A 72,089-nucleotide genomic window follows, 5' to 3' on the forward strand; every position below is an offset into this window, starting at 1 on the left:
AAACGCACGCACATTCACACACGCGCGCAAATAATGGGTTACAGCCTAAACGCATTGGCCTTCTGCCAGTTGCATCAAATTGTTTTAGTACTTCTTCACTGTCGATTTCCAAATCTGTGTGAATATTCATGAGAGCAAGTCCAGTCAGTCTTTTCGTAGATAGATACAAGACCTTCAGGACGCAATGAATGTTTGGGTAGAAATTTGCCGAACTTTCCAGGGCTTGATAAAGTTCACTGCGTAACTCATTTAGCTGTTTCCAGCTCTGTATCTGCATCGTCAACGCTGGGCATTAGTTGTCTGTACTCCGATTTTATAGTTTCCCCATTTTAATAAATATGCGTTCATGATATATTTTTTTTTCTTCTCGCGTAGCAGAAGGTACGCACAGTGCATACGGCTGCATGCGCCACTGGAACTCTGTGCAATGAATACAATAGGCTAATTGATACAATATCTCCTCGTTAGAGTGTGGTTGTTTGAGTGCAATGGGAGTGTATGATCGATGTTGTCTATAAAGGTATTTAGGTAAAGGTATTTACGGGAAAATATCTCGATCCACCTGTCACGTCTCTGTCTTTAGAGGGCAGCGCCAAATAACCAAACAAAACTCAACTCACGCTTGCCTCACGGGCACAATACCAAATTTCATCATATTTGATAGAATGAAGGACATATTAGTTGTGAATAGTATCACCGAGTTTGATAGGTATTGGTCAGGTAATAGCCGAGTGACAGCTGATTTGCTTTCTGATTTGACAGTACTTATTCGTGGTTTTTTTTCAGCGCCAGATAACTGAACACAACTAAACTCACGCGTGCCTCGCGGGCAACATATCCAAATTTCATCATATTTGATAGAATGAAGGACATATTAGTTGTGAATAGTATCACTGAGTTTGATAGGTATTGGTCAGGTAATAGCCGAGTGACAGCTGATTTGCTTTCTGATTTGACAGTACTTATTCGTGGTTTTTTTTCAGCGCCAGATAACTGAACACAACTAAACTCACGCGTGCCTCGCGGGCAACATATCCAAATTTCATCATATTTGATAGAATGAAGGACATATTAGTTGTGAATAGTATCACCGAGTTTGATAGGTATTGGTCAGGTAATAGCCGAGTGACAGCTGATTTGCTTTCTGATTTGACAGTACTTATTCGTGGTTTTTTTCAGCGCCAGATAACTGAACACAACTAAACTCACGCGTGCCTTGCGGGCACAATACCAAATTTCATCATATTTGATAAAATGAAGGACAAATTAGTTGTGAATAGTATCACCGAGTTTGACAGGTATTGGTCAGGGGAGACGGCCCAGTGTTCCGAAAGCCCGATATTCCGAAATCTCAATATTCCGAAAAATAGTCCCCCTGGCAAAATTTAGAAATATTTTAAGTGGCAAAAAACACTCAAAGCATTTCGTTTGCATAGCAGAGCGGAGACGCTCACCGGGCTATCAGGCATATAACTTTTCCTAGGCAATATTTGTTAACTTAGCCTACTCTGGTTTTGAATATGGGGTAGGCTACCACTCATGCGAAGGAAATCACCGGCAGATTGTCGCAGGACATTACGCAGATCTTGTCAAGCACTGACAAAGCATGCATGTGTTGGCAATCATACAAATATTTTTGTATCATCGCGATGCAAATGCATGTGTGTATAATACTATTCTGAATTCAAGTTAATGCTTGTGAAATAAAGGTATTTATATGTTTATGATTGTGTGATTCATTGGGATGTGCATGTGGGCAATAGTGGTTCACGTTGCTGTACTCACAATTTCGGAACAGCGGGCTGTCGGAAAAATGGGCTTTCGGAACATTGCCATGGAACCTTGGTCAGGTAATAGCCGAGTGACAGCTGATTTGACAGTACTGCTGTTGTTTTAAGCAAATAAAATGTGGAACGTCCTGATACGTGTTTAAGGAGGGGTTGTAAAGGTGCTCATATCTTCGGACCTCTTCTGTTATGTTTGTTCATAATCAACAAGAATAAGCTTGTGAGACAGTCTGCAGGATATTCATAAAAAAATGTGTCATTAGTATGAACAGTTGAGACAACTTATCCCTCTTTCGTCTTCCAGGTCACGACCTGGCAGGGAGAGAGGGAGCATGCGCAAAGACGCAAAGTCCAGTTCCTTATCCAATTCACCGTTACATGCCGCAATAGTCGAACTATCAACTGGATCGGACCGAGTTATCCAGGGGTGTTAGTCCGACTATGTGCGGTCCGACTACGATCCGACTAAGGTGCTTACATGAAACGGATAATGCGATTTCAGTCCGACTAAGGCAGTTATTCGAATCCATGTAACCACGGTCATGGAGGCTCCTTGGTGCTACTGAAGTGATTTTAAACATTTCAAACAAACCTTACTTGGTGATTGTTCAAATAAAGATCTCTCGCCTTCACACACGACTGATTCTGGGCAAGAGTATCCAACTAGCTATCGATATTATTTGTAATGAAGCATCCTGCCTGACAGGATAGTATTAGCCTACCATTTATAAGAAGACGGGCCTTATGCATTGCACTTTCCTTTCGAGAGAGGGCGCAAAATGTCACCGTCTACCGGGCTGGAGATTTAAACAAAGATTTTCTCTAAAATGAGTTGATGAGTAGATTTTGTTCATTCAGGTGTGGTAGTAGCCTGGATACCACACCGAACTTAGCCCCGCCCACAACATTTGAAGTCAGGAAGTTCGGTCTGGCATTACTCCATTGGGGAGAAATTATCTCCAGACAGAAATGTCCGGACCAATGAAATTGTCAAGGCGGGCTTTATACGATGATGGACAGATGATCAACAGTAACGTAATCAACCACGTCATCAACACACAGGTTGAATTCGTTTTCAACAAACATGGCTGCCGCTGGAGAGCTGAAATGTATAGATTCGAGTCCATTTAGACATTGACAGTGCATTCATTTTGAAAGAGGAACAGACAAACGCGATCAAGGCGCGATCAATCGAAAAGATGTTTTTGCCTTCCTTCCTATGGGATCCGGTAAAAGTTTAATTTATCAGCTGGCCCTGGTCACATACTACGTTGTTCTGATTGGTTGTAGGTAACCAATTGAGCGAAGAGGCATTTTTTCTCCTGGTTCGGTTGAAACACGCCCCATAATCACAGCCCAATGGACCGGTATCAGACTCATATTCTGACTAGAATTATGAGTATGACATCGTCGGCTAGTGTGGTAGTGTATTATAACAGGTATGGTTATGGTTTATCCAGATTGGAATTCGGCGTGTTGCGTTGTACATCTTAGGGTAGGATAACCGGTTTACTTTTATCTATACATTTACGGAGGAATAAGTGACACAACTCGCCATCGGAATTACTTTACCGGAAAGAGAACAATAATTTATTGTGCACCTGATTATATACAATACAGCAACACGTGACGTCCAATCAGATCACTGTATGAGAGCATAAGACCCCCATTCAAATCAACACGGCGTAAATGGCCTTTAGACTGGGACGGGCTTTTCAACTAAGATTTCTCAAAATTTCATTGATAGATTTAGTTCATTCTGTGTGTGTATGGATCTTTCAGATGTGACAGTGAGTGTATTATGTATATAATGTATATAATAGCCTATACCAACGTCGAAAAAAGGACATTCGCGCTAATTACTTCAAATGTAGTGAATTGATGTCAGGACACCGTAAACTTAAGAATAGCGTGTCCAGAGGGAAAAAGGTGATGGATATAGCTTGACCCTTCAGTAGCTACTACCACAGCGCGGCACCTAGGCTACACGCAACAAACATCGCTACTCCTAGCAATGCTCTATCTACTTTATTGCTGCTATTATCGTCACCATGTTGATCGGCTTTGGGCTGCTTAGGGTCAGACCAACTGGTTTGAAGAAATTCAACAATTTGATTGTCTTCTCTCTTTATGAAATTTAAAATGCAAAATAGGCAGTGCATTCTGTGGGAAATAAAATTGCAGGCTAAAGTCCTAAGTGCCTTGTCGTGGCGCGGGAAGGGGGGTGCTGAGGGCGCTGCAGCACCTCCTAGCTCCAGGCAGGGAAATATAAATAAAGGTGTTACTCATTTTTATAGATTACATATATATTAAAACGATATAATACATCATTTTGCTTTGGGGAAGAAAATGAATGTTGAACAAATCTGTTTGCTAGTTTTTAGTGATCACAGGCATGCATGGAGATCTTGCTATATGAGGTTCACGGGTGTGCGCTGAAGTTGTTACTGTAACGGATGAAGAAGAACATTAACGAACTTGTTTTTTGGCAAAAATGCGACGAGTTAGAAGATGGAGATGCTGCAGCACCTTCTTCTACTTTCCACTCACGCATTACTGTCGCAATGACTAGCAATAAGCAGAAACACATTTTGGAGTTGTTTTCGAGAAGCATAGTTAAGATAAGTAAAATTAGCGATGAACAGTCTGTTTAAACGGAGAAAGACAAGGACGTCAACAACAACGACGATGACAGAGTAAAATCGTTGGCCACAGGCTATTGTGTTCAAAGGCTATATTTTAGGTCAATAGTTTATGTACTTAAACTGAGGGTATCTAGATGAAGGAGCAAATTAACATAGGCCAAACTTTGGAATTCTTTATTGTGGATTCACAGGAGTTGTGAATGTTAATGATGTTTATAATTTATGCCGATATCTGGAACATGCCACATAATCGATCGTGTTGTATGTTTTGTTGTTGTTGTTAATTAATTTTTTGGATCTTTACATGTTAAGATTCTCGTTGGCGATAGGCTATAATTGCAAGGCTATACCCAGCCAATGTCAACTTCGGCCTCTAGGCTTAATTTAGGCTATTTCTGTGGATATCATCGTAGATGATGGAGGACATTTGCATACATTGAACTCCGGCAGTGAATGTGTACTGGCCACGGAAAAATGAAATAAAGTTTGCATGTATTAGAAATGTTTCATGCTTGGTTCTGCTGTATTTTAAAAGTATTTTGAATGTCAGTTAGGGGTCACAATCAGTGCTATAGCCTCTAAATACTTGTCTAATATCATATTGTTGTGACGTCACATATTTTAGTAGAGCCTACAGCACCCCCCGCATGAAAGAGGTTCCAGCGCGCCTGGCATGTTCTCTGAGTTTCGTTCCTGTAAATGAGTTTCGTTTTCTCTACTTTGTCTGAAGCGGGAGCAGACGTCATTTTTGTCCAGCCAAGTGACGGACAAAGGCTAAGATATCACTTCAGTTATGGATCCATGTAAGTGCTGTGCTTTATACTCTATTTTTAGTATATTTTTCATATATTCATATATATTTAAACATATTTCCCACATTTTATTGCTGCACTTTACTAAGCTTTCTCTCCGCAGGTACACTGGTTGCAGCGGCAGGAGGAGCAGGTAGCTCAATTGACTACTAGAGGCCCGCGCCGAATCACCGAACGCGCTAATTTACCGAACAAATACTTTCGTTATAAATAAAATCGTCGAACTAGCTGTTCGGTGAAATGGCGCATCAGAAAAGTTGCAAAATTGCCAACTTCACTTTGGAAAATCAACTGTCACTTAACTATTAACAGACCAATACATTTCAAACACGGTCATAGTATTCACAAGTAATTTGTCCTTCATTCCACCAAATATGATGAAACGGCATATGGTATTGTACCAATTGCACGCAAGCGTGAGTGGAGTTTTGTTCGGTTATCTGGCGCAGACCTCTACCACCTTTTGATAAGCCGTAGGATGCAGTCAGGAGGATACTCAAGACTACGTCCTATGGAATAATACATAATAGATTTAAGATTGTCTGTTACATAAATGTGGTGCTTATTTTCTTCAAGTTTTGGCAGTAGTTGCAGCGCCGGCCATCCTGACTGCTGCGGGCTTTACTGCAGGAGGGATAGCCGCAGGGTCTGTCGCCGCCAACATGATGGCATCGGCTGCCGTGGCCAACGGAGGAGGAGTGGTAGCTGGGGGTGTGGTGGCAGCCTTGCAGTCTGCTGGTGAGTAAACCTTTGACAGTACATGGGGGTAACATTACACCGGTTGGGGTCCGTTTCCCGAAAGTGTCGTTGAAGAACTATCGGAGTTATAGTCACCACAGTGGTTGTTCAAAGATGCACCTCACGAAAAGTGACCAAAGTAACACAGCAACCACGCTGTATTAGTGATCAGCCATGCATCTTGATAACACTGACAAAATGTATACAAATTCGATATGAGCTGGTTTCTAATTTGTAAACAATAGAAATACTGCAAACGTATACATTAGCTGATCTACTTATAGGGTGGGACTCATCGTTGCTTGCCATTATCAACTACTGATATGATCCATTCTGATGCTGGGTGCTTGTCTGCCCCATGTGGTCTTAAACAATTAATATCAGTGTTTGTACCAGTTCAGATATCTCCAGTTATTTCCGTTGTGTCTGAATTTACAGCGCATTTCTGTAATGTGTTGTGTTGTCTAAAATTGGCAGGGTGTTTCTTTAATGTGTTGTGTTGTCTGAATTTGCAGGATGTTTTTGTAATGCTGTGCAATTGATGAAGTTTTCTTAATTGGCTTGTGTTTTGGTTATTTGCACTTGCATTCTTATGTTGTCACACGTCTGCCCTTTTTGGCCACCGTCATCTCTGACTAAGATTCCAACTGTTAAAAGGTCCATGCCTAATGTTTTATCACCTGCTGAGATTTTGCTTTGAAAGTTTATTTAAAGCAACATAATTAAGCAATTTGCCACTTTTTGAGGTATGTTTTTTATGAGCAACTACTTTTGGTATCATCATCAAATACATTTTGATGGGAAATGGTCACATGAATGACAGATAAACATCAACCACACAAACCGCAAATATCTAAGATAAGCTATCACAGCACTCCTTACCAACAATGTCAGTTAGCATGTTAGCAAGCTTTTGTGAGTGCCAAATGGGCTGTTGGTGGTTTGCAAGGTTTTTGCATGCATTTAAGGTTTATTAATACCTCGCTAGATTTAGATCAAAATTCCAGGGTAGACCTAAACATTTTTGAACTGTTAGATGGTAACCGATCTGCCTAGTAGTTGTTCAGGTTAGATAATACAACCTTCCTTTCTTGCTTTTGAAGGCGCTGCTGGGATGGCCGGTGCAGCAACAGCAGCTGTGGGAGCTATAGGGGCCGTAGTTGGTGGAGTCTTGGGTGGGTCCACGGTCTGCAGCACTGTGGCCTCAGCAACTACAGGTGGGTTAGGGTTAGGTGTGGCCATACCTGAGTTTTTTTGTAAACATGATCAGCCTAACCATATTACAATCACCTCGATGTACAAGAGAATGGGAATTTTCTGAACCAATGCATGCGACATTTCTGCCAGAATTGTATTTACTAAAATTACAGGCCCAATATAGGGTACTAAGAGCATACTATCCATCAAACATTAGTGTCAGCCTGTGTATAAACAAGTTACAGTTAATTCTGTTCTGTCTTTTTCTAGGTGCTTCTGCAGTTCGGGCATTGCTGGTTGCAGCGACTAACTGTACTGTTTGAGATATTAAGGACTGTTACAAACGTATATGGTGATACTAAAAGTGACTAAAAAAACTTTAAGAATAATCAGAGATACTATATAAATGTTCTCTGGGGGAATACACTGACTGTCATGGGATAATTACATGTGCTTGTAAATTCTGTATAATCAACCATTGCAAAACAAAATAAAAATATAGATAGGAAAAAAATGAAATAGTGACCTGTTCTTGCCATCTGTTGGTTTATTTAAAGACCACCACGTAGCTTTTATATTGTTTATATTGTTTTGATTCACATTCTACCACCAGTTCAAACTGTGAGTGTCTTTGAGGCCTACTTAAAATCATTAGCCTGGGTACCAGACGAACTTAGCCCCGCCCACAACATTTGAGGTCGGGAAGTTCGGTCTGCCATTGCTCCGTTGAGGAGGAATTATGCCCGACCATAAGCTGTTCAGACAAATAAAATTGTCAGGGCGGGCTTTAAAAGATGATGGACAGATGATCAACAGTAACGTAATCAACCACGTCACCAAAGAGCGCTTGGGTTGAATTCTTTTTCAACAAACATGGCTGCCGCTGGAGAGCTGAGATGCGAAAATTCAAGTCTGTTTTAGAAGACAGGTCATTCATTTTGAAAGAGGAACAGAGAAACGCGATCAAGGCATTTGTCGATCGAAAAGATGTTTTTGCCGTCCTTCCTACGGGATCCGGTAAAAGTTTCATTCATCAGCTGGCCCCGATGGTCTACGTTATGGTCATACTACGTTGCTCTGATTGGTTGTATGTATATCCAATTGAGGGAAGAGGCATTTTTTTCTCCTGGTTCGGTTGAAACACGCCCCATAATCACAGCCTAATGGAGCAGTATCAGCAGAGGTGTAAAAAAGTACTGAAATGTTGTACTCAAGTAAAAGTACAATTACTTTGATGAAATTTTACTTAAGTACAAGTAAAATTACCCATCTAAAAATCTACTCAAGTAAAAGTAAAAAGTAGTTCATTTAAAATGTACTTTAAGTAAAAGTTACTTAGTTACTTTCAACAACTTGATGGGGGCCGCTCCTATATAGTGCAAAAAAGGACAAGGGGTCATAAATCCAATACAAAAACTAGTTATTTTTTATTAAAGGAGAATCTTTAGAAATATAAGTGCAATGACATTAAACATGTCAAACATTAAACATGTCAACACAACATTTAAGAACTTTTGGGAGGACATGTCAAGACATGACAGCTAAAATAAAAAGTTAAAATACCGCTGCCCCACTTAAACTTTGGTTACTTTACTTGTGTCCACCTTTAGTATGGGGCGCCGTTTGTAAAGTGTTGCACGTTCGAAAATCCTGCTCAGTTTTGCTACATTTAGCATTTTCATATGGAACAAAAAGCACGACAATATTCGAATGTCACTTTTTCAAGCATTTAGAGAGAAATTCATGTAAATTCATGCGATAACTTTTCCAAGGATATTTTTTGGCAGTAACACAAAGTTGTTGAATAATATAAATGTTTCATCTAAATGTAAATGTTAAATATAAATGTAAATGTTAAATGTTAAATATAAACGTAAATGTTCAATGTTATATATAAATGTTGAATGTAAATGTTAAATGTAAATGTAAATGTTAAATGTAAATGTAAATGTTAAATGTTCAGTCTACATGTCAGATTTGAAGACTGAACCTTACAATATTTACGGTAATTGGCTTTCATAGTTTTCACGTCACGTCAGAATTACCAGCTTGCGGGCAAGAAAATACACTCCACAGCTGTCTACCACTGGAATTTATACTGGAACTGACCATCTTTCATTCAAGATTATTTAATATATCCGCTTTAAAATTGTCTGACATAGGTAGTAAAATGCCAGACAGTTGTTGCTCGGTTGGCTGTTCAAATCGGCGAGGAGACAAGCCCGGCTGTTTCCAGCTGATTGTAGACGTCTTCTGGGTCAACTTTTCTCAGGCGGGCAGTAAACTAGCCTTCTTTTTGGAGCTTGCAATAAAAGCATTAACCCTGTTTTGGTCGCCTCATTCATCAGAATAACTACCTAAAACGGGAATAGATCAAGAAATAAAGTCAAGAAACAAAGCATCAACACGATTAAAATTGGATTACCCGGTTTCTGCTCTGAGATTGCGACAAGTACCTAAGCAACTAGGCTAGGCTACTGTATTTTGTCATCCAACTGGTAATACTACAATGGCAGTAGAAAATACTTGGGAAGATAATTTCAGTTGTCATTCGCCAGACCAGGTGGTTGTACTTGTGTTAACCAGGAAATTGTGTAAAATGATAAAGAACAGTGTTGGGTAGGCTAAAGGTTGCTAGCTAACAGCATGTAGCTCGCTAGCTGGTAGCTAGCTATTAAATGGCAATCATCTTTGCTCTGATAATGAAGATGTTTTCACCTTCCAGACGACATCGTTATTAACCCATCCCCTTCTGAAAATTAAATTACTATCTGTGCTTTTGGTAGGCTTTCAGTTTTTGAGGTGTGTAGGGGGACGGATTTTCTATTAGATATATGTAAATATCTCCAAACTGGAGCTCAGGCAGGGACTTCTACGACGTTACAGAAATACAAATATCAGCGGGTGCAGTAAAGGGATCACAGGTTCCCAAAATGTAATTTTTTTCTAGATATCTCTGTCTGGCTATTGTGGTATGATCTGTGTTTGATGGCGATCGTAATTGAGTAGGTTGCACTGCTTGACGATGTCCACTGTTGGCCGACACATTTTGCCCGCAAGGTATCCCTGGTAGTGTTACTGAAAGCTATGAATTACCGTAAGTATTCTAATGTTCTGTCGTCAAGTCTGACATGTAGACTGAACATTTACATTTACATTTAACATTTACATTTACATTTAACATTTACATTTAGCATTTGATATTTGTATTTACATTTAACATTTACATTTAACACTTATATTTAACATTTATATATAACATCGAACATTTACGTTTATATTTAACATTTACATTTACATTTAACATTTACATTTATATTTAACATTTACATTTAACATTTAACATTAACATTTAGATGAAATATTTATATTATTTAACAACTTTGTGTTACTGCCAAAAAATATCCTTGGAAAAGTTATCGCATGAATTTACATGAATTTCTCTCTAAATGCTTGAAAAAGTGACATTCGAATATTGTCGTGCTTTTTGTTCCATATGAAAATGCTAAATGTAGCAAAACTGAGCAGGATTTTCGAACGTGCAACATTTTACAAACGGCGCCCCATACTTTAGAGCATTAGTCTACAAACTTCTTGTTGAGTTTGAGCAGCAGCTGATTTTCAAGATGAGTAGAGTTCATCCGGGCTAGCTTTGCATTGAACAGCAATCCAGCACAGCTGAAGAGTCGCTCGCAGGCGGTTGAGGCAGGTAGGCCAGTATTGAGTTTCAGGGACAGTTTTTTGATATTCTGAAAGGCGTTCAGCAGATCCATATTGACTGAGACACAGGCTAGGTACCCTTCTAACTCCCCTGTACCTTCTGACCTTCTGGACTTCATTGAGGAAAATAAATCATCTTCATCTGATGAATGTTGTCCAACTTGCTCCAGCCTCCAACATCCGGTCAAGGTGTTGTCTGACATAGACTAGACCTGTAGAATGACAAACAACATTTCTGACAATTAAGTATTGAGCTGCCATCAAGATTCAAGAGTGCATCATAACACAGAAATAGCTATAAATAGCTACTTGTGATGACAGACCTACAGTATACAGAATTATAGCATTATTTTCTATCACAATTCATAATCCTCAATTCTTGCTAACAGGGACCCCTTAGCATGAACATGAAAGACGTGCACGTTGCAAAGCCACCACTTATCGTTATCAATATCTGACAACATCGTGATAAATTGCAGATAACGACATACACATTGACTTGTCCAACTGTCTGAAAACGATGGTGTGCGCATTCACATTGTTCTGTTTCAAGGCATGGGAGGCAGCCAAATGATTAGCCTAATATCAGTTTATGTGGTGTATTTCATTGCTGATGACTGATCTGCAGTTTTTAACACAATATGAGAGACTGAACATAATAATTCTATGACCTGAAACGAATGGAAGACAGGAATGGTATTATTAGTCTATTGGATGACCGCTGTCGACGTTAGCATACTCAGGTCGGTTGCAAGTGCTAGCCAAAATTAGGCTACTACCTACTAGTGCCATGAAACGCATATTTTGCTTAATGGAGCAAAGCTAACTAAATGACAAAAACGCTGTCTGAACTACTAATGGAAAGGGACAAATACTGTACTTACCAACACATGCTTGCGCAGATTTGAAGATGAATTTGTATAAGCAGAAAGTTTTGACTGACGGATTAGGCACAGTTTACACAGCATATAGCTGTTGCCTCTTTTACGTTGGAAGGCAAACTGCTTGCTGAGATGTGGCCACGGGTTTTCTTCATCTTCTTTAATTTCAACTGGCGGAAAGTTCGGTGCTTCAGCTTGTTGGTGGTCCGCAGCTTGTTGGTAGTCCGCACTATCATCTTCCTCCATATCTATCTCTCGTGACTCGGCACCGTACTGGCGCCTTGCATCGACTCCATCATCCACTCTATGCAGCATCCACCACTGCAGTGAGCATTGTGGTGCGCGATTCCTGCCTTGAACTATGGTTTTTTTTTTTTACTCAGTAACGGATGTAATTTCCAATGTAGCGAAGTACAATACTTCAGTCAAAATCTACTTAAGTGAAAGTAAAATTACCGATTTAAAAAACTACTTAAAAATTACAAAGTACACAAAAAAACTACTCAATTACAGTAACGTGAGTAAAAGTAATTCGTTACTTTACACCTCTGAGTATCAGACTCATATTCTGACTAGAATTATGAGTATGACAACGTCAGGCTATAAAATCATGTCATACCTGATCAAATGTTTGTCAAGCAATGTGTCAAGTGACAACTTTGTGAAAGTAACATTGTGACATTTTCTGATAAAGTGGTGTTTATCATGATTCCAACTGTCTGAACAGAACTATGCATCCCTCTTCCTGTGTATGAGGAGAAAGGAGGGGCTGAGGTTACCTGGAGTGCAGTCTATTGGTCTGTAGAGAGGCCATGATCAAGCTGAGGAAATATAGCCTGACAATGCCTCCCTGGGAATTACATCCAGGGTATGTTTAAGTAAATGTTAATCAAATATTTCTAAAGAAATATCAAATAAAAGACTTAATCTCAAATGGGAATTGTCCTTTGTCATGTAAACCTGCACTGTTCATGCATGTATCCAGGGGTTACATTGGGCCGGAGCCTACCGGAGCTGAGCTCCGCCTCCTGACATCCTGTTTTCTCTGGAGAATCAGTCGAGTATCTGGCATTTCAAGTGGATTAAAACAGGGTGTGTTCAGTTTTACTGTTACTGTAAAAGCAATAATATTTGCAGCAGTACGATTATTCATGCATGAAACTTATCTAATCACTTATGTAGATGAAAAATACGGCAACAGTCAGCCTAGTAATAAAAACACATTACTATACTTACAACTTACTGTAGAGGCTTTAGTCGGGTCAGTGCAACAATTTGTCTATTTTTATGTATGCCAGGATTGTATTTCCTGAACCATGAATTAAATGTAAATAATAGTAGTATTATCCTATAATATCTGTCGAACTTACCCCATCCCAGAGCACTTATCCTTGGCTGGGTACTCTGATAGTCTACCTTTGCGGGAGTCAGGTATTCTCATTGAGAGTGCGTGAGAATGGCCACACTGGGTGTCTCCCGGGACACCGGGACACTGGCGGGAATCCGCAATGGACCCCCACTGCCAGCATCAACACCACCGCTGCTACATCCCACTGCGTCTGGTCCAGATCCTGCTGCTGCTGCTGCTGCCGCCTCTCTGCCTCCATCAAGTCACACCACATTTAGGAACTAGTCTCAGTCCATTTTTAACAGTTCACCTGTCTCTCTCTCTCTCTCTTTTTTAATGTCCTGACTCTTAAAATACATACTGGTTTACACTCAACCCCCTCCCTCCCTCCCAGTCCAGAATCTGGGCTCCCTGATCTAGGTCTAGAGAGACACATAGGCCTATATCTTGTAACCTCCCATGTGTGTTAATTCTTTCGTACCACCTACCTGTGCTGTTGCGGAGGTCCAAAAATAAACAAACCTTCTGCAGCCAGTGCTCCTCTGCCTCCATCTGGTGGGGGAAATAGTTTTTCCAATACCTTTTTTTCTCTCTCTCCCACATCCCCACTGTACACCAACACTGACACTGACTGCTTACACCTAACATCCATACATTTTCACAGGGATCATGTCCTCCTAGTGGAGAGCTTTCTCTACAAAAAATGGGCCGGGTGGGTGCGAGAAGTACTTATCTGATGTGAGGTGAAGTACATGCTATTTGCAATTCTGTGGAATACTTTTGGAATACTGTTGCTTTGTTGTTAAAACTAGTAAGCTAGTTTTGAGTACTGTTGAAGTACTTATATCTGTTTGTTTTTGTATACAAGTTTGGTATTGGAGCCAAATAAACACAAATATCTATTTTTGTACAAAAACCATTCTCTTGTGCACCGCGGTTTGTTCCTTTTCACCACTAACTCTTCAGTTGCCACATCCCAATAACGTGGGGTGACCCGAGCGGTCCCTCACATTTGGTGGGGTAAGTGAAAAAGTGCTTCAAATAAACAAACAACCACGCCACACAACAAAGAATTCATAAAGAGGTGCCCAACTAAAAAGGGCGTCATCCAAATAATGCTGCCTTCAATCAAAAAAACAAGCATTATCTAAATACGGGAGGGAGAAGAAAATCAAATTGATTGATGTATGACCTCTTCCTTCATTGATTTATGGCCCCCGCCTCACTACCTGTCAAACATGTCAATCATTTTGAGGTGTCACAGTCCCCAGTCACTCTAGTCTGTGTTGGGTGTCTTGTCAGGGTATTAGATTAGAATTAGATTAGAAAAGCGAAATTTTGAGTGCTTCTCCTGTTGGTGTGACGAGGGACAACATATAACACAACAACAACATAACAATACTACAACTATCCAAAAACAGTAGGAACAGCCCCCCAAAAAATATATATATACATTAAGAGTAGAACAAAGTGCGGTGGCATAGATTAAAGTACTTCAATAAATACATCAATTAATACAGCTTTGTTTATGCACATGTGTAAGGTGAATGCCTATGGGTGTACACTAAGTGCCACTTACCTCCAGTATACATGTATAATCTGGTGGTTAGGGTGTGCAATGTGTGCAACTATACAAGGGCCCTGATGTAGGAAGTGCTTTTTTGGAGAAGATTTGTGCTACTGGCCATTTTCCAGGCGAGCATCAATCTACGACGAAAGCCATTGACGTAATCAACCACCTTTACAGGAGGTTTAGATTCCTCCAAACCATCCTTTAACAAAGACAACGGACCAAGGACGTGATGGACAAAAACTAGTTCATTAGGGCTGAACCCCGTGCCTTCTTGTATCACTTCTCTTGCGGCCAACAACAAACACGGTACACCCACTTCCCAGTCCCTGCACAACTCAAGGCAGTATGCCCGCAGAAGTGATTTTAGAGTACACTCTAGAGAACCCTGGCTCTGGGGGTGGTAGGCACTACTTAGCCGTTGCTTCACATGCAGCTTTTTAAAGATATTTCGAAACATGTTTGACGTGAAGTTGGTACCCCGGTCACTCTGAATCACTTTTGGTAGTCCAAATATAGAAATTAACTGCGAAAGCGCCTTCACCGCCGATCTGGTAGTAATGCTTCGCAGCGGATAGGCCGCAGGATAACGAGTAGCTTGGCACATAAGTCAAAAGATATGCACACCCTGACTTAGACGATGGCAGAAGGCCCACACAATCAATGATGAGATGTTCAAAGGGTTTCTCTGCTGCAGGAATAGGACAAAGGGGCGCAGGTCTGATTGACTGGTTAGCTTTTCCTGTCAGCTGACATATATGACATGTCTTTACAAACGTAGCCACATCTCTCTTAACCCCTGGCCAACAAAAATGTTTCAACAGCTGCTGATGAGTCTTGCGGACACCAAAATGACCTGCCACACCACCATGTGCGGTCTGCAAGACTATCCCACGAAACTGTTTAGGCACCATTATTTGAATGACAGGGTCCCCAACCTCCCCCATTAGACTGAGACCATTTGCGTACCAACAAATCATTCACAACAAAATAGCCATTTGCTGCACTTCTCATTTCTCCTGTTGACATAGCACCCGCTAAAAGTCCTGCCAACTCTTCATCTTCCTTCACTGCTGCTACAACCTCCTCACGGGAAAGAGTAGGCGGTAACACAGGCACCTTCAAACATGCAAGGTTCAACCCTTCTGATTCTCCATCACCTCCTCATGGCACGAGTCACTGCACAGGAGGTTAATACTTCAGGAAAATCAGCAAAACAGGGGTCAGACTCAACATGCAGAAAAGACTTTGTGTTTACTACCGGGGCCGGCGGCATCTCTGGCCACACTCTCCCACCAGCGTAATTATTTCCCAGAATCAATTTAACGCCCTTTACAGGCAGGGACAGACGAACAGCCAATACAACCTCTCCCCTCACAAGCTCTGACTCTAAGACAATCCGATGCAGCGGAACTGAAATCGTGTGCATCCCGATACCCCGGATAAGGACACAAGTCCCAGTGTCAGACTGTTGAGAGAAAGGCAAGATCGACTGTAGGACAAACGACTCTGTTGCACCAGTGTCAGGCAGAATACGCAGGGGCACTTTCTGGTCACTGCCAACCAATGACACGTATCCCTGTGTTACAAATGGGCTATAGCTATCACTAGCACCTGCTTGTGGTTCCTCTAGAGCAGTGGTTCCCAAACTTTTTACAGTCCCCTTCAGACATTCAATCTCCGGCTACGTAAAAAGCCGTGGCAGAAGAGATGAAAGATTTTATCGAAAGAAGATCAGAAGAAGAAGAAGAAGAAGAAGAAGAAGAAATATTGTAAGAAATGGAAAAGATTGAAGAGCTTTTGGCAGAGGAGGTCCGCAAGTACGAACACTTGTATAACCCTTCATTGAATGACTACAAAAATACTCAGATGGCGATCAATTCATGGAGGGAGATCTCTGTGAACGTCGGTCTGAGAGTGGACGAATGGATAAAGATGTGGAGGAAGCTCCGGGACAGATATGTCCGAGCTAAAAAGTCTTTGAGGAGCAGCAGTGGCGATGGAGGCGGAAAGAAAGTCCCGGCCGTTTATCTTTTCTTGTATCCTCCCATATGTGTACATATATACATTCAATCCCCTCCCCCTCTCCCAGTCCAGAAGCCGCACTCCCTGATCTAGGTCTTGAGACACATCAAAGAAAACTATGCATGGTCTTGGTCATGCTTATATCAAATTGTGTATATGTACAAAAATGTGTATATTTGAATGTGTGTATTTCACTGCTATAAAAATATAGAAAGCAGGTGTTTGATGGTTGTTTACATTTGCCTCCTCTGTCAGTAGTTTGAGTATGCTATGCTAGGCTATTTGCAGATTATGTTCCGTTTTTCTCAATGATGGTCAAATTCAATATTAGTAGTTAAAGAAGCACTATTTCGATCATTTAGATTTCGTTTCCGTATTTCAAAGTGAATGAGCTGTGGGAGCACAAGAACAGTGAGCGTCTAGCAGCGATTATCATAGACATATATGATGTATGTACATATGCCTGTGGCGATTTATAGCCTTACTATCAAGATTCTAAGTAACATGGAGACAAAACTTTTTTTTTTTTATTCCTCGTAGATCATAAACCATTCAATATATAAACGAATCAATGAAATCGGTTGAGAAATGTAAACGCTATAGTGCTTTTTATCCAGAAAAGCAGGAGCTCCCCCATTCACTTGCATGTGTTTACTGGCCAGTCATTACCTCCCCAAGATGGCGGCGAGTTGACACGCGAGCCAAGGGCCAACAGGGCGTCTATGTATATATGTCTATGATGGTAGTCCTTTGGGGGATCGTAGTCCCTCACATTGCGCATGCTCAGACACAAACGGTTTACGGCATAAGGCTCAACATCAACATCAACATATGGGGCTTGTCTTAACGCATAATGTGGGTATATTTAATGTTATATTTAATTATGTTGTAAACGGCTAACAGCATAAGGCTCTACGTCAACATATGAAACGAAACTGGGGAGAGACTTTTTGATCCTCCACCTCATCTGTTTTGTCCACTGTGACATCTTCTTTGTTTTTAAATAAATGGTCATGTTTTCAAAAAACTGGCTTTCGTCGCTTTTCTCCATGATTGAAAACGGATCTGTCGTTGTGACGCATGCGCGCACGGCTTCGCTGTCGACAGCAGTCGACAGTGTCGCAAAATGACGCATGCGCAATGTGAGGGACTACGATCCCCCAAAGGACTACCATCGTTGTAGCGACACCGTCCATGGCAAAACCCCAGCCTCTTATAGGCCGGCCCATTATCTGTTAGGCAATAAGTACTCTCTGCTCTCATACAGACAACTATGGATTGAATAAATGTAAAACACCAGAAAGAAAACCTATAAATACTAAAAAGGAGGATGAATACATTGGGTTCTAGATTTGTTTCTGATTAAACTGAGTTGTCACTGAACGCCAAAATGAAGTCTATTGAAGATAAATCCAAAGATTAGGTCCAGGAATTTACTTGTCTACATCCACGGTTTAACTTCATTATTAAGTTATTTCCAGCCAATAGATCTATGAAGATAACAACCTACAGTATGTGCCCTCTAGTGAGTATTTGCTGCAAAAAAAAAATCCTCATATTTCTCATAAAGTAGCCTATGTTACCCATGTAAAACAATTTGGATGGCTGTGAATCACTCACATAGTTGACCGAGAAAACGTGTGCACACACACACAAACACACTCATGCATATCCACACATGCCCTCACAAACATTTGAATTACAGCTATGGTATTTATTTACATAAATATTGTGGCCTTTACACAACCATTAAGTCTAAATTTAGGCCAGAGAAAATGTGTCAATTAATGTAATGATGAAATTAATGTTTATCAATTCGTAATAAAATAAGTACTGTATTCTTGCATTTTTGTTGATTAGGTTGATTTGCGCAGTTTTGTGTACATTCTGAGAAATTCATTAGGACATGATAATTGATCATCTATGTCCATATTTGGATAAAGAGAAAGCCACAAATTCATGCAGGTGTTGGGTGATGTCTTGAGTTCTGACAGTGAATGTTTGGTCAAAAGTTGAAAATGTGTGATGTATCAATAACAATAACCTGAATATTTTTTTTCCCGGGCAATTCTTCTTTTTAGCCAAACAGAAATGGTACAAAACACACCACATTTGTTTGACATGGACGTCGTTCAACAAGCACTGTCATAATATGTTAAAATAAGTTGACACTTTCAAGCAGGGACGTGCGGTCATATGAGGCAGGTGAGGCAGTAAAAAAAAGTTAAAAAAAAAATAAAATTATAAAATCAAATAAATATTCATATTTCTCTACTAATCTGTGGTATAGGTGTAATTTCTGCATGATTCCAATCATTTCGAGCATTTTTATAATCAAAATCGCTGAATTCGCTGAATTTGCGCATGCCCTTTTTAAATAGACGGGAGAAAAGAAGGGACGTGCGGTCAGGTGAGGCACCATGTATTGTCTATGGGAGATAGTGAGGCAGTGCCTCATCTAGGATTGCGCAATCGCTCCAAACTGGGTTTTGCGCATGCGTGCGCACGCGTAGAACCTTTGAGCTGAACTCAAAACGCATTGAAAAATCATGTAGGTGAGGCACACAGTACCTCTGCCTCAATGAAGGGAGCGTGCGAGAACGCACCTGTCGGGGTTATGCTGGGGAACGTTCCTCTTCTTCTACACTTCTACTTGACGGCTAAAATGGAAGATTTTATTGCTAAGCTGAAGCAGTTCTCAAAACTGGACTTTCAGTCCAAACGTGAAATGATCAATGATGGTAGACCAATGCCGGAGCTCAAAGGTTTGCTTCAAATGACCGGACAGAAAATAATTCGCTCTTTCCCTGTCATCTCTTCTCAACGTGTGACAATGTCTGGACTGTAAATGAGACCAAAGAAGTTTGCCTGTCAGCGGTAGGTCCACTATGCAAAATGACCATCACAATTTGTAAACTTTTAGATAGGTAGATGCAGTGAATGTCGACAACTTCGACATGTAACGTGTATTTTCTATGATTGGTATGTATTGTGTTGGTTGTAAAGCAGTTTCGTCAATGGGCAGAAAGTTGATGGTATTTTTCACTTGACTACGAGGTTCATTATATATACACACTGTGATTAGCTATAGTTCGCTGGGAACTTCCCATTCCTCACGTTCCCGTTAGCTAGCGTTGGCTAGCGTTAGCCAGCTAACCGTGCTGCCATACTGAACCTGATGTATTTTATCATTTTATTTTAATTGTGCAGATGCTGCGTATGCCAACTGTTGTTTGTGTATGATACAGGTATGTTGCTCCAATAGCGAAATATGTGTGTTATATGTGTGTAATATAATATGTGCATGGTTGTTCGAATTGTTTGTGCACTGGTTTACTTTTATTTGATTAATGTGTTGTATAAAATGAGACAGAAGAAGTTTGCCTGTCAGCAATGCTGCCTATGCCAACTGTTTGTGTATGATACATGAATTAAAGAACAAAGCAATCGCAGGGTCTGTTCGAATAGGCCTAAAATGCTCCCATCCTTCCTTCTTTCCTTCCTATTAAGAGAGCAAGGACTGTTCGAAATGTCTTAAACCTTCTCTTCCGCTTTAGTAAGATACCTTGAAATACGTCACATAACGGTCATTTTTCAAGAGAGCATCTGAGCTGTCTTATGGCGGCAGGTATTACCCATAACTCTCTACACCATTCCCTAACCGGAGACAAATTTAAAAAAAGATGGCGGATGAAATCGTCGAAGTTCCACAAAAGTATTCACCGATGTACGTTTCTTTGCTTTTTTTGGTAATTTTTTTAAAAAGTGAGATAGTAAACCTCTTAATAGAAAGAGCCCTATGGCTTCGTTCCCCTAGCAAAACAAAGCCATACGGCTTTACTTTAAGGAGGTTTACCACTTACACTTTTTATTTACCAAGGTTTGACACTAAAACACTTACTTGGAATACCCCTCTGGTAGTAGGCCTACTCTGCATAATTTGCAAGTTTCCAAGGAATCAAACAGTAATACATTCATATTTAAACTTAATGTCTGAGGATCTAGTTAAGTTTTAGGCCGCAAGACTGTTAAATATAGGCTATTGTAGTAAAGCTATTAAAACGGTGTCACCTACTGCATTATCAGTTATTGCAATGTATCCCATTTTCCAGTGTTCAGAGCCATCTAGCGCAGATGGTTCGCTTCTTACGTTATATAGAGAAGAGCGACACCTGGCGGTGAATGGAACGTAGCACATTAACAGATTACATATTTCACGGTAATGTGCGTTATTCCATGCGACTTTTCTCTGTGAAGTAGCTGACCAATATATTATAATCACATGTGTGCTGCAGAAGTGAACTAATTAGGCTAGAGCGTCATAAACGAATCCCATTAGATTTTGACTGGACAGTAGCAAAACTTTAGATCTAGATCTAGATCTTCTGATAACTGCAGTCCGATGCTAATGTTCTCCCCTTCTTATCACTGAATCGCCACCGTTGCTGTTCCGGGGGTCAGGGTAGAAAGCAGGGGTGAATTTAGGTACCGACTTTTTTGGGGGCTAAGCCCCTAGATAAAACCTAATATTTTTCCTGTGACCCAGCAAAACTAGGGGGGTTTGGGGGGCATGGTCCCCATAAGACATTTTTGAAAATATCCTTTTAAATAGTGTTCTCTAGTGGGTTTTAGGAAGAACAATTTACAAATTAAGATTTAGAAATATGGCAAAACAATAAACATATTGAAGACATCTGCTGAGGTAGGTCAGTGTTTCTCCTACCATTATATTAGGGGGGCACCCCGCCCTCCCAACGGCACCCTCCCACCTTGAAGATCACGTTAACTTTGTTTACTTTTATTTTGAAACCGGAAACTGGGTGTGTTGTCATTGACTTTTCTACTACACTTCGCTACTAACAGATAGCCTGAGGATTACAGTGTCTTTTGCAGTTATAAGGTAACTTAGTTAATTAACTGAGGTAACGTTAGTCTGATTCATGTTCATCTGATCATGACTTGTAGGGCCTTCTAGACTTGAGCTGAACATTCAACCAGAAAACTATTGTTGTGCCTCAATGACTCTCTATGTACCACAATATAGCCTAATGAATGTGTTTAAGATTTGAACAAGGTAGGTTGGTTGACATTTTGATTACAATGGTATTCAACTAATTCTTAACTGAAACCTAACCTATATTGTTAATAATTGTATTCTTAAGAGCACTTAATGATTTATGTTCAGCAAAAAATTACACAAGATTAGTTAAGGAGAAATATTTTTCATTATTCAGCCTCCCACCACACGTTCCATCAAACAAACAAAAAAACAGTAAGAAATTGGTGAATACTGGCCTAATAAATGATTAATGGTGTTTAATGCAGACCTTATTGGGCACTAATACAGACACCAATTAGTAATGTGTTAATGGCACCTTTTGTTCCCCAAAGTAAAGTGTTACCCCAACGATAAGTATATATTAGCATTATCCAACAATATACTACACATAAACACATACTAACCCAGAGAGTGTGTAAATACATGTTGTATATTTAGACAGACCAGTAGCAGTTTAGCACAAAATAAAAAAGTTAATTTCAATTTGTATATGCATCGCACTTCAAAATGCTTTATCCCACCAGTTAGTCCATGACATTGGCTCCCCAACTGAAGTTCATTCAGGAAAACATACTTAGATACAGCCACTGAAATAAAAAGAACATCATTAGATGACTGCAGTAACTAAATAAATAGTTCCATCAAAATGTTATGAAAAATGTACAGTATACAGTGTGTGTGTGTGTCTGTGTGTGACTCATCAAGGTTGAGAGCATAACAGATTATGTGACTGTTCAGTTGATATTCCAGTTTTAGTTGACATGATATCATATCGCTCATATAAATCTTTTTTGTTTGTCATTTTCAAGACTTTCCATTACCTCACTCTCTTGAAGGTAAATGCCGACCCCATCGGACATTTTTTTGAATATCTCTGTTGAGCACAAGATAAGATATGAGCATGTAGTCATAAAGCGGGTGTTACATTTATCATAATCATAACACAGTGTAGGACTACACTACAGAAATACAGCAGGGAGTACAATACAATAGAGGAAATATAGGCTCATTTTTGACCAATATTCATGGCATAATGACATGTTTTTTTTTTTTTAATCAAACCCTCAACATCTTGCTAAAATGAAGTGAAGTCATATTAAACTAAAATTCGGTTGGGAACATACATCTATAGAATGTCTGGCCATCTTATCATGTCATCTATTTCTATAACACATAACTAACCCTATACTAATGTACATATGCAATGATACGAGAATGACTGGGAGGAAGCGGACGGATGACGGGCTGCTACTTACTGGACATGCACTCCAAGCGCAGGATGAGTGACACAAAGGTCTCCAGCGTCAGGCTTCCCGTTGAGCCACCGTAGCGGAGAGCCATGAGGTTTAGCATGCCATCGCTCATCTGTATACCTGCAGACAGAGACACACACTGTGACAACTCACTCAGCAGACCCTGATATCCTGAGCAGTGTTTCTAAACATACCTGTGGCAATCATAGCATTCTGCAGTTCACCCAGGGAGAGGACACCATTTTTTGTCATATCAGCACGATTAAAAAGTTCCTGTCAAGACACATTTGAGAAGGAAAAAAACAATGTTATCATTAATACAACATTGCTCAAAAGCTTTAATACTTTTAAACCTCAGTGAGAAGACCACCTCACTTACTTTGTAGGAGACAACTCGGTCCCACAGTCGAAGGAACTCACGGGCATCCAGACGGCCTGTGACCGTGAGCTAAAGGGTTTGTGGGTTAAGAAAGTATGTGAAGCTATGTAATGTCCAGTTATTCATGTGTACACATGACACTCTTGTCATTTTAATGCAAAGTTCAATACAGCAGGAAGCATAATAAACAGTCATAAATTCTATTGTGTTGAATATAATATATTGTGCTATTATAAGACTAAGGTTCAGAATCAAATATGTAAGTGACAGGATACATCCATCAAGGCCACCATACTGCGGCAGGTATCTAGGCCAAAGCCCGGTGACTTGCCTGCAAGAGCAGAGAAAGAAGCAAGATTGGGATTCTATCTCACACAAAACAGAATACCTTTAGAGCACAGCAGGCTTACATAACAGCTCTGTCGTATTGTTTTGAAAACACACAAAAAAAAGACATTGTGTATTCAGAAACCTGTTTTATGATGCAGGAACAATGTCTGGGCATGCCATGTGTAAATATGGCCGTAGGGGACAAAACCATTAGTGGTTTTGAGTATTTTAAGTGGGAAGGGGTGGTGTGTGTGTGATGAAACGTGGGTGGTGTAAGTGTGAAACTCACCTTGGAGAAGGTTCTCATTCAGAAGGTTCTGGAGTTGCTCAGCATCTACCTCCTCGTACTTCACCAATGAAAAACAACAGCATATCAGTTTTACTTGCAGTTTCAATATGAACACTAAAAAAAGCTGTAAGGCACACAATAAATAAATGAATAATACCTGATCCGAGTACTGTCGGAACAAGGTTGCTTTGGAGTCAGTATCACCTCCGTTTTCAGTTGGAGTGGGCTAAAAGTATTTTACAGAAGTGAATTTTAGAAGGCACCTAAATAAGTCTCTCCTCATTGTTCAATTAGTTTGAGTTACCTCAATAAAGAGCAAGAAACCTAACATAATTAAAAAATCACCTTAGTAATCTCCACATGATGAGAGGAACTTTCCCTGAAAAATCAATATATTACAAAATAAATAAAAAACCTTAAGATTCAGTCAGCAACACTGTGTATAGCATGCACACATAGACAGAACAAGTCCATCTGAGTGAAACAGTATTACAGATTTCAGTCAGTCAGAAGGCAAACTGATGACCAGTTTTAGAAATGAGCTCTTACTCAAGGTGGCTGTCTGACTTGGAGAGTATGGCCAGGATGAAGGAAGCCGTCTCATTGGGCTTGAAAGTAGAGGGGACAATGATGTACTCGCCCGGGACCAGTCTGAAGAACTCCATGACTTCTCGAGCATTCATGTAGTTTTTGGTTGAAGCCACAGGGTTCCTCATGAAGAACTCTGCAGGTAACTTCCCTCGTTTCCCTTTGTACTAAAGTAGAATGACTCCACCTTCAGCTCACATTTATTCATTTGAAAGTCACAGAATTGACAGCCTTGAAGGAACTATCTAAAGCCATTTGGCTTCCCTTGTGATGGAGATAATTTCGAAACACTGTTAATGACTTCAGAATATATGAATCAAGTGCCTTATATTAATTTATACCTTGTATGAATCATGTGCTTATGTAAGCAGGAACATGGCTTTTCTGTGTTTCTGTGTGTGTGTAACTTAGATTATTAGGTGCCACTTAGTCTGCATATGTGCAAGAGCATATTTGGGTGAGCTCATTGGTGACAGGGTCGAAATGTGCTCTCGACCCTGGGAAGAACATACATCCTTGGAAGACAAGAAGCTTAGTCATGGACCTAGAATGACTGAGATGTTAAACATTTATGGCGTCACCATTAGATAAACTTCTATCTATATAAACCTTGTGCAATGTGTTTAATATTGCTTCTCTCTTGTCTACTGCAGTCTGGGAGTAAACCCTCTGGGAAGTGCTTCTCTCTGACCTGCCGGGACGTGGGTGAGCCCAACGAGCTTGTTGTTGTTGTCTGATAAATATACTTATATGCAACTCCGGAGTCCTGAGGTAACTTGAGTACATTTTCACCTAACACCTTGTATTTAGAATTTCCTCCAGTGCAACTCATAGAAAACATGCGAGTCTCTTCAGCTGACACATAAGCCTTAAAGGCACACCATTAAACCACAAGTGTGTGATTTAATCATATTACTAATTAGAACTTTGATCCTGTCATTAAAACGAGGTCACTATTCGTACTAACTTATCAGTTTTTTCAGTATATTTTTGTTTCTAGAGGTAATAGCAGTGGTGGCCCAAGCTGTGGGTCAGCCCAAGTGGACCGTTTAAACAATCATGTCATATTTATGGCACTGGCTTTTTAACTTCAAGACAAGAATTCTCCCTGCAAACCTGCACCCAAAACCTGCACACCGCTAAAACAGGTAGTTTCACAAGTATTCACATGTCTCAAGTCTGTTCAACCTCCATGTTCATTTTAACAACGCAAAAGGGCAGAGTACATACCTCAGGAGGCACCTGTTTAGAGATGAAGAAAAAAACAACAATTAAATGAGCTTCAGAGGGAAATACCATGGGCCTTAGACACATAAAATGTATCTTGAAAGACTTTAACGCACGCTGAAAACTGAGAAGCCAATGTGAAGGTTGGAAACCAGCTGCCTGTTCCTCTTGTCAGGCTTCTGCATGAGAGACACCAGCATGTTGTTTGGTCCCTGCTCCGAAGCGCACTCATCATCCACGGCATCCAGCTTGATGTGATATTGAGGATTTGTCCAGAAACTCTCTGACATGCAATAAACACACATGCACTGGTGTTGAAACATCCAACTAGTAAAAGGTTCTTATGTATTACATCTCTGTTGTGTTATTGAACGCACCTCTGTAATTCATGCAGCCGCCAGCAGTGGTTCCAGCGACCCATCGGCCGTCGTGGAATTTGGAGGTCCAGTGGCACTCAGAGGACCCATCGAGGAAATCAGGGCACAAACAGCAGATATCCATATCAGAATAGCTGCTACAGAAATCTTCCATTGACATCCTTAAGATGAAGGATAATGGACATACTCAATTAAGGATTGTGGATGGTAACATAACCATTGGATATAAATAAATAAAAACTACAAGGTACTTTTACATTTATTGGATTGATTTTCATACCAGAACTCGCCATCATCAGTGATTGAGAGGCACTTTGTTCTGTCCTCTGGGCTCACAGATTGCCAACTGTTTGATCTACAATAAAAAATAAACACATCTCAGTACGCACTTTCTGCTGATCGAAAAACTCAGAGATCAGAAGAAACGTTGGCATTTCATAAAAACTCTACATACAGTACAAGCTGTGGGAATGAGTCTCATCATGTTACAATCCAGGACTTGATTTTCACATTTCACCCTTCTGCAAAGTTTCACAACAATGCTCTAAAGCTCCCCCATTGGGCATGATACACCTCTTGTTAAATAAGGAAAGGAAAGTTTGCCAAAAACACCGAATAGAAAAAAGTAATTATAATGAAACTGTCTATCCAGATCATGATGGCTCATTTCAATGAATGTGAGATCATAAACATACAAAGCAGGCAAACCAGCTTGACAGACAAAGCCTAAACTTTAACACCATATTGGCTCCTCACAATAGAAACAAAGGCTAGGGTTTTCTTAAGCAAATTCCACACTAAGGTCAATGTTGCTGTTAGTAACTGTGCTGTTTGAGTCTTGTTTTTCGGGCAACATGTGCTTTTTGTTTACATTCTTATCATGTGGGGGTGTCATGTGCTTTCTGTTTTTGTTTTGAAAAGCCATGTGGCTCTGACTCCACCCTGTCCTTTGTTTGGTTTCCCGCCATTTTGTGTGCACACCTGATTTCAGTTTGTTGCAATTGGTTTGTGGGTATTTAAGCCCCGTGTGCCTTTCAGTCTCTGCCAAATAGTTCCAGTTATTTACCTGTGCCTTTCCACTTTTAACCTTTGGCCTGCTTCTTGACCTGACCCTGTTGGATTCTGTTTTGGATACTTCTGCCTTGAACTCTGTTTGGATTATTGGATTTGCCTGCCTGTTGACTACGGGACTGCCTTTTCACTCTGGATTGTTGCCTGTGAACTTTATTAAAAACTCTGAAACTTGAGCCGTGTTGTCTGCAAGTGGGTCCTTCACTACTGAGAGTCGTAACAGCACGATCTGGCCAACATGGACCCAGAGGAACCAACTCAGTTCAAGACAGTGGACAACATGGAGTCGTGCTGGGGAGACAACAAAAGCTACTGGAGAAGATTGGTAGAGGCTATGTCTACTGGGTTCAAGGACCTCACAGCCCAGGTGCAACAACTTCAGCTGTTTCAAACCCCATCGCCACCACCTCGTCAGCAGCCTGTTCCACCACGACCCACTCTGCCTGTCTAAGCCCCGTGTGCCCCCCCCAACACACTATTCAGGGGAACGCGTCGTTCGTTTTTGTCTCAATATGACCTGATTTTTCAATTGCAACCATCTGCTTTCCCTGCAGATTGAGCAAGGGTGGCACAGCAGTCTGGGACGCCAGAAAGACCTTCTGTAACTCTTTCACCACGTTCTCAGCGGAGATGAGGAAGGTTTTTGACCGTTCCAAACACGGCAGAGAGGCAGAGCGGTAGATCATGCATGTTGGGCAAGGTAATCGCTCTGTGTCGGACTGTGCCATAGAGTTTAGGCAAGGTAATCGCTCTGTGTCGGGCTATGTCATAGAGTTTCGGACTCTTACTGCTTCTAGTGGATGGAATACTGAAGCCCTGTTTGATGTGTTTTTCAATGGTCTCTCTGAGAAGTTAAAGGATGAGTTAATTGCCCAAGAATCTCCCATCATCTTTGATGCCCTCGTGGACCTGGCTATCTGTGTGGACTCCCGGGTGCAGCAGTGCCGCAAGTGGAGAGCTTCCAGAGACCCGGTTAGAGCACCCAGTGAGGGAATAACTCCTCAACCTGCCTTGCCTGCCTCCCACTGCACCTCCGAACCCTGAGCCTATGCAGATTAACCGATATCACATCTGTGATGCGGAGAAACAGCGAAGACTCAGCTCTTACTGCTGTCTGTACTGTTGTGTGTCTGGTCACTACGTTCTAGTCCAGTAAAAGGCGAAGCTCATCAGTAGGAGTACTGGTGAGCGCTGCCTCAAGTCCTCCTCTGTCCTTCTCCCAGCCTCCCAGAGTGGCAAGGTCAGCAACTACAACTCACTGTTCTCATTGACTCTGGGGCTGATGAGAATTTTATTGATGCTTCCGTGGCTGCTCAATGGCAACTGTCTCTTCTTCCTCTACACTCTCCCCTTGTGGCCAACGCCCTGAATGGTAAGAAGCTAGCTAATGTTATCCATGTCTCTGCTCCTGTCCCTGTTTTTTTTCTGATAATCATCGTGAATCGATTCAGCACCACATCATTGATTCTCCTCATGCTCCGGTTGTTCTTGGTCGTCCCTGGCTGAAGAAACACAACCCTCACATTGACTGGGTCAACAAGATTCTGGGCTAGAGCCCATCCTGCCTATCTCTCTGCCTCCGCCAAGCCCACGTTCCAATTCCCCCAGGAGAATTCCCTGACCTGTCTGCAGTGACCCTGTCTACATGGACCTGTTTAGTAAGTCCAGAGCCATTACTTTGCCACCTCACCGCCCGATGACTGTGGTATTGACCTCCTGCCAGGCAAGGCGCCACCTAGAAGCCGACTACTCTCTTTCCCAACCCGAGACTGAGGCCTTGGGGAGGTATATCCAGGATTCGTTGACTGCTGGCATAATTCGCCCCTCTTTCTCTCCTGCAGGGGCAGGATTCTTTTTTGTGGCCAAAAAGATGGCTCTCTTCACCCTTGTATTGATTATCGGGGGCCTCAATGACATCAGTCAAGGATCAATACCCTCTTCCCTCATGTCCTCTGCATTCGACACGGATCCTCTATCTTCTCCAAGCTGGATCTCGGAAATGCTTACCACCTCGTTCGGATCAGATGAATGGAAGACGTTGTTTAATACCCCGACAGGCCACTATGAGTACCAGGTGGTACCGTTCAGTTTGACCAATGCGTCTGCTGTCTTTCAAGCCTTGATAAATGATGTCCTGAGAGATGTGATTAATACATTTGGTTTTGTTTATCTAGACGATATTTACATTTTCTCGCTCCCTTTCTGACCATGTCCGCCAGGTTCTCCAACACCTTCTTGAGAATCAACTCTATGTCAAGGCAGAGAAGTGCAAGTTTCACCGCATGTAGCCGGGCTGGCCTCGCGGCGATGTAACAGTCTCGCCTACCAGCCCCCTCTTTTTCCTGCCCAGGAAGTGGTGGTCGGCGTGCCATCTGCCCGGGCCTTTATCCGCCGTTGCCGTCAGACCTGGAGGAGGACACGGACAGCGCCAAGCTGACCGCCATCGCTCCAAGGCCCCCCCTTATGATGAGGGTCAACCTGGGACATTCCACTCAAGGTGGAGTCCCCGCTGCATCGGCCCTTTCCCCAGTCATTGGCCCTGCTGTTGTCCGACTCAAGCTCCCCCCCATCCTCCACCGCATCCAACCCACCTTCCACGTGTCCAGGGTTAAGCCCTTCATCTGCAACCAGCTCTGCCCTGCTCCCAAACCCCCTCCTCCACCACGGGTCATTGATGGCTCAGCGACTTTCACAGTTCATCAACTCCTTGACGTTCGGCGTCTGGGTCGTGGCCTCCAGTTGTTAGTGGACTGGGAGGGTTATGGACCCGAGGAGAGATGCTGGGTCCCATCTGGGTACATTGTGGACCGCACCCTCGTTAGAGACTTTCTAAAGACTCATCCTGTTCCCACAGTTAAGATGGCAGGAGGCGTCCGTAAGAGGGAGGGTACTGTTAGTTACTGTGCTGTTTAAGTCTTGTTTTTCGGGCAACAAGTGCTTTTTGTTTACATTCTGATCTGAAAATGCTGTGTGTTTCAACTCCTCATCTCCTCAGCCTGCAGTGTTGTAGAATGCAGATTTGAGCAGTGCCCACAGTAGTGAGGTCTACTCACTCATCATCAGTTGCACTACACTTCATTTCTTCAGTTACAGTTCAAATCAATAAATGAATCTGGCTTATGCTATCTATTCATCAGGTAATATCAATAAGATATCTAAAGCAGAAAAAGGTCCTTAAACGTGTCCACCATGTCGAGGTGTTTTTCGTGGCAATGTTGGTGCTAATTTAAAATGTTGAATGATTTAACCTGCACATCTAATAAGTCTATTCATGTATACATATTGATGCACTTTTAAAAAGTAAAAATCCTATAACTTCTGATTTAAGCGGAACTCACTTATCACTCCAATTACCATTCCACTCTCCGTGTCCATGGGGGTTGAACAATCTCACCAGTTTCACAGACTGATTGTTGGTCATTAGCTGTTGGGAGCCACACAGTATCACACATTTATGTTTCAACACTAATACATTGTCTCTTTGCGCTGGTCTGACTTGCGCTTCTATAGCGATAAAATCACACATACTAGTAGGTCACATGGGTTATGAAACACCACCACATGATAATATAAGCAACCAACCACTCCCATTCCATTAGTATATTACCTTAGTTACTCCTGTGATGGTGTAGGCATGGCCCTGCACAATCCCGTTTGGTAAAACAGTGTTGGCAGATGTTGCCTTAAAGTGACACACAGAAAAGCATTACAACCGAGAGGCAACAGTAGTTGTGTGAATTTAGCATTTGACAAAACCTTTGTTAACATCTATGCTGTCCTTTAAAATAAGCTTTCTTAGAAAAAGCTGCTCTATCCTTTTCACTCTAGGATTTACATAATAGACATGAAGTACAGTGAGATCATCTCGCCACAACTCAACTCAACTCACTTTGTGGAGAAGGATAGGACAGATTCCGGAGAACTACTCACTCCTTGAGGAGTGCCACAGCCCATGAGGGATTTGGACTGGGCAGCCCTCAAAATGATGTCCCACAGGTCAGGGGGGGCTTCATCCAGCTTGAATGTCCTGTAGATCCCCCCTGTGAAGTCCTTCAGGGCCTCTGACACAGTGCCAGCATTCATGTCAGCATAGGAGCCACATACCCTACAGTGGGTGGGTGGGGGGGGCAAATGGCTTTAACTGACCTGTTAAATACACCAAGGAGCATCATAAAGGCAGCTAGACCACATACTTGGCATAGGCCTTCTCCATCAGTGCAGCCCAAAACTCATTGGGGGTTTTCGAGCGCACAAATATCAGCCTCCCATCAATTGTTGGAAGCTTGTCGTCAATCACCACATCTACCCACTTCCCAAATCTCCAGAACTGAAAGAAGAGAACAACGACTGAAAATGCTGTTACACTAAAAACGTGTGATGAGGCTCTTTAATAAATGAATGATGGAAAACATAAATGTTTTTTTATGTCAATAAAATTTTATGTTTATGTCTTTTTTGATTGCTGATCAGGTTTTTTTTATTTTTTTTAATTGGCCATTCCTTCCTTACCCTGAAGTGAAATAAGCCTACATAGCCCTCCCCCTCCTGAAAAGACTGATCCACAGGGATGATCTGCTCCCTAATGTGCTTCTGAAAGGTCAGCGCTCCAATAGAAGCCAGGAACCAACAGTTTCCTGAAACAAAATAAGTACTAAGAGTCAGTAGAGGTAACCATGTTATGTTTGCTTTGCTATGTCTTTATTTGTTTCATAATCTACATTATTAAAGAACTAAGATGATTTGACAGTAAGCATATATGATACATAAATAACACATTACACATAACACGTAAATAGTAGGTGGATAGTCATTTGTTAGTGTTTTTCAAGCATAATCTTACCAATAGCTCCTTGTCCAAAGTCAAACCTTGATAAACCGTCCAAAATGAAACAAGGGTTTTCCACCAGTTTCTAAAAAAAATAAATGTATTCATTTTATGTCATGTCAAACTTCCTTATTATAAGGAGGCCTATATATTCATTGCTGGTCTGCATTCATTCACAAGCTTATGTGGTAACCTCAGCAGTCCCAGCACCCACCATTTACAAGGAATTGACATACCCGTGGTCTTCGCCACACAACTCTGGCCAGCTCATCAGGCTCCAGTACTCCGTTGCCAATGGACCTACGATCTGGTGGAAACATGTCATCGATGTACCTCTTGCGATTAATGGTGCAGTATTTCTGCAGCTGTTCGAAGTCTTGATCCAGGAACTTGTCAGGGTTGGTGGTAGATCCTCTGCCATTTTTCTTATTGCGTTCATTCATAATATTCAGACACACACCAGGAGGAGGCATTCTGGCAGTGGCACCCTTAAGTGAAACTAACAAAAAACAAACAATTAAGTCAAAGCAGTAAAAACGGCAAGGATGATATATAGAAGGTAATGTAATCCATATCTGCAATAACTTACCTTCACTAAATAAACTTTGCAGGTGATAATGAATTCCTTGTCTTGTATTATCTACTTATAAAACCTGTTACAAGCATATGAACAGATGAGAAGCTGATGCACAAGTAACACGCAGTTCAAATATTTTCTCTATGACAAGTAAGGTTAAGTTACCTGTCACAAAGCAGATGGTGTCGACTGAAGAAGAGAGGTCCCAGACGTGAGACTATCAGCGACTGTGATTGATCCTTAAATACTGCTTCGGTCTGGTACAAATTCATGTTGCACATGTTGCACATGTTCATTGTGTGGCCTCTGTGCGAACATGCTCACACCCACTAAATTGCCCCAAAGCACTTTTAAGAACTCGTTGTTTTTGTGGGAATACCATCTTATTACCACCGCCAAGGATTTGTCATTCTACTTCAGACTGTTCCTCTCCGTCTGTCCATCTCCATCATTTTACTGCAGACTTTTACCAGTCATAATAATAAAAAACATTCTTAAGTTCATTTTTCACAACTCACAACAAATCCTACAGCTAGATCCGATGATATACTTAAAATAAACCATGTAATTCTCTGAGTTGCTTTGTATTTCTTGAGTTTTTTGGCAGCTTATGCACTCAAAATGAATAATTCAATAAATCATGTGTTTGCAAATACACAACCCACTTCAAAATAATGTTCTTTCACTATAACTATGCAGCAGTGATGCTGTTGTTGTTTCTGACACATGGAATTTGGCAACCTTGCAATAACTTGACGGAACTTGACGGAACAACCCAGTGTGATTTTTATGCAAATTCTACATTTAGGTGCTACTTGCCAAGGGAAATATTTGTCAAGGGCACAGTAATGTTAACAATATATTGTCATTGCTACCTTCACCCTTATTTCATTTGTGCTTTATTCAAAACATTACTCTACATGTCTTTAATGCAGAGTGGCAAAATATTCCATGTTCAAAAACTTCTATACAATAGAATATTTGGAATTTAAGATAAAAACAGCTGCATCAATATTTTTGTCTGCAGTCAAGACTGATAAATAAAATATAAAATATTACCCTGAAAATATGAACATAAGGAATGTGAAAAGTTGTTGTGTTTAGCACTGTTGTCTTTAGCACTTGACGGCTACAGACAGTGCATGTTGTTCTGTAAAGGAGTGCAGAACCAGGGTACAACATGCGGCGCATGTTGCGGCTGTCTCCAGCCAGTTGTGTGTTGTTGTATCCTGCTGCACAAGATCTATGGTTGGGCAGTTGTTGTGTTGGTTAGGTTGCTGACTACGAGTACTTGCATATGACAGTGAGTGGATTGGCCACTGTGGGAAGTCTCCAACCAGTAGCACAAGGAATTTAACATCTTTTCCTGTGTATAACTAAAATGACCTGTCTAGAGTATGTGACTGCTGTGAATAGGGCAACTGACTACAAGGGAAAGACCAAGTGAAGGTTTGGAAAGACAGCTGGCAGGAGGGAATAGCCTCAAGCCTTCCAGAGAAATTTCCTTCCACACAAACACACCTGAAGAGCTTTCCAGTTATTCCCTGATAAGTCAAGACTGATTAATAAAATATAAAATATGACCCTGAAAATATGAACATAAGGAATGTGAAAAGCAATTCAGAAAGCTACATATTTTTTGTATTCTTCAGCTTCAAAAGACAGTTTTGGTGGGAGCACATTCATGATAGCACAGTTGCCATATTCTAAAACAATGCCCTGAGCTTTATGTAGAGATGTGTAGATCTCCTCTTTAGAGCAAAATGCAAGGACAGGAGACGGCCATCCTCAGCATCTACACATCCTTTTTCAATTCCTATTCATCTCAAAATAAAACGGTCAAGTCTACCTTCTTATTACTTCTTACACAATAGTACATTTAAGGATGCTACTCCTTAAATGCCACTGGGGCATCTGATTCTCATTTTGAGGTCTCATTCAAGTCATGACAGGCTATCCAGCTATGTAGGCAGTATGATAGCTCCTTCAACACCCCAGTGACTACCAAGGGCATTTAAGGTGATTAACACAAAGGGTGTTTTGCTGTAGTAGTTTGGCCTTTCTTTTGGACAGAAAACAGGGTCTTGTGTTGAAAGACCACTTGTATTTTGAGAGTGATATCTGTCAATTACACCAATATAAACATTACTCTCTTCACCTGCACATTTTTTTGTCAACAACTATTATTATTAAGTAGGATTTGATTTGCAAGATTTCCAATTTTCCATTCTAGATTGTATCCATTGTTTTGTGTCCTTTTACAGCTTGTGACCAAGTGGGAACGTTTGCAAAGGGACATGAGGGTACATCTGATCTTCAATAAGTAAACAGTGAATGAAACAACAAAGATACAATTGTAAACTGTTGTCAGTACAGCAAAAACTACAAAAATGTTTAAAAAGTATAAAGAAATATGTCTCATCATTTTGTTCTAAGAAAAAGAACAAATGCAAAACTATTTCCGAGTCACAGCTGCATTCAGCCAATGAAGCGCCAGAAAATAAATGAGGCAGATATGACCCAAGAAACACTTTAAACCCACTTCCATGTCACTGATGTTGGAACTTGAGGTACCTTTTCCTCACCATACTCAAACAGTCCAAAGTCTCACAATGCGCTGATGTAGCTCCCTCCCCCTTCCTTGCAAGGTCAAGTTTCTTCAAACCTTTTCAAAATCAGGATAAAGATCCTAATCACTTTTTGAGTCAGACCCAGATCAAAATGGTATTGCTGATTGTTGTCTTGTCATCAGAAAATTATATCACATGGGGTCACTTTTATCCAGAGGTTTCAAGAACCTATTCATTTTGTAATCAGGCTTCTATATTAGTATCTGCTGGCCAAAAGATGTTATAACAAGTAATATTACACATCAGTATATGTGCATTATGCAATGTTATCTTTCTTTCAAAACTAGTTTGACTTTGATACAGCTGCTCATGTTGCGTTATTATCTCGTTAACTAAACTAAATATAGTATATCAGTGGATTATTTTTAATAATTGAATCAATGGAGAGTTGAATGTCCAGGGGTTCAATAGTCAAATTCAAAATGTTCCGGGGTCTTCATGATCAGACTAGTCCATCGTCCAGTTTCATTTGAAGACAAGTTTGCTGTTCTGTTGAAGCAAGGTCAACTTATTTTGTTCTCCTGCTAGGAAATACCACTTTTCTGCACCTTTCCATTTCCTTGTCATAAGCATGAGCTTTTTTGTATCCTTTAACATGGCATCTTCAAGGCTTCTTGTAATTATCCAATGAGTGTTTATTAGCTGATTAAGTTTACTGGACAGTTAAACAATGCAACCATTCTCAGTGTTAGAGGCTTTGTTGCTAAATCAACCAGAACACTTAGGTTGGATTTTGGTCTCTCAAAGGAGCTTCAAAGGAGTTGTCTGAGACTGCTGAAAAAGTGAGTCATTGGTTGTGGCTGATGCGCTTGCAGACTACTTGGGGTCGTGAATTAACCTGCACTAAAACCGAGATATGTGAAATCACATTGTCTCTGGTAGTCGCATGTGTTGTAACCCATCAAGAGTACGGAGGGAGATGGGTCTGGGACGCCAGACACCACTGTTGAGCCTTCTGGAGGTGCCATGGGACTAATTCAATGAAACACTGATGAAGGAAGGTGATAGGTGAAAATTCACCCTAGTTACCTCAGGACTCCGGAGCTGCATATAAGTATATTTATTAGACAAACAACAATTGCAATCGGGCTCACCCTCAGCACAAGGCTGAAAGTGAAGCAATGATAAACACATCGCACAGGGTTTATATAGACAGAAGTTTAGCGTTCAGCAGAGATAACCACGTGGTGGATTTCTGACGTCCGAGGCAAGGATGGAAGAAGCACAGTTTGACCCTTCTTATCAATTCTGGTCTAAACATGCTCTTGTACATATGCACAGGGCTCTCAAGTGTCACGCATTGAGCCTGACAGTCACTCATTTCGGTCTTTAATCACGCACTCCCGCCACACATCGTATTTCTCACGCTGAAAAAAAACTCTAGGCTATTTAATGTGCCGCAGCGCGCAAACATGACCTGGCCGCGCTGCCCTCACCATGGAGGCACCAAGCACGTCTCCCCGAATCCCCTGGAGTTCTGCCGTGAAGTGCCAATTATCAGCCAATCAAAAAAAAATGGGCTACACAATAGCCAATCAGAAAAAAACGTATCTGTTGTATCTGTTGTATCTGGGTAAGATTTAATCCAGCAACCAATGAAAATAAAGCATCCTGGAATTGCGCGCGACTGATCTTCCAAAAGTTTCGTTCACCTGAGGAAACCACGTCTTCTACAAAGAGCAAGTCGTCTCCTGTTTAAATGTTACAACAAATTCACAATGGTTTGACACAAGCAATGACAACTTGACTGCAGTTAGAGAATATTTCCCAGATAATTAGCATCAGTTTTTAATGAGTGTTTGTAGCCAACACAGTTTGCCTTTTCACTATAGCTTTGACTCCGAACTTCGTTAATAGGCTATAATAAATTCGAAAAGGCCTATTAAAAATATATATAGCCTATAATTCGAACGAATATTAGGCAGCCCTTAATATTCAATGATGTTATGGGCATTATTTTTTGTAAATGTGTTTGCTTGAACATTTTCAGATTCCGAGGCTTCTTCAGTGAATCGTGAGCTCATTAGGCATACTAGCATGTTATAAATATCCTGGCCATGGATGCATTAATCATTGCATCTGTCTTTCAAAGATGTCAGGTAAAAAACAAATCAGCATCCTGTCCTTCGCCCAAAGAGGAAAGCCCCCTAAAAAGGCCAGATTAGGCACAGTAAACACATTAAAGGAGGAGATGGTGGAAGAGGAAGAGACAGTACAGGTGGATGAGGAAGAGACAGTACAGGTGGAAGAGGAAGAGACAGTACAGGTGGAGGAGGAAGAGACAGTACAGGTGGAGGAGGAGGAGACGGTGCAGGTGGAAGAGGAGGAGACGTGGAAGAGATGGTGGAAGAAACAGTGGAGGAGATGGCTAGAACAAAAGGGAGAATAGTCCCAGGAGCAGCCACCTACAAGACCTCTTTTAATAGTGAATGGACCTCTAAATGGCCATTTATTACTGTAGGAAGCACCAGCTCATATTACTGGTGCTCTATCTGCCACCAAGAGAACTCCTGTGCCCATCCAGGTGTGCGGGATGTGACAAGGCACATAGGCAGTAAGGGGCATCAGGCCAAACAGCAGGCACTGAAATCAACCAGCGCAGTCAAAAACTTTTACTTGCCAGTGACTGCAGAGATGAGTGTGCATGAGGTCAAGGTACATTTAAATGCATAAGGTTGACTACAATGTTCATGAATACCATTTTTCCTAATTAATACATCCAATTCTATGACTATGGCATATATAATGGGAACCAACACCAAAAATGATAAGAGTCCAAAAAGGCAACAAACACCTACAATAAACAACACAAGTCATAATTCTCTCTCTCTCTCCCAAATTGAATAAATACTTAGTAATTGGTTGAATTGTCAGTGCCATGTGTCAAATCTTTTCTGCAAGTCTGATCAATTATTAACAACAACAAAACACTAATAATAATATGGGGGGAGGGGGGGCGGGGCTGGTCTGTGGGCATACGGCAGGGGAGGGGCGGGCGGAATAGGGGCGTGGCCGGGGGGGGGGATATGTCACTCTTGCCTGTCTTCAAAACTTGAGAGCCCTGCATATGCAGATTAAGTGGCACCTAATAATCTAAGTTACACTGCAATCTAAGTTGCAGTGCTGCTCATTGCTCATAATTGAAAACGAGCGTCCCTAGAAGCTACAGAGAACGTGGACTTGCAGTGTATCACTGTAAAACCTGTTAGTAAAGTCAACTCAGGGCCAATGCAGACGGAGTCTAGTTTGCCTGAACCCGGAGAACCCCGTCTCCGGATAGCCCTATCGTGCAGACGAACGCACTGTATCCGCACACTGTATCCGCACTCCCTCGAATCGGGGGTCCAAAGTGAGTAAACTCGAAATCCGGTTGCGGTTGGTGTTCGTCTGCACGCTATCCGCATACCTAATCGGATTGCCCCACGTGATCGCATCATTAGACCAGCCAGAACAACGGACACAACTGGCATTATTTAATAACTGAATTGGTTGCCATGGCGCAGTGAGTGTGGCAGCCAGTTATAACAGCTCTCCAGTTTAAAAAAAAAATTCTTCCTATTACCTTGCTCCTTTTTCACGTGAATTTCCCTAACAGGATTAATACAAATGTATCTATCTATCTGTTGTTAGGAAAGGGATGACATTAACAAACCACACTTTAATCTATCACTGTTTAATCTATTTGCATCAGACCATTTTTCAAAAAACAGTTTTTAAAAGTGTCAGCAAAGATTTTTTATTATAGACGGAAGTTTCAAAACAGATGAATGTTACGTTAGCTTTAGTCCTGTCAGACAACTATAGCGATAGCTACTAGCTAGCGTTAACGTTACTTCAGAGGTAGCCTACAGTACGTGAAGGACAAAGCCCTCAACAATAGCCTACATTTGTTGTTAGTAATAAAACCATGAAATTGGAAGCAATTGTAAACCATGAAACATCCAGGATCCACAGCACTTGCATTGTGGTCTCTCGTGCTCAAGCTCAGCATCTCCATAAAGCACAGGCATTTAAACAACTCACACATGTCATGTTGTACATCGGATTCGCTGGGTTCATGTGCACGCGATTTAAAAAGTTGATATGTGTGAAAAATGAACCCGGGTTCAGGCAAACTAGGCTTCGTCTACTAGGAAACTGATTGCCTTGAACTTTTAAAGTTGCATTAACTCAATACAAATAATCAGTTAGATGCAATGAATTTATTTGAACCAATATGATTTTTTGACCACAACATTACACATTATGCCGTTATCCGTAGCCTTTTCGTTATGACCCTCTGACTTTATCCACGACAGCAAAAACTGAAAGAAGAAGCTTGGTGTAACTGCTGAACCAGTCATGTGTGAAGTCTTTACTTGAAAAGTTGCTGAGATGAAACTGCTGTGTGTTTTCGATTAATGAGATCTGGCATTGTCTCTCCTCCTCTACACATGCACATTCCAGCAGGGATCTCAGAGGAACTTGTCTGAAACATGGAGGCTCCTTGGTGCTACTGAAGTGATCTTAAACATTTCAAACAAACCTTACTTGGTGATTGTTCAAATAAAGATCTCTCGCCTTCACACACGACTGATTCTGGGCAAGAGTATCCAACTAGCTATCGATATTATTTGTAATGAAGGATAGTATTAGCCTACTATTTATAAGAAGACGGGCCTTATGCAATGTACTTTCCTTTCGAGAGAGGGCGCAAAATGTCACTGTTTATGACACCGGGCTGGAGATTTAAACGAAGATTTCTAAAATGAGTTGATGAGTAGATTTTGTTCATTCAGGTGTGGTGGTGTATTATAACAGGTATGGTTATGGTTTATCCAGATAGGAATTTGGCGTGGCCTTTAGACTAGGACAGACTTTTCAACTAAGATTTCTCCAAATTGCGATGATAGATTTAGCTCATTCTGTGCGTAGGCTATTGATCTTTCAGATGTGACAGTGTATAATGTATATAATATGCCAACGTCTAAAAAAGGACATTCGAGCGAATTATTTCAAATGGAGTGAATGGAAGTCAGGACACGGTAACTTAAGAATAGCGTGTCCAGAGGAAAAAGGGTGATGGATAGCTTGACACCGGTGGTTTCACTACCACAGCGCGGCACCTACACGCAACAAACATCGCTATTGCTTGCAATGCTTTTGATACCTACTTTATTGCTGCTATTATCGTCATCCTGTTGATCGGCTTTGGGCTGCTTAGGTTCCGACCAACTGGTTTGAAGAAATTCCACAATTTGATTGTCTTCTCTCTAAATTAAATTTGAAATGCTTCCAAAATAGGCAGTAAATTCAATGGGAAATAAAATTGCATGCTAAAGTCCAAATTGCCTCGTCACAGACTGTTTTCAAAAGAACACCGTCATGTTCTCTACATGAACCATGACTTTTGTTTCTGTAAATGAGTTTCGTTTTCTCTCCTTGATATGAGGCGGGAGCACCTGAGCAGACGTTATTTTGGTCCAGCTAAGTGACGGACACAGGCTTAGTTATCACTTCAGTGATGGATCCATGTAAGTGCTGTGCTTTATACCTTTTTTAAAGTATATTTTCCATATACATTTAAACATATTTTATACATATACATTTACATTATACATTTATACATATAAACATATTTTATTGCTGTAGTTTACTGTGTAGGCTTTCTCTCCGCAGATACACTGGTGGCAGGAGCAGGTAGCTCTACAATTGACTACTATCGCCTTTTGATAAACTTTTGATAAGCAGTAGGATGCAGTCATAGGCTACTTAAGACTGCGTCCTATGGAATAACTGGCCAGATTTAACAGTGGCTGTTACATACATGTTATTTTCTTAAAGTTTTGTTAGTAGCTGCAGCGCCTGTCTTCCTGAGTGGTGCGGGAGGGATGATGGCAGGGGCTGCCGTGGCCAACGGAGGAGGAGGGGTAGCTGGGGCTATGGTGGCAGTTGGTGAGTAAAACTTTGACAGTAGCCTATATGGGGGCAGTGTTGCCAACTCCTCTGTAAGGGAAGTAGCTGGTAGCGCTCACAAAAGTCGCTAGAAGTAGATAGATGATGTAATCAACTAAATTGCGTAATATGCTATTCTGAAAGAGGTCAAATAAATAGAAAAGGCTGAGCAGGTAGTTTACAAACGAACTATTTACGTATTTATAAACATATTTTTTTTTGTTGCCATATAACTATAAGGTTAGCTTTTTTTATTTTATTTTTTATGCAGTGGCCTAATGAATGTAGACCTACAAACTATTTACAAACATATTTTTATGACAAGAACAAGTCGCTAGATTTGTCACTAGTCGCTTTTGACTAATTAAGTCGCCAAGGGGGTCTGGAAAGTCACAAGAAATAGCGACAAAGTCGCCAAGTTGGCAACACTGCATGGGGGTCACAGTACACCGGTTAGCTGATCTTCTTATAGGATAGGACTCATCATCGTTGCTTGCCATTGTCAAAGTTTAATATTGAGCTCGTCTTGCGCTCCTTAGTGTAGGTATAATTAATTCTAAATTTTATTTATACATAACAATACAATTGTCTCTAGGCGCTTTACAGAGCCCAGAGCCTGAACCCCCTTAGTGCAATCACAATAGCAACACGGGCAAGAAAAAACTCCCTGTTAGTCAGGAAGGAACCTTAAGCAGAACCACGGCACAAAGGGGCACATCTGCTTGAGGTCGGCCGGGTGGAGATAGGAAGGGGGGATGGGGAAACAACAGGTGTTGTACATATCCTGCATTTGGTAGGTGTTACGAATGGGTGGTGATGTGCAGGACTCAAACGCACGACTCAGAACTCAAACAGTAGAGTGAAGAATAATCGTTTACTTAGAAGGGTTCGGTACACAGGTAGGCAGTCCAAGAGTAAGCAAACAAATCCAAACAGGGAATAGGCAGGAGAGTAGTCGTTGTACAGGCAGAGGTCAGAAGCACGAGTAAATCACTTTAACAAAGCGAAAGCGCTAATCGCTGGAAACACAGGAACCTACAATGACGAAAACGCAACGAGAAACAAGAATACATGGGCTATATACACACACAACAGATAACGAGGGACAGGTGAGAACAATCAAGGCGGGGCAGACAATGAGACACAGGTGGACTAAACAAGGGGAATTAACAGGACACAGGAGAAACCAATAACACAAACAAACCGGGTGATTGGGAACAGGTGAGGGGTGGAGACACGAACAACAACAAGAGGGCACATGGCATAAACAAACAAACATAGGAAAGCACATGGCGGAAACAAGGAAGCACAAGGACTAGACAAGGGAACAAACATGTGACAACACAAGGGAGACAAACTCAGAAACCGAACAAGGACAGAACACAGACCTTACAGTAGGTGTACATAATATATATACAGACATCCGGTGGTAAATACATGATACAATATATATATATAGTGTCCTCAACCCTCATCTTTTACTATGACTCCAACTGTTAAAAAGTCCAGGCCTGATTTTAGTTTGACATCATTAACAATGTATTGTTCAAGAGAGAATAGACATTTAAAACGTTAATGCTAGGTTATTCATGACATGGCTGGGACAGCAGTGACTTGTGTGGGAAAACAATTGTTCCTTGCAATAAATTAGCATTAATCATTCTATCTGAATTTTATGGTAATTAACCGTCCATACATATTGTGTTCATTTGAGCCAGCTGTATGCATTTGTATAGATATATTGAGATTAGATCTACCAGTGTTGTGGATCATGACATGCACCCTGTCTATATCCTGCCTGCGTCATATAAAAAATATTCAGTTGTCAGACTTGTTTATGGGAATGCTGTAGAACTGCTTGTCTATAAATATTCCTTACTGAATTGTTTGAGCGTCAGATAAGGCAAGTCTGAAAAGTAAAACCAAAAATAATAGCTGCGTTCCAGGCAGTAGGCCTCTTCTCATCCGATGTCCCATATACAGAGACCGATTGTGCCCCGTAATCAGTTCCCATTTACAGAGATGTTTTAATCTGGATACTGAGCATGAGATAGAGGAATATATATTGATATATATACTGATATATATCAGTATATAACACCTACTGATATGATCCCATTCTAGTGTTCTGGTGTTTTTTGTAAGCACAATGAGCCTAACCATACATCACCTCGATGTACAAGAGAATGGGAATATGAACTAATTCTGAACTAATGCATGCCACATTTCTGCCAGAATTGTATTTACTAAGATTGCATAGGCCCAATATTGGGTACTAAGAGTATACTTTTCATCAAACATTAGTGTCAGCCTGTTAAATCAACAAGTGACAGTTAATTCATGTCTGTCTTTTTCTAGGTGCTTCTGCAGTTTTGGCATGGATCGGTGCAGCGACTAACTGTACTGGATGAGATATTATGAGATATTATGGACTCAAAACAACCGTATATGGTGACACTAAAAGTCGGAGATAGAAATGTTCTCTGAGGGAATACACAAGTGGGACTGTCATGGGATAATGGGATGTGCTTGTAAATTCTGATTCACAAATATCTAAATCAGCCATTGCAAAACTAAATAAAAATATACACAGACAAAAAAGAAATAATGTGATTTTTGACATAGACATCTCTTGGTTTATTGGATCAACACATAGCTTTTATATTGAAATATACTAAGGTTTGTTTACCTTCACATTCTACCACCAGTTCAAACTGTGAGTGTCTTTGAGGCCTACTTAACATATTAAAATCATGTCATACCTGATCAAATGTTTGTCACGTGACTTGTTGTTGATGTTTAACATGATCCCAACTGTCTGAACAGAACTATGCATCCCTCTCCCTGTGTGGGGGGAGAAAGGAGGGGCCGAGGTTACCTGAAGTGCATTCTATTGGTCTGTAGGAAGGCCATGATCAAGATGAGGAAATATAGCCTGACAATGCCTCCCAGGGAATTCCACCCAGGGCAGGTTTAATTACACCCAGAGCGTGTGCTAGTTTTAAGTGTCATTTTCTCTGGAAATTACCACTTAGTATTCCAGTACAAGTTATAAATACCAAATTAGGCATTTTGAGTTTCATTTGTCTTCAAACATACCAATGACAGTGTTTCTACAGGACATAAACAATTATTGTGTAAGTAGTGGAAGTAGCCTAGCCCAATCAAAAAGTATTGAAATTAAATTAATTTGCGTTTTTATGATATATTGGAAATATTTAGAGTAAGCTACCCACTGACGTAAGTACTTGCATTGTTGTTTGGTACAGTGACTATTGTGGCGGCAGTGGCCGGAGCCGCTATATATATAGCAGCTGCTTGTATTATGCTCTGAGAACCGAGTCAGGAAATCATACTCTCACAGATTCCATCTGAATGATGCTTACTACCCAGATAGCAAGCATACAGTATATCGGTCCACCGGTTGATTTTTATGGTCCTGCGGGCAAATCCTGGGTGGTCGAGAAATGAAATTTTGCATAGTCTGGCTATACCAGATAGCAAACATATCGGTCCACCGGTGGATTTGGGTCGGTACCACCTCTGGTCTACTCTTGGACCTCTATCATCTTTAGTGTAACTGGGCGTGGATAATAAGAAAATAACATGAAATGTTAGTGAGTCCTGGAATGTCTAAATAATATCATTGGCATAGTCTATTTAAAATATCAGCCACTAAACAGAAGTTGTTCATGGACCTAGAAAGCTCTCAAGGTGAGAATTAACTTGGTCATTTAAAAACTAATGTAGTTACGCAGTTGTAGCATCTATAAAATTTTAAGGGTTGGTTAAAATCAGTTAAGTTTTAATGAATAAAGAAAACATGTTTTAAAGCAAGTGGCAAACGGTTGGCCGTTTGTCTGTACTTCACCGCACGGAAACCGATGAGCAAAAGGCCAGTGGTCAACTAAAAACACCATGAAAGCCCAGAAGCTGAATGTCAAGTTACCTGAAAAGTTTTTTCTCCGAATTTGGGCGACAGAATAGACTTTAAAAAATTATATTTAAAAAAGAAAACACAGCAATGTCATTATATCAGCAGCTCTATCCTGATATGTCAAAATATGTGACCATATATATGTTATAGGCTACCCCTTCTTTATTATAAAGATGTTATGTCAAAAGGAAGCTACAAAGACAGTGTCTTTTGCATGTAGGTGCAGTCGGTCTGTCTGGATGGGTCACAGCAGCAGTTGCTTGCTGCAGCTGCAGCCGCTCTTATCTAGAAAGGTATCATCTGCTCTCAGTGGAGAAGATCGAGCCGACAACCATCAGGAGTTTCTTTTAACTTTTGCATATAATCTGAATACCAAAACTGGTATACCTGCAGTTGCATAGCTAAATGCTACAATACCCAATAAAGAAATATCAAATAAAAGCTCAAATGGGAATTGTCCTTTCTTTGTTATGTAAACCTGTACTGTTCATGTACAGGTTCATGAACCTGAACCAAACTGTTCATGCATGTATCCAGGGGTTAAATTGGGCCGGAGCCTACCGGAGCTGAGCTCCACCTCCTGCCATATAAATCGCGTCCTGCCGGACCTCATCTCCGTCTTCCTCAGTAGCCTATTACAGCATTACCAACTCACATACAACAACGCAGAACAAACAAATGTAGAATGTCAGCTCCTTTTCATTGACTTATTAAATCACACAGCTGTAGCATCACACAGCAGCAGTATCCATACTGTCTCTAGCTGAGAGAGGGGCTGTGCGCAATTTACGCAGGTGGCACAACAGCTAAAAGCGCACTCGGAAACTCAGACCTCACACCTGGCCACCAAGTTACGATGGAAATCCGGCTGATTTTGCGTAATCCTGTTTGCAGACAAATCTCACCGAAAACAACCTCCTAGGCTTATTTACATCTCATGATGTGTCACTGTGATCTATCGTAGCCTTATTAACTCATTTTTTGCCCATGTCTTAAATCTTTCATCACATAAATTAGGGGGGAAATCATTATCAAAGGTGCACCATTGGAATAGTTTAGCAGTTTTTTGTATGTTGCACAATTTCTGGGTTTGCTTCCTAATTTTAAGAGATAGAACAATGAATGTACAATTCAAATATAGCTAATATATTCAAAATGAACGATTCTGATGAGGAGCTCAAAGGAATATGACCTCACTCTGCACCACTCATACCGGAAGTCTCGAGGTAAAGCAACCTTGGCAAGATATTCTTTTTAACTGATTCAACTCTTGAATTGGGGAATGGAATGACTTGCCATAATCTGACATCTGTCTTTATTTTGGAGATCAGGGGCCCAAAGTTGATGTTAGACAAGGTTTTTAGGTCTTTTGGTAGGTACACACCTAAGGTGAGTCTTTTATTGAGTGTGCATCCCATTTTAGTTGGTATCTTTGAGCAATATCCTAGTGGGCTCATAGTTGAAGTTGATTATCTGTGGTTTAGATATGTTAAGCCTATAGCCAGACATGTGGCCATATTCCTCCATACAACACACCAGTTTAGGTCAAATGCTTTTTGGGCATAACAACTAATGTGATGTGTCGTATTATATGTAGTGTTCTTCTAATGTTGTCCTGTGTTTGTCTCTGCTTTATAAAGCCAGTCTGGTCCAGATGGATAATATCTGGCAAACATTTTTCCAGTCTCTTTGAGAGTATAGATGTAAATATTCGATAGTCCACATTCAATACACTTATAGGTCTTAAATGATCACATTCCTGTCTGTTTTTGCCTTCCTTAGGAATGAGAGAAATCAATGCACTAAGTGCCACTTACCTCCAGTATACATGTATAATCTGGTGGCTAGGGTGTGCAATGTGTGCAACTATACAAGGGCCCTGATGTAGAAAGTGCATTTTTGGAGAAGATTTGTGCTACTGCTATGCATACAACTGAAGCTGCAATGTGTTGTCATTTAATAATAATAAGCTTGTTTTCAAACAGGCTATGTGAAAATCTTAAAATCATCTGTTGGCTCACACAGCTGCATGGATAAGTCCTCTCTGCTCTCATACAGACAACTATGGATTGAGTACATTTTTTGGAAAATGTAAAGATTTGGACGGCTGTGAATCACTCACGTAGTTGACCGAGACCAAACACAAACACACATCAAACACATAGCCACACATGCCCTCACAAACATTTGTATAACAGAAATATTGTGGCCTTTACACAACCATTAAGTCTAAATTTAGGCCAAAGAAAATGTTTCAATTAATGTAATGACAATAAAATAAGTACTGTATTCTTGCATTTTTGTTGATTAGGTTGATTTATGTAGTTTTGTGTACATTTCAAATTCATTAGGACGTAGGATAATTGATCATCTATGTCCATTATAGTACATAAAGAGAAAGCCACAAATGCATGCAGGTGTTGGGTGATGTCTTGAAGTCTGACAGTGAATGTTTGGTCAAAAGTTGAAAATGTGTGGTGTATCCAAAGTTATCGTTACCAATAACCTGAAAAGAAAATTCCCCAGGCAATTCTTCTTTTTAGCCAAACAGAAATGGTACAAAACACACCACATTTGTTTGACATACGCGTCTCTCAACAAGCACTGTCATAATATGTTAAAATAAGTTGAGACTCAAGTGTACAAATGTCCAATAGTTATAATCGTTATAACTTCCAGTGTTAATGTTTCAGTATTCCAGAAATATTTAGTAAAAGGCACAATGCATACATGATTATGTAACATGAGTACAAGCACAACAATGATTGCATCTGAAGAAAATGTTCCTCCACAAATGTACTGTTGAACAAATTTGCATCAGTCCAGGAAGTTCCTGAAACTTGTGCTGATTTTACCTGAAGGCAATGAGACATGCCATTCTATTCCTCGTTTTATTTTGAGTCTACAATAACTATAAAACACAACCAGAAATCAATATTGACACAAATATATTTGTCACACAACTAAAATCTCTGCTGCAACAAGCACAAGTGTTCTTTTGAGGCATTTCACCCTCAAACTATTTTTATGAATGCAAAGTGAGCAGAGTTCAAACCTTTAGGCTATCATCTCAGCTAATCAGTCAACCCTCATACGAATTATCTGATGAACTGACTACAACTGTGCCCCTTAGAGATTAAATAATGGTTTGAATATTGAATATTGCATAGATTAGATGCAAGAGAAGTTCATTTATATATCACATTTCTTAATATGGGGTTAAAAGTATAAAAAAATATTAAGAGAGGCAAAATATGTATAAGATGTATAAAATACTGAAATTGAAATAAAGAATAGAATAATACTATAATAAAATACAGTATACACACGTGAATAAAACATTGTAACATAAGCACACATAAATGGGTAGGATGATACCATGCCTTTAACATCTGAGGTAATAAATAATAAATAATGAATAGTCATTAAATTGCATAAAAGTTATTTATTTTCAAAATTCACAGTTTGGATCAAATCTCATATCTCCCAAAATGTTTAACCTGTGTAAAAATATATATCATATTCACCATATTATACACAAACTCAATTAACTTGTTACCAGATAATCTAAGAAGCTTCACATGTAAAAAGAGTTCAAAACTTCTTCCCTGTAAATCTCTCTGCCTTCATGTTCATTATTCGCAGTGTATATGCAGGTATGCTGCTTATTTTCACTTTTGTCCAATACAGGGTTTCAAAGTTTCATCTGTGTTTTAAGAGTACCTTGAGAAAGCCCCAGAGGATTTTACTTGAAACGATCATGAAGGTCTTCTGTCAAAAATGTCTGCATATGTAAACATGAAAAGAAACAAGAATGATTCTATTCCAATCACTCGTGTGGTCTTAGAGCCCCACTAATAATGCCACAACCAAACCTTATATTCCTTTTAACTCCTGATCTGACAAAAATGTGTGATCATAACAAACAAAAACAAAAACCTTATGGTACCATATCTCAATCGGTTGGGTTAGAAATGAACGATCAAACAGTTCTGCACATTTGTTTCCAGTGGAAGTCGAATATACATGAAATGTGAATTAGACTAAATCACATTTCCTCAGATAAAAACATATTCTATGAGTATGAATATATTATAGAAATACCTAACTAGGGTATTCATGACATGGCTGGGACAACAGTGACTTGTGTGGGCTAACAATTATTCCTTGCAATAAATTAGCATTAATGATCATTTGATCTGAATTTGATGGTAATTAAACATCCATACATATTGTGTTAATTTGAGCCAGCTGCGTTTTGTATTGTGTACATTGTATAAATATATTGAGATTAGATCCACCAGTGTTGTGGATCATGACATGCACCCTGTCTATAGCCTGCCTGCGTCATGATACCTGGTAATTAATTACCAGTATAAAATATTCTGTTGTCAGACTTGTTTTTGGGAATGCAGTAGAACTGCTTGTCTATAAATATTCCTTGCTGAATTGTTTGAGTGTCAGGTAAGGCAAGTCTGAAAAGTAAAACTGAAAACAATAGCTGTGTTCCAGGCAGTAGGCCTATACTCATCCGATGTCCCATAAAGCCTACAGAGACCGATTGTGCCCCATAATCAGTTCCCATGTACGGAGTTGTTAAGATCTGGATACTGGACATGAGACAGAGGAAATATTTAAGTCTAGTATATAACACCTACTGATATGATCCCATTCTGATGTTGGGTGCTTGTGCTTGTTATGTGATCTTAAACGATTCAATATCAGTGTGTGTACGAGTTCATATATCTTCAGACATTTCCGTGGTGTCTGAATGTACAGCGCATTTCGGTAATGTGTTGTGTTGTCTAAATTAACAGCGCATTTCAGTAATGTGGTGTGTTGTCTAAATTAACAGCGCATTTCTGTAATGTGTTGTGTTGTCTAAATTAACAGCGCATTTCTGTAATGTGGTGTGTTGTCTGAATTTGCAGCATGTTTCTGTAATGTGTTGTGTTGTCTGAATTTGCAGCATGTTTCTGTAATGTTGGGTTGTCTGAATTTGCAGCGTGTTTCTGTAATGCTGTGCATGTGCTGACCAATTTTGATGAAATGTGGTCATGTGAAGGACAGATAAACTTCAACCACACCTGTTATTCCCACTAGCTGTTCAGGCTATGCATGTAGTTCTGTGATTTTGAGTTTGAGTTTCGTTTCTCTGGAAATTACCGCCTACTATTCCAGTACCAGTTCTAAATACCAAATTGGGTGTTTTGCATTTTGAGTGTCATTTCCCTACACACACACCAAGGAGGGGTAACACTTGAAGCAGGGCAGTCTACTGGACATAAACAACTATGGGACTGTGTAAGTAGCCTAGCTCAACCAACAAGTATTTAAATTGAATTCATAACAATTTAATTTAAATTGAATACATAACAATTTCATAACATATTGGAAATATTTAAAGTAAGATACCCACTGACTAAAGTACTTGCATTATTGTTTGGCACAGTGACTTTTGCGCTTGCAGCGCTGGCAGTGGCGGGAGCAAGTGAGTTTAACTTATTTGTTCTCAAATTAATGCTTTTCTAGGCAGGGACAACTTGCCCCTACACACTATATCCTGTATACCACTGAAAATAACCTATGAGACATCTTCCAACATTCTTTATCTAAACTCTTCTCGCTCATAGCAGGTGTGGTTGCCGAAGCACCGTTTATGCTGACTGAAGACTTAACTGAGGAAGAGATAGCCGCGGGGTATATCCCCGCCAAAATTATGAGCTCCAAACACTGGGCTGGAAGGGCTGCCGTGGCCAACGGAAGAGGAGTGGCAGATGGGAGTGTGGTGGCAGCCTTGGAGTCTGCTGGTGAGTAAACCTTTGACAGTACATGGGGGTAACATTACACCGGTTGAGGTCCGTTTCCCGAAAGTCTCGTTGAACAACTAGGGTAGTTATAGTCACCACAGTGTTCAAAGATGCACCACACGAAAAGTGACCAAAGTGACACAGCAACCACACTGTATTAGTGATCAGCTTTGAGTAGGCTATGCACTCATAGCCAGCCATGCATCTTGCTAACACTGACAAAATGTAAACAAATTTGATATGAGCTGGTTTCTAATTTGCAAACAATAGAAACACTGCAAACGTATAGGACATTAGCTGATCTACTTATAGGGTGGGGCTCATCGTTGCTTGCCATTATGAACTACTGATATGATCCATTCTGATGCTGGGTGCTTGTCTGCCCCATGTGGTCTTAAACAATTCATATCAGTGTGTGTACGAGTTCAGATATCTCCAGATATTTCCGTGGTGTACAGCGTATTTCTGTAATGTGTTGTGTTGTCTGAATTTGCAGCGTGTTTCTGTAATGTTTTGTGTTGTCTAAATTTGAAGCGTGTTTCTGTTGTTTTTGTGTTGTCTGAATTTGCTCAAATGAATGCTTTTCTGGGCAGGGACAACTTGCCCTATACTCACTGTTTCCTGTATACAACTGAAAATAACCTTTGAAAGATCTCCAAACATATTCTTTATCTAAACTCTTCTCGCTCATAGCAGGTGTGGTTGCCGAAGCACCGTTTATGCTGACTGAAGACTTAACTGAGGAAGAGATAGCCGCGGGGTATATCCCCGCCAAAATTATGAGCTCCAAACACTGGGCTGGAAGGGCTGCCGTGGCCAACGGAAGAGGAGTGGCAGATGGGAGTGTGGTGGCAGCCTTGGAGTCTGTTGGTGAGTAAACCTTTGACAGTACATGGGGGTAACATTACACCGGTTGAGGTCCGTTTCCCGAAAGTCTCGTTGAACAACTAGCGTAGTTATAGTAACCACAGTGGTTGTTCAAAGATGCACCACACGAAAAGTGACCAAAGTGACACAGCAAAGTGCAGCGTGTTTCTGTTGTGTTGTGTTGTCTGAATTTGCTCAAATTAATGCTTTTCTGGGCAGGGACAACTTGCCCTATATACTCACTATTTCCTGTATACAACTGAAAATAACCTTTGAAAGATCTCCAAACATATTCTTTATCTAAACTCTTCTCGCTCTTAGGTGCGGTTGCCGGAGCCCCGTTTGTGCTGACTGAAGGAAACTTAACTGCGGGAGAGAAAGCTGCGGACACAAGCTCAGGTATCACTTCAATTATAGATCCATGTTAGTGCTGTGCTTTATACTTTTTTATATATTTTTCATATATTCATATATTTAAACATATTTTCCACATTGTATTGCTGTACTTTACTATGTAGGCTTTCCCTCCGTACCTACACTGGCTGCAATGGCAGGAGGAGCAGGTAGCTCTACAATTGACTTCTACCGCCTCTTGATAAACGTTTGATAAGCAGTAGGATGCAGTCAGGAGGCTACTCAAGACTACGTCCTATGGAATAATTGGCTAGATTTAACAGTGGCTGTTACATAAATGTGGTGCTTATTTTCTTCAAGTTTTGGCAGTAGTTGCCGTGCCGGTAATCCTGAGTGCTGCAGGCTTTACTGCGGGAGGGATAGCCGCAGGGTCTGTCGCCGCCAAAATGATGGCATCGGCTGCCGTGGCCAACGGAGGAGGAGTGGCAGCTGGGGGTGTGGTGGCAGTTTTGCAGTCCGCTGGTGAGTAAGCAGATATTTCCGTGGTGTCTGAATTTACAGCGCATTTCTGTAATGTGTTGAGTTGTAAGTGGGTGGGTGTGGACTCAGCGACTTCAGGTTGGGGAACTAGTTAGGTGTGGCCATACCTGAGTTTTTTTGTAAACATGATGAGCCTAACTATATTACAATCTGAATTTGATGGTAATTAAACATCCGTACATATTGTGTTCATTTGAGCCAGCTTTGTTTTGTATTGTATACATTGTATAAATCAATTGGGTGTTTGTCTGCACCATGTGGTCTTAAACGATTCATATCAGTGTGTGTACGAGTTCAGATATCTCCAGACATTTCTATCTCCTGAATTTACAGCGCATTGAATTTGCAGGACATTTTTGTAATGCTGTGCATGTGCTGCCAAATTGATGACGTTTTCTTAATTGGCTTGTGTTTTGGTTATTTGCAAGTGCATTCTTATTTTTTCACACGTCTGCCCTTTTTGGCCACCGTCATCTCTGATTATGATTCCAACTGTTAAAAGGTCCATGCCTAATTTTTTATCACCTGCTGAGATTTTGCACTTTTTGAGGTATGTTTTTTATGAGCAACAACTTTTGGTATCATCATCAAATTCATTTTGATGGGATATGGTCACATGAAGGACAGATAAACATCAACCACAACTGTTGTTCCCACTAGCTGTCCAGACTATGCATGTAATTCTGTAATTGGGTTGGAACATCCTGCATATATCTAAGATAAGCTATCACAGCACTCCATACCAACAATGAGTCGCCAATGATGTCAGTTAGCATGTTAGCAAGCTTTTGTCAGTGCCAAATGGGCTGGTGGTGGTTTGCAAGGTTTTTGCATGCATTTAAGGTAGGTATACCTCGCTAGATTTAGACCAAAATTCCATGGTAGACCTAAACATTTTTAACTGTTAGATGGTAACCTGTCTGCCTAGTAGTTGTTCAGGTTAGATAATACAACCTTCCTTTCTTGCTTTTGAAGGCGCTGCTGGGATGGCCAGTGCAACATCAGCAGCTGTTGGAGCTGTAGGGGCCGTAGTGGGTGGAGTCACTGTGGCCTCAGCAACTTGAGGTGGGGCAACTAGTTAGGTGTGGCCATAACTGAGTTTATTTTAAACATGATGAGCCTAACCACCAACTCATTCTGTTCTGTCTTTTTCTAGGTGCTTCCTGCAGTTCGGGCATTGATGGGTGCAGTGACTAACTGTACTGTATGAAATATTATGGACTGTTATTTTTAAAACACAAACGTATATGGTGACACTAAATGTGACAAAAAAAACATTAAGAATAATCAGAGATACTATAGAAATGTTCTCTGGGGGAATACACAGACTGTCATAGTATAATGAGATGTGCTTGTAAATTCTGATTCACAAATATCTAAATAAAACAAAATAAAAATATAGATCGACAAAAATGAAATAGTGTGATTTTTGACATAGACTGTGTTCGATGCCCTGTCCTTGCCATCTCGTGGTTTATATAAAGACCACGCGTAACTTTTATATTGACATAAACTAAGGTTTGCTTACATTAACATTCTACCACTAGTTCAAACTGTGAGTGTCTTTGAGGCCTACTTAACATCTTAAAACCACATCATACCTGATAAAATGTTTGTCAAGTGACTTGTGGAACAACATTGTGAAAGTGACTTGTGGAATTTTCTGATAAAGTGGTGTTTAACATGATCCCAACTGTCTGAACAGAACTATGCATCCCTCTTCCTGTGTGTGAGGAGAAAGGAGTGGCCGAGGTTACCTGAAGTGCATTCTATTAGTCTGTAGGAAGGCCATGATCAAGATGACGAAATATAGCCTGACAATGCCTCCCTGGGAATAACACCCGGAGGTGTGCTAGTTTAGAGTTTAATTTCTCTGCACATACACCAAGGACTAGGAACACTTCAAGCAGGACAGTGTTTCTACAGGACATAAACAACTATGGGACTGTGTAAGTAGTCTAGCCCAACCAACAAGTATTCAAATTCAATCAATTTGCGTTTTTATGACATATTGAAGATATACAGTATAAGTTAAAATACCCAATGTACTTGCATTATTGTTTGGTACAGTGACTATTGTGGCAGTATCGTTGGGAACAAGAGAGTTTAACTCATTTTTCCTGTATATTGTTTATTAAAAAAATGGCTAATAGATGATTTAAATGAAGATCTGATGTAGTGTTACTCTAATAGGTCATACTGTATGTAATTTGAATAGAAATACTAGGTACTACTGGGATATTCTCTTAGTCAAGAACAAGAATATGGACGTAATTCACCGATTCCAGAGCAATCGCAAGCTAGGAAGACGATAGGGTTCCTCTCCGTCACTCAACTTCTCACTCACTCACGCACACACCTTTTCTGTCTGTCCTATGGCTGCGCTCCGTGTGGAATCACTTGCTTTGTTTTTAAACCGAGATGCGGAAACCAAAGAAGGGGGAGAATGAATGGAGGTAGATGTTGCTGGTTGCAGAACCTACCTGAAGCCCTCTAGATCTCCCACAAAAAGTCGGTAGATTGATAGTGTTACCGACAGAGAACTTAAAATAATTAAGCCTTGGCCTTGCACATTGCGCTTTTTGTGGAAGACATGGAAGTCATGATTATTCTGAGGAGGTGAGAAATCCCTTTTTTCCCTCTTTTTTGTGCTGGTGGCATTTATAAAGGAAGGATGGTTTCGCTGCTCTGTGGATTAATACTTGTGAATATACTTTTGTTTGGACATTGAGATCACGCAGGAGTTTTGGGGATTTTTTTTCACGTGTTTTGGTTGTTTAACTGGAGCACAAAACTGCGTTTTTTTTGTATTGGACTGTGATACAGACTCTCTGGCCTACGGGCTCTTTATTTTTCCTCACTATCTTCTCTTCACTCACACATAAGTACTTTGATAAATTTACAGTTCACGTTATTTTCTGTCCTGCGTGGTTTAAATGAACCTTGATTTATTTGTGTCGACAAACTCTGAGCGTCTAGCCGAGATTTGTTACAATAAAATTGAAAATAACCTGTGAGAGATCTCCTAACATATTCTTTATCTAAATTCTTATTGCTCATAGTGGGTGGTGGCCGCCAAACCCCTTGTGCTGACTGCAGGCGGGATAACTGATGGATCCATAGCCTCCAGCATGATGTCCGAAAATAATAGCTGCATTACAGGCAGTAGGCCTATACTCATCCGATGTCCCATATACAGAGACCGATTGTGCCCCGTAATCAGTTCCCATATACGGAGATGTTTAGATCTGGATACTGGACATAAAACAGAGTATATAGTATATAACACCTACTGATATGATCCCATTCTGGTGATGGGTGCTTGTCTGCCCCATGTGGTCTTAAACCAGGGGTTTTCAACTGGTTTTGTCCCAGGGACCACCATTCTGACCAGAAAGTAATCCGCGGCCCACTGATGTGCCAGTGATTCCCCAAAAAAATGTCAGTCCCGTACCCTTCTTTTTCATGTTTGTAACCGCCGCTGCCACGCCCCCTCCCCCCGCACACATATTCTGCCTATAATACTTGTCAGTGTAATTTCTTCGCTGAATATGGGTCTACATCAGTATTTTGGGCAATGCGACTTGGCTATTCAGACATAAATATGTCGACGGGCCCAGGTATATTTATAAAAATAAAAAAAGTCAATGGTGAACTGGTGTGTGTACGAGTTCAGATATCTCCAGACATTTCCGAGGTGTCTGAATTTACAGCGCATTTCTGTAATGTATTGTTTTGTCTAAATTTGCAGCACTTTTAATGCTGTGCATGTGCTGTCAAATTGATGAAGTTTTCTTACTTGGCTTGTGTTTTGGCAATTTGCACGTGTATTCTTATGTTGTCACATATTTGCCCTTTTTGGTGGAGACAGTGGGCTGGCTTGCTGCAGCTGCAGTCGTTCTTATTTAGAAAGGCATCATCTGCTCTCAGTGGAGAACACCGAGCCGACAACCATCAGGAGTTTCTTTTAACTTTTATTTGTTTTCAAACAGGCTATGTGAAAATCTTAAAATCATCTGTTGGCTCACACAGCTGCATGGATAATTACTCTCTGCTCTCATACAGACAACTATGGATTGAATAAATGTAAAACACCAGAAAGAAAACCTATAAATACTAAAAAGGAGGATGAATACATTGGGTTCTGGATTTGTTTCTGATTAAACTGAGTTGTCACTGAACGCCAAAATGAAGTCTATTGAAGATAAATCCAAAGATTAGGTCCAGGAATTGACTTGTCTACATCCACGGTTTAACTTCATTATTAAGTTATTTCCAGCCAATAGATCTATGAAGATAACAACCTACAGTATGTGCCCTCTAGTGAGTATTTGCTGCAAAAAAATCCTCACACACACAAACACACTCATGCATATCCACACATGCCCTCACAAACATTTGTATAACAGCTATGGTATTTATTTACAGAAATATTGTGGCCTTTATACAACCATTAACTCTAAATTTAGGCCATTGAAAATGTTTCAATTAATGTAATGATGAAATGAATTTTTACCAATTGGTAATAAAATAAGTACTGTATTCTTGCATTTTTGTTGATTAGGTTCATATGTGTTGTTTTGTGTACATTCTGAGAAATTCATTAGGACGTGGATAATTGATCATCTACTGTATGTCCATATTTGTAGATAAAGAGAAAGCCACAAATTCATGCAGGTGTTGGATGATGTCTTGAAGTCTGACAGTGAATTTGGTCAAAAGTTGAAAATGTGTGGTGTATCCAAAGTTATCGTTACCAATAACCTGAATATTTTTTCCCCCAGGCAATTCTTCTTTTTAGCCAAACAGAAATGGTACAAAACGCAGCACATTTGTTTGACATGGACGTCGTTCAACAAGCACTGTCATAATATGTTCAAATAAGTTGACCCTTTTAAGTGTACAAATGTTCAATAGTGTCCCGTTATAACTTCCAGTGTTAATGTTTCAGTATTCCAGAAATATTTAGTAAAAGGCACTATGCATACATGATTATGTAACATGATTACAAGCAGAGCAATGATTGTATCTGAAGAAGATGTTCCTCCACAAATGTACTGTTGAACAAATTTGCAACTTTGCAGTCCAGGAAGTTCCTGAAACTTGTGCTGATGAGATATTTTTAACTTTTCACCTGCAGGCAATGAGACATGCCATTCTATTCCTCGTTTTATTTTGAGTCTACAATAACTATGAAACGCAACCAGCAATCAAGCATGAGTCTTTTTTATTTTATCTCAGTGTTCTTTTTTACAAGGTTAATATTGACAGAAATATATTTGTCACACAACAAAAATCTCTGATGCCACTAACACAGGTGTTCTTTTGAGATAGTAAACCTCTTAATAGAAAGAGCCCTAGGGCTTCGTTCCCCTAGCACATGGGTTTTCAACCAGGGGTCCGTGGCCCCCTGGTGGTCCGCGACGGCATATAGATATAAAAAAAAACATAGAGATACACGTACAGCAGCAGCAGCATACGTTTTTTTTCTTTTTAAAGTGAGGTTATGGTAGTGCAAAAAAGGCCATTTTAGTAATGGCAGCAAAAGACATCCTGTAAGATGTATTTGTTACATTCCCAGTGCAGGTATAACAGTAAGTGGTTATGGTAAACGTAGGTGATAAAAGTGCAAGAGACAGTTTTGTTGCAGAGTCCTGAGTGATTTAAGGGGGGGGGGGGATTTCAGCCCCATGTCAGACTGACGGATATGGCTGGGGGGAGTGAGGGGAGAGAATTTAGCTTTCTGACAGCTTGGTGTATGAAGCTATCTCTGAGTCTGGTGGTGCGGCAACGGAGGCTCCTATACCTTCTTCCAGAGGGTAGGAGGCTGAACAGACTGTGTGCGGGTGGCTGGTGTCACTCGCAATCGAGGTAGCTTTCCGGGTGAGACGGGTGGTGTATATGTCTTTCAAGGAAGGGAGTGGGAGTGGGGCACCAATGATCTTACCAGCTGTGTTCACTATGCGTTGCAGTGCTTTCCTGCTGTGTTCAGTACAGCTACTGCCCCACACAGTGATGCAGCTGGACAGGATGCTTTCAATGGTGCCCCGGTAGAATGTGTTCAGGATTGGTATGGGAGCTTTCACTCGCTTGAGCTTGCGGAGGAAGTAGAGGCGCCGCTGGGCTTTCTTCGCCAGTGATGCAGAGTTGGTGGCCCAGGAGAGGTCCTCACTGATGTGCACCCCCAGGAATTTGGTGCTGCTCACTCGCTCCACAGCAGCACCATCGATGGTCAGTGGTGGGTGTTCAGTGTGGCTTTTCCTGAAGTCAACCACAATCTCCTTTGTTTTGCTGACATTCAGGAGGTTGTTGTCTCTGCACCACGTGGTCAAAAGGTTGACCTCCTTCCTGTAGTGGGTCTCATCGTTCTTGGTGATGAGACCCACCAGAGTTGTGTCGTCCGCAGACTTTACCATGTGATTGGTACTGTGGGTTGTTGTGCAGTCGTGAGTCAGCAGGGTGAAGAGCAGGGGACTGAGCACACAGCCTTGAGGGGCCCCTGTGCTGAGTGTGATGCTGCTCGAGATGTTGTTGCCGACTCGTACTGCTTGGGGTCGCTCGCTGAGAAAGTCCAACACCCAATTGCAAAGTGAGGTGTTGAGCCCCAGCTGGTCCAGTTTACAGATGAGTTGTTGTGGGATTATTGTATTAAAAGCTGAACTAAAGTCTATGAAAAGCATTCTCACATGTGAGTCTGCTTTTTCCAGGTGGGTGAGGGCTGGGTGGAGAGCAGAGCAGATTGCGTCCTCTGTGGAACGTTTGGCCCGGTATGCGAACTGAAAGGGGTCCAGGGTGGGGGGAAGGATGGACTTGATGTGAGACATGGCTAGCCGTTCAAAGCACTTCATTATGATGGGGGTCAGTGCCACAGGGCGATAGTCATTGAAGCAGGATGGAGCCGGTTTCTTTGGCACAGGTATGATGATGGAGGTCTTGAAATGTGATGGAACAGCAGCTTGACTCAGAGAAGTGTTGAAGATATCCGTGAAGATCTCCTTAAGCTCCTCTGCGCAGTCCCTCAGTACACGGCCTGGAATGTTGTCAGGGCCTGTTGCTTTTCGGGGGTTGATAGTGGAGAGTGCCCTCTTCACACTTGCGGCAGACAGGCACAGGGCCTGGTCGTGGGGGGGGGGGGGGGGGGGGGGGGGGGAGTTTTCTGTGGGCTTGTGTGATTTGTTGCTTCGAACCGTGCAAAGAAGCTGTTGAGGTCGTTGAGCAGAGAGATGTTGTCGTCGCAGGTCTGTGATGCAGGCTTGTAGTCCGTTATGGACTGGATGCCCTGCCACAGGCTGCGCGTGTCTCTGCTGTCTTTGAAGTGGCTGGTTATTTTTTTGGAGTAGTCCTGTTTTGCTCTTCTGATGCCACGGGACAGGCTGGCTCTCGCTGTTCTCAGGCCAGTTCTATCCCTGGCTCTGAAGGCTTTGTCTCTGGCCCTCAGCAGCCGATGGACAGCTCCTGTCAGCCATGGCTTCTTGTTAGCCCGAGTGATGATGGTCTTTGTGTGGGTCACATCATCTGTGCATTTGCGGATGTAAGAGCAGACAGTGTCTGTAAGCTCCTCATTGTCTATGTGGTTGTTGTGTGTAGCTGCTTGCTTGAACATGTCCCAGTCTGTTGTCGCAAGACAGTCCTGAAGAGCGCACATTGATCCATCCGGCCACACTGAAATCTCTTTCCGAACCGGTTTTTCCACTTTCACCCTGGGCCTGTATGCTGGCATTAGCATAACAGTGATAAAACACTTACTTGGAATACCCCCCTGGTAGTAGGCCTACTCTGCATAATTTGCAAGTTTCCAAGGAATCAAACAGTAATACATTCATATTTAAACTTAATGTCTGAGGATCTAGTTTATCTAGTTAAGTTTTAGGCTGCAAGACTGTTAAATATAGGCTATTGTAGTAGAAGTTATTAAAACAGTGTCACCTACTGCATTATCAGCTATTGCAATGTATTCCATTTTCCAGTGTTCAGAGCCATCTAGCACAGATGGTTCGCTTCTTATGTTATATAGAGAAGAGCGACACCTGGCGGTGAATATAACGTAGCACCCACATTAACAGATTACAACTTTCACGGTAATGTCCACATCAACAGATTACAACTTTCACAGTAATGTGCGTTACGGTGCAAACCCATGACAGCGACGCGATACTCTTCCATCGCTTTGAGTGGGCATGTTGTAGCGTGTGGAAATAGCATAACAGACTGGACTAGTGAGCTAGTTAGCAGGCTAGCCAGTTAGTAGGCTATCTAGTCACTTGTCTTTATATCAAAACTGTCATTCTGTTCAAATAAGCCCAGGATTACATTTATAACATATCAAGAAGAACAACAACAAGCCCTTACAAGGCCATCCAAGCCTTTCTTTTTAGCAAATTAAACGACCAAACGACGCCACAGTCCTGCAATTTTCAAACCGTCAGAGACGACACCAAACAATTTGATTGGCCGCTGCCGGGGAAAAATCGCTTCTCATTTGCATAGGATTAAACTTTTTCCAACTTTTATCGGTCGCGTCGCCCAAAACAGTGGTCTACGTCACAATGGATTGGCTCCCGTTGAAATGCATGGGATTTAGAATATCGCGTCGCTCGTAACGGTGTCATGGGTTTGCACCGTTATCCTTTCCATGCGACTTTTCACTGTGAAGTAGCTGACCAATATTATAATCACATGTGTGCTGCAGAATTAAACGAATTAGGCTAGAGCGTCATAAACGAATACCATTATATTTTGACTGGACAGTAGCAAAACTTTAAATCTAGATAGGCTACATTTGCTTCTGATAACTGCAGTCCGATGCTAATGTTCTCCCCTTCTTACTACACGGCTTTTCAGAATGTTCCAAAAAGTACCGTTGATTTGAATGGGGCACCCCAACGTTCGCAGGTCCGATATTAACTACTTACTAACCGAGAGTGAGGTCATGCCGGGAAATATCAGACTGAGGCTTAAACGTATCGACCGAGCGATAACGAGGTCTGATATTTCCCGGCATGACCGAACGATCGAGGTTAGTAAGTTGTTTATTTTATGGCATTTTTAGCTCCTTTCATTTTGTAAATGAAAATAAATGGTAGATTTGTTCAGCTCTCAAATTTTCAGATACAAATCTACGGAAATAACACTCCCTTTTTCCTGACCTCGATATTCACTTGAAGATGCATACGATTCACTTGAAGGGCGTAACACAGCACAATACTATGATGTGCTGTAGACCTTAGCCTTATATATATATATTTCTTTTTTAATTTACTCAGGGATATTTATTTATCTATTTATTAATTGTTATTTATTATTATTTAGCTGTGGCAGTTAATGTCCACAGCAACTTGAGTTTTAGCTGTCTGATGCTGCCTTGTCTATCTTAATTCTGTCTCAAGAAAACAAAAGCCTCCTTGGAGGACTTCTAAGAGGGTAACACTTTTAAAAGAACCTGCTGCAAATATGAACGTAAATGGCGCAAGACTAAATCACAGGTTGACCTCATGAACTATAAGAGTCATTTGCTTATGTACAACTGTGAAATGAAAAAAGCTCGACGACAGTACTTCTCTCAGATTATATCAGATAGTTCAAATAATTCTAAAGTCCTGTTTAATACCATTGACAGACTAATCAGACTATCCAGAAGCTGCAATACATCCAAAACAGCACTGCCAGGATCCTGATGAAGGTCCGGAAATATGAGCACATAACACCAATATTACACTCACTACACTGGCTTCCTGTCTCTTTCCGGATTGACTACAAAGTCCTAATACTCACCCATACATGCATAAACGGCTCAGCTAAAATGGCTTTAATTGACAGTAAAGTAACAACACAAGTGATTCAAACTATAGTAGTCTAGTCTTCATCATCACTTTCAATAACACATTTTCGCTGCTTCTGAATTTCCTCATGGCTGTTGATGTCTATCAACATCGGCCATTTTGAAGATGACGTCAGAGGGCAATAAGGATCCGTATCAAGGCAAGGCAAGGTAAGTTTATTTATATAGCACAATTCATACACCGTGGTAATTCAATGTGCTTCACATAAATACACAACAATGTGCTTCACATACATAAATACACAATGGCAATACAATGTGCCTCACATAAATAAAAGTAAAAGGTCAGTACATGATCATAAAAACAGTACATTATAGGAAATAAAAGCATGAGAACATTGAGGCATTAAAACAGTAAAATATAGGAAATAAAAGCATAAAAAGAATAATAAAAATCACTAGTCTACTACAGTAAGCAATAATGCTTCAAAGGAACTGTTCATGGCCAGTTAGCAGAAGGCATCTGAGAAAAGTTTGGTCTTTATTCTAGATTTGAAACTGAAAGTAGTTGGAGCGTTTTTAATGTCTTCTGGAAGTTGGTTGCAGAGGTGAACTGCATAGTGGCTGAGTGCTGTTTCACCCTGTTTAGTTTGGACAGTGGGTTTTACTAATAGAAATTTATGCTGCGATCTGAGAGATCTGAGTGGTACGTAGGCTACTGCTGAAACATGTCAGATAGATACTTTGGCCCTATCCCATTAAGTGACTTGAAAACAAGCAGCAGTGCTTTAAAGTCAATCCTGTAACCTACTGGGAGCCTGTGCAGGTATTTCAGTGTAGTAGCCTATATCAGACCGGGAGACCAGCGAGTAGGTCAATACGCGGCTGGCATGACTACCCATTAGTCGCTCGTACTGTCGTTGCCATATAATAATTCTTGATAATGACCACTGCGAAAAGATAATGACTCTGACTTTCGTTTATGTAAATGAGTTTCGTTTTCTCTCCTTGATTTGAGGCGGGAGCAAAAGAGCAGACGTCATTTTTGTCCAGCCAAGTGACAGACAAAGGCTAAGATATCACTTCAGTTATGGATCCATGTAAGTGCTGTGCTTTAGGCCTATTCTCTTTTTTAAGTATATTTTTCATATATTCATATATATTTAAACATATTTTCCAATTTTTTTGCTGTACTTTACTATGTAGGCTTTCTCTCCGCAGGTACACTGGTTGCAGCAGCAGGAGGAGCAGGTAGCTCTACAATTGACTTCTACCGCCTCTTGATAAGCTTTTGATAAGCAGTAGGATGCAGTCAGTAGGCATACTCAAGACTACGTCCTATGTAATAACTGCCTAGATTTAACAGTGGCTGTTGCATTAATATGGTGCTTATTTTCTTCCAGTTGTGTTAGTAGCTGCAACACCGGTCGTCCTGACTGCTGCAGGCTTTACTGCGGGAGGGATAGCCGCAGGGTCTATCGCCGCCAAAATGATGGCATGGGCTGCCGTGTACGGCGGAGGAGGAGTGGTAGGTGGGGGTGTGGTGGCAACCTTGCAGTCTGTTGGTGAGTAAACCTTTGACAGTACATGGGGGTAACAGTACACCGGTTGGGGTCCGTTTCCCGAAAGTCTCGTTGAACAACTAGCGTAGTTATAGTCACCACAGTGGTTGTTCAAAGATGCACCACACGAAAAGTGACCAAAGTGACACAGCAACCACTCTGTATTAGTGACTCATAGCCAGCCATGCATCTTGCTAGAGCGCGAGACACAGAGAAGCAAGCAGATGTAGTTACACACAAGTCTAAGAGTTCGTTAGTTAAGAGAAATATGAATGCCGTTAAAAGGTGAAAAGGACTAATGTTAAGTGGTATAAAAGAAGATCAGGAGATTTCCTTTTAAGCTTTGAGTAAGCTTTGAGTTTTTGAGTATTCAGTGTCCTCAACCTGGCAACCTGCGTAAGCTTCTAGTCTGGGGAGGAGGGAAATTTGTCAGACTTGTTTATGGGAATGCAGTAGAACTGCTTGTCTATAAATATGCCTTGCTGAATTGTTTGAACGTCAGATAAGGCAAGTCTGAAAAGTAAAAATAATAGCTGCGTTCCAGGCAGTAAACCTATACTCATCCGATGTCCCATATACAGTGTGGGTTCAGTGTCCTCAACCTGGCAACCTGCGTGAGCTTCAAGGCTGGGGAGGAGGGTGTAGTGAGTGCAGAGAAAACAAAGAGACAATGAGTCGCCTACGATGTCAGTTAGCATGTTAGCAAGATTTTGTCAAATGGGCTGTTGGTGGTTTGCAAGGTGTTTGCATGCATTTAAGGTAGGTATAGCTTGCTAGATTTAGACCACAATTCCAGGGTAGACATAACCATTTTTGAACTGTTAGATGGTAACCTATCTGCCTAGTAGTTGTTTAGGTTAGATGATTCAACCTTCCTTTCTTGCTTTTGAAGGCGCTGCTGGGATGACCAGTGCAGCAACAGCAGCTGTTGGAGCTGTAGGGGCCGTAGTTGGTGGAGTCTTGGGTGGGTCCACGGTCTGCAGCACTGTGGCCTCAGCAACTTCAGGTGGGGCAACGAGTTAGGTGTGGCCATACCTGAGTTTTTTTGTAAACATGATGAGCCTAACCATATTACAATCACCTCGATGTAAAAGAGAATTTTCTGAACCAATGCATGCGACATTTCTGCCAGAATTGTATTTACTAAGATTACAGGCCCAATATAGGGTACTAAGAGCATACCATCAAACATTAGTGTCAGCCTGTGTATAAACAAGTTACAGTTAATTCTGTTCTGTCTTTTTCTAGGTGCTTCTGCAGTTCGGGCATTGATGGTTGCAGCGACTAACTGTACTGTCTGAGATATTAAGGACTGTTATCATTCTGATTCAAAAATATCTTAATCAGCCATTGCAAAACAAAATAAAAACATTGATAGGAAAAAATGAAATAGTGACCTGTTCTTGCCATCTGTTGGTTTATTTAAAGACCACCACGTAGCTTTTATATCGTTTATATTGTTTACAGTCACATTCTACCACCAGTTCAAACTGTGAGTGTCTTTGAGGCCTACTTAAAATCATGTCATACCTGATCAAATGTTTGTCAAGCTATGTTTGTCAAGTGACAACATTGTGAAAGTGACTTGTGGAATTTTCTGATAAAGTGGTGTTTATCATGATCCCAACTGTCTGAACAGAACTATGCATCCCTCTCCCTGTGTGTGAGGAGAAAGGAGGGGCTGAGTTTACCTGGAGTGCATTCTATTAGTTTGTAGAGAGGCCATGATCAAGCTGAGGAAATAAAGCCTGATAATGCCTCCCTGGGAATAACACCCAGGGCATGTTTAAGTAAATGTTAAAGAAATATCAAATAAAAGACTTAATCTCAAATGGGAATTGTCCTTTGTCATGTAAACCTGCACTGTTCATGCATGTATCCAGGGGTTAAATTGGGCCGGAGCCTACTGGAGCTGAGCTCCGCCTCCTGACATCCTGTTTTCTCTGGAGAATCAGTCGAGTATCTGGCATTTCAAGTGGATTAAAACAGGGAGTGTTCAGTTTTACTGTTACTGTAAAAGCAATAATATTTGCATCAGTATGATTATTCATGCATGCAATTTATCTAATCACTTATTGATAGGAGAAATTTCTCTCAAGTTACCTCAGGACTCCGGAGTTCCATATAAGTATATTTATTAGACAACAAGCTCGTTGGGCTCACCCACGTCCTGGCAGGTCAGAGAGAAGCACGGGCCCTCTCTGGTTTACTCCCAGCCTGCAGCAGACGAGAGAGAAGCAATATTAAACACATCGCACAAGGTTTATATAGATAGAAGTTTAGTGTTCTCTGGCGCCAAAACAATTTGTCAGCAGGGATGTCAGTTTTGCACAAGGTCGGAAGAAGCATAGTTTGACCTTTCTTATCACCTCTGGTTCTAAACCTTGTCTTGCACATATGCAGACTAAGTGACACCTAATAATCTTAGTTACGCACACACAGAAACACAGAAAAGCCATGTTCCTGCTTACATAAGCACATGATTCATACAAGGTATGTATTAATACAAGATTGTATTTCCTGAACCATGAATTAAATGCAAATAATAATAGTAGTATACAACTGTCAATCAAATCGATTGATGTATGACCCCCTTCCTTGATTGATTTATAGCCCCCTTCTCACTACCTGTCAAACCTGTCAATAATTTTGAAATTAGTCCCCAGTCGCTAGTCTGTGTTGGGTGTCTTGTCAGGGTATGCCTATGGGTGTACACTAAGTGCCACTTACCTCCAGTATACATGTATAATCTGGTGGTTAGGGTGTGCAATGTGTGCAACTATACAAGGGCCCTGATGAAGGAAGTGCATTTTTGGAGAAGATTTGTGCTACTGATATGCATACAACTAAAACTGCCATGTGTTGTCATTTAATAACAATAAGCTTGTTTTCAAACAGGCTGTGTAAAAATCTTAAAATCATCTGTTGGCTCACACAGCTGCATGGATAAGTCCTCTCTGCTCTCATACAGACAACTATGGATTGAGTAAATGTAAAACACCAGAAAGAAAACCTATGAATGCTAAAAAGGAGCATGGATACATTGGTTCCTGGATTTGTTTCTGATTAAACTGAGTTGTCACTGAAAGCCAAAATGAAGTCTATTGAAGATAAATCCAAAGATTAAGTCCAGGAATTGACTTGTATACATCCACGGTTTAACTTCATTATTAAGTTATTTCCAGCCAATAGATCTATGAAGATAACAACCTACGGTATGTGCCCTCTAGTGAGTATTTGCTGCAAAAACAATCCCCACAAACACAAACAAACACACTCATTTATATCGACACATGCCCTCACAAACATTTGTATTACAGCTATGGTATTTATTTACAGAAATATTATGGCCTTTACACAACCATTAACTCTAAATGTATGGCAGAAATTTGTTTTCAATTAATGTAATGATGAAATGAATGTTTACCAATTGGTTGATTAGGTTGATATGTGCAGTTTTGTGTACATTCTGAGAAATACATTAGGATGTAGGATAATTGATCATCTACTGTATGTCCATATTTGGATAAAGAGAAAGCCACAAATTCATGCAGGTGTTGGGTGATGTCTTGAAGTCTGACAGTGAATGTTTGGTCAAAAGTTGAAAATGTGTGATGTATCAATAACAATAACCTGAATATTTTTTTCCCCAGGCAATTCTTCTTTTTAGCCAAACAGAAATGGTACAAAACACGCCACATTTGTTTGACATGGACGTCGTTCAACAAGCACTGTCATAATATGTTCAAATAAGTTGACACTTTCAAGTGTAGAAATTATCAATAGTGACTTGTATTTTGTAATGTCTCGTTATAACTTCCAGTGTTAATGTTTCAGTATTCCAGAAATATGTACTAAAAGGCACAATGCATACATGATTATGTAACATGATTACAAGCACAGCAATGATTGCATCTGAAGAAAATGTTCCTCCACAAATGTACTGTTGAACAAATTTGCATCAGTACAGGAAGTTCCTGAAACTTGTGCTGATTTTACCTGAAGGCAATGAGACATGCCATTCTATTCCTCCTTTTATTTTGAGTCAACAATAACTATAAAACACAACCAGAAATCAATATTGACACAAATATATTTGTCACACAACTAAAATCTCTGATGCAACAAACACAAGTTTTCTTTTGAGGCATTTCGCCCTCAAACCATTTTCATGAATGCAAAGTGAGCAGAGTTCAAACCTTTAGGCTATCATCTCAGTTAATCAGTCAACCCTCATACGGATTATCTGATGAACTGACTAAAACTGTGCCCCTTAGAGATTAAATAATGGTTTGAATATTAAATATTGCATAGATTAGATGCAAGAGAAGTTCATTTATATATCACATTTCATACAATGGGGTTAAAAGTATAAAAAAATATTAAGAGAGGCAAAATATGTATAAGATACATAAAATACTGAAATTGAAATAAAGAAAAGAATAATACTATAATAAAATACAGTATACACACGTGAATAAAACATTGTAACATAAGCACACATAAATCGGTAGGATGATACCATGCCTTTAACATCTGAGGTAATAAATAATAAATAATGAATAGTCATTAAATTGCATAAAAGTTATTTATTTTCAAAATTCACAGTTTGGATCAAATCTCATACCTCCCACAATGTTTAACCTGTGTAAAAAAAATATTATATTCACCATATTATACACAAACTCAATTAACTTGCAACCAGATAATCTAAGAAGCTTCAAATGTAAAAAGAGTTCAAAACTTGTATCTTCCCTGTAAATCTCTCTGCCTTCATGTTCATTATTCGCAGTGTATATGCAGGTATGCTGTTTATTTTCACTTCTGTCCAGTACAGGGTTTCAAAGTTTCTCAAGTTTCATCTGTGTTTTTAGAGTACTTTGAGAAAGCCCCAGAGGATTTTACTTGAAACGATCATGAAGGTCTTCTGTCAAAAATGTCTGCATATGTAAACATGAAAAGAAACAAGAATGCATCTATTCCAATCACTCGTGTGGTCCTAGAGCCCCACTAATAATGCCACAACCAAACCTTATATGCCTTTTCACTCCTGATCTGACAAAAATGTGTGATCCTAACAAACAAAAATAAAAACCTTATGGTACCAGATCTCAATCGGTTGGGTTAGAAATGAACGATCAAACAGTTCTGCACATTTGTTTCCAGTGGAAGTCGGATATACATGAAATGTGAATTAGACTAAATCACATTTCCTAAGATAAAAACATATTCTATGAGTATGAATATATTATAGAAATACCTAACTAGGTTATTCATGACATGGCTGGGACAACAGTGACTTGTGTGGGCTAACAATTATTCCTTGCAATAAATTAGCATTAATGATCATTTAATCTGAATTTGATGCTAATTAAACATCCATACATATTGTGTTAATTTGAGCCAGCTGTGTTTTGTATTGTGTACATTGTATGAATATATTGAGATTAGATCCACCAGTATTGTGGATCATGACATGCACCCTGTCTATAGCCTGCCTGCGTCATGATACCTAGTAATTAATTACCGGTATAAAATATTCTGTTGTCAGACTTGTTTTTGGGAATGCAGTAGAACTGCTTGTCTATAAATATTCCTTGCTGAATTGTTTGAGTGTCAGGTAAGGCAAGTCTGAAAAGTAAAACTGAAAACAATAGCTGCGTTCCAGGCAGTAGGCCTATACTCATCCGATGTCCCATAAAGCCTACAGAGACCGATTGTGCCCCATAATCAGTTCCCATGTACGGAGTTGTTAAGATCTGGATACTGGACATGAGACAGAGGAAATATTTAAGTCTAGTATATAACACCTACCAGGGGCGTCGTTAGGCCTATTTTAGGGGGGCTGAAGCCCCCCTAAAATGTTCTTCAGCCCCCCCAAATCATTTGGCATTATTGGCTAAAAAAAAAAAATTAAATAAAAAAAAATAAACTATTGTTTCTCACACGGACAATTTATTTATAACTCTAACATGCTACTTATGTGCGTGCGTTCTGGTTTGTATGTTTACTCCCCCTTCAAATTATAATCCAATAGCCTTTCATCATACTTTACGATATAAACCCCGGGCACTAGTACCGTCCCTCGTCAACGACAGCCAGTATTATAGACAAGGAGTTTCAAGTAAATGATGCACGGAGTGAAATTGTAAGTACAAAAAGTTACAGAATGTGGCTATCTGTAGTTGTTAACGAGTATTACCTGCTTTAAGTTTGATATGAGGCAAATGAAAGCGAATATTGTAGTGGGCTATGTTAAAACTAAGCTAGCTTGCTACTTTGTTAGAAACTGTCACCAGTTAGCAAGAGTGTGAACGAGCGAATTCGAAATACAAGAAATAATTATCGACATCTCTCTATTCTTTGCATTGATATATCTCTCTAGTATTTCAAAACAATATTATCAGTCCCTATAGAATGTTGTTATTTATAATCAGTTAATGCTAGTGAAAACGAAATGTCATAGTGTCCCTCATAACGCTATTGTACCGGTATATCATCCAATTCATTGACCAGATGAATATAATAACATTCTTTAGGAGAGGTGGCAGCTCCGCCCAGTCAGATGAGAGAGAGAAGCAGGAGATTGACAGGGCTGAAGGAGCCGGTGTGATGGAGGTTAGTGGTCTACAGGTCTAGAAGGAAATTAGTGGAGTTTTTTTATTTTCTTCTACTGTGGTAGAAATGTATAGGCATTTGTTGTCAGGCCTAGGCTACTCCAAGGGTTAGCCTAAACTAGATTATTACATGATATTTTTATGCCAAGTCATAAAATTGGCTTCTGGATTTCGATCAGTTAATGTTTCAATGTTTGAACTTATCTTAAAGGGTCATGCAGAAGGAGAGGCTGAGGCAGAGAGTCAGAGAGAGGAAGAGACAGACCAAGCAGCTGCAGCAACTAATGATTTAGGTGAAAAAGACACAGGGCCCAGACAGGTTAAGCTGAAGAGCTACCCACAGGACAGCTTTGGTGTTCAGAACAGGTCATTTCACCACAGCTGGTATATTTGTGTTGTCAAATTTCACTATGACCCTGTCATTCTGTCTTTTGTGTTATCATATACTGAATGCAAGCAAAACTACAGAGCAAAATCACACTCTTTCTGATTGAACCAATCTATGAACTGTCTGAAACAATGGATATCCGTGGCCCCAAATGGGCCTTAAAAAAAAGAATTGCCGCGCGCAAACATGCCACTCCCCTTGGGGCTAAGCCCCCCCTTTCTTTGAATCCTAGAAACGCCCCTGACACCTACTGATATGATCCCATTCTGATGTTGGGTGCTTGTGCTTGTTATGTGATCTTAAACGATACAATATCAGTGTGTGTACGAGTTCATATATCTTCAGACATTTCCGTGGTGTCTGAATGTACAGCGCATTTCGGTAATGTGTTGTGTTGTCTAAATTAACAGCGCATTTCAGTAATGTGGTGTGTTGTCTAAATTAACAGCGCATTTCTGTAATGTGTTGTGTTGTCTAAATTAACAGCGCATTTCTGTAATGTGGTGTGTTGTCTGAATTTGCAGCATGTTTCTGTAATGTGTTGTGTTGTCTGAATTTGCAGCATGTTTCTGTAATGTTGGGTTGTCTGAATTTGCAGCGTGTTTCTGTAATGCTGTGCATGTGCTGACCAATTTTGATGAAATGTGGTCATGTGAAGGACAGATAAACTTCAACCACACCTGTTATTCCCACTAGCTGTTCAGGCTATGCATGTAGTTCTGTGATTTTGAGTTTGAGTTTCGTTTCTCTGGAAATTACCGCCTACTATTCCAGTACCAGTTCTAAATACCAAATTGGGTGTTTTGCATTTTGAGTGTCATTTCCCTACACACACACCAAGGAGGGGTAACACTTGAAGCAGGGCAGTCTACTGGACATAAACAACTATGGGACTGTGTAAGTAGCCTAGCTCAACCAACAAGTATTTAAATTGAATTCATAACAATTTAATTTAAATTGAATACATAACAATT

General features: G+C 40.6%; 3 protein-coding genes across 4 annotated transcripts; 2 read left to right on the forward strand and 1 right to left on the reverse strand.

The window, feature by feature from the left end:
- Nucleotides 1–5,139: 5,139 nt before the first annotated feature.
- On the forward strand, nt 5,140–7,620 carry LOC122133471 (interferon alpha-inducible protein 27-like protein 2A). The gene is made up of 5 exons (XM_042709737.1): nt 5,140–5,235; nt 5,348–5,377; nt 5,821–5,982; nt 7,086–7,199; nt 7,450–7,620. Exons 1-5 carry the CDS (start codon nt 5,226–5,228, stop codon nt 7,500–7,502), a joined length of 369 nt encoding a protein of 122 aa, XP_042565671.1. The 5' UTR covers nt 5,140–5,225; the 3' UTR covers nt 7,503–7,620.
- Nucleotides 7,621–22,679: 15,059 nt separating this feature from the next.
- On the reverse strand, nt 22,680–32,613 carry LOC105895689 (calpain-1 catalytic subunit-like). The gene is made up of 19 exons (XM_031580947.2): nt 32,358–32,613; nt 32,137–32,206; nt 31,806–31,930; nt 31,490–31,623; nt 31,227–31,401; nt 30,904–30,978; nt 30,635–30,720; nt 26,506–26,580; nt 26,226–26,386; nt 25,965–26,131; nt 25,852–25,863; nt 24,583–24,788; nt 24,379–24,412; nt 24,191–24,259; nt 24,034–24,091; nt 23,690–23,745; nt 23,415–23,483; nt 23,230–23,308; nt 22,680–23,155 (listed from the first exon to the last, which is right to left on the reverse strand). Exons 1-19 carry the CDS (start codon nt 32,592–32,594, stop codon nt 23,031–23,033), a joined length of 2,013 nt encoding a protein of 670 aa, XP_031436807.2. The 5' UTR covers nt 32,595–32,613; the 3' UTR covers nt 22,680–23,030.
- A 17,355-nt stretch (nt 32,614–49,968) lies between these two features.
- On the forward strand, nt 49,969–54,136 carry LOC116223595 (interferon alpha-inducible protein 27-like protein 2B). Of its 2 annotated transcripts, none has more exons than XM_031580879.1 (9): nt 49,969–50,503; nt 50,652–50,690; nt 50,833–51,009; nt 51,703–51,879; nt 52,198–52,275; nt 52,395–52,439; nt 52,591–52,752; nt 53,746–53,835; nt 53,927–54,136. In XM_031580879.1, the coding sequence occupies exons 1-8, from the start codon at nt 50,494–50,496 to the stop codon at nt 53,832–53,834; spliced, it is 777 nt and encodes a 258-aa protein (XP_031436739.1). In that variant the 5' UTR covers nt 49,969–50,493; the 3' UTR covers nt 53,835; nt 53,927–54,136. The 2 variants fall into 2 exon arrangements, with proteins under 2 accessions (XP_031436739.1, XP_031436740.1); XM_031580880.1 differs by having other exon boundaries at nt 51,706–51,879.
- The last annotated feature ends 17,953 nt before the right edge of the window (nt 54,137–72,089 follow it).

Source organism: Clupea harengus, chromosome 14, assembly GCF_900700415.2.
Source record: "Clupea harengus chromosome 14, Ch_v2.0.2, whole genome shotgun sequence".
NCBI classification, from domain to species: domain Eukaryota; kingdom Metazoa; phylum Chordata; class Actinopteri; order Clupeiformes; family Clupeidae; genus Clupea; species Clupea harengus.

Coding starts and splice junctions, on each gene's coding strand:
- LOC122133471 (XM_042709737.1), top strand. Junction 5,983..7,085: donor GGCAGCCTTGCAGTCTGCTG/GTGAGTAAACCT, acceptor TTGCTTTTGAAG/GCGCTGCTGGGATGGCCGGT. Junction 7,200..7,449: donor TGTGGCCTCAGCAACTACAG/GTGGGTTAGGGT, acceptor GTCTTTTTCTAG/GTGCTTCTGCAGTTCGGGCA.
- LOC105895689 (XM_031580947.2), bottom strand. CDS start 32,594: ATGCCTCCTCCTGGTGTGTGTCTGAATATTATGAATGAACGCAATAAG. Junction 31,402..31,489: donor ATGGAGAAGGCCTATGCCAA/GTATGTGGTCTA, acceptor CACCCACTGTAG/GGTATGTGGCTCCTATGCTG. Junction 26,132..26,225: donor CGGCTGCATGAATTACAGAG/GTGCGTTCAATA, acceptor ATTGCATGTCAG/AGAGTTTCTGGACAAATCCT.
- LOC116223595 (XM_031580879.1), top strand. Junction 51,880..52,197: donor GGCAGCCTTGGAGTCTGTTG/GTGAGTAAACCT, acceptor TCTCGCTCTTAG/GTGCGGTTGCCGGAGCCCCG. Junction 52,753..53,745: donor GGCAGTTTTGCAGTCCGCTG/GTGAGTAAGCAG, acceptor TTGCTTTTGAAG/GCGCTGCTGGGATGGCCAGT.